The sequence below is a fragment of the Myxine glutinosa genome, unplaced genomic scaffold (genome assembly GCF_964187855.1).
Source record: "Myxine glutinosa unplaced genomic scaffold, kmMyxGlut1.1 SCAFFOLD_2196, whole genome shotgun sequence".
Lineage (NCBI taxonomy): Eukaryota > Metazoa > Chordata > Myxini > Myxiniformes > Myxinidae > Myxine > Myxine glutinosa.
The window spans coordinates 1,024-73,112 of record NW_027618291.1 but is presented as its reverse complement, the minus strand read 5'-3'; the positions used below and the strand labels follow the sequence as shown (position 1 = coordinate 73,112).

The window sequence follows — 72,089 nt, the reverse complement described above, 5'->3', positions numbered from 1 at the left end:
TTTACCCGAGTCGATTTGATGGAATAAAGAAACTCGGACGAATTCCAGCTTTTTGTCGCATCCATTCTTTCGATTCGAGTTGGAGCACAGCTCCTTCAAGAGCTTCCAAAATCATTCTGTTGCGCATTTATCAATTTGCACGTTTGAATGGCCATATTTCTCTGTGCAAATAATAAGAGTGGAGAAAAGTTATCCAAATGATTACTTATTACATTGGAATGAAGAGTTTATAATCCATGCACGGCCGTGTATCCATAATAACCATGCCCGTTTGTCGGAGTTTGCTTTCACGCAACAAAGTTTGCATGCACAAGTGATTACAACTCAGAATGAATAGCACCGCAAAGCGGGCGTAACCCCTCAGCCCATGCATCGTGGAAACCAATTTCAAGATGACTGCCGTGGCGGCCATATTGAAAATCGCAGCGCGCCCATTTTCGAAAGGCACCTTCCTCTACTCAACCCCAACACACCGCAAAAATGGATTTAATCGGACAAGCCGTTCTGCTTGAAATTGACGGAAACCAATTTCAAGATGGCTGCCGTGGCGGCCATATTGAAAATCACAGCGCGCCCATGAACCTTCCTCTACTCAACCCCAACACACACTGCAAAAATGGATTTAATCGGGCAAGCCGTTCTCCTGGAAATTTCCAAAAACCAAAAGTTGACGGATGCCCGGACGACGCCCGTGACAATACCCCTTAGCCCAATTTGGGCTGAGGTGAAAAGCAATTGTAAATAATATATATATATATATATTATATATATATATTATATATATATATATATATATATGTATATATATATATATATATATATATATATATATATATATATATATATATATATATATATATATATATATACACACACACAAAGAAACACACACAAGAACACACACACACACACAAGAACACACACACACACACACACACAAGAACACACACACACACACAAGAACACACACACACACACAAGAACACACACACACACACAAGAACACACACACACACACAAGAACACACACACACACACAAGAACACACACACACACACAAGAACACACACACACACACAAGAACACACACACACACACAAGAACACACACACAAGAACACACACACACACACACAAGAACACACACACACACACACAAGAACACACACACACACACAAGAACACACACACACACACAAGAACACACACACACACACACACACACACACACACACACACACACACACACACACACACACAAGAACACACACACACACACACACACACAAGAACACACACACACACACACACACACACACACACACACACACACACACACACACACACACACACACACACACACACACACACACACACAACAATGGTGTGAGTTGGAACTTTAGCAAAGTAAATTATCGAGCCAAAGTGTAGGGTCGTTGTTACTTGGTGGGTCAAGCGTTGAAAGCTTCGCTAATTGTGATTGGATCGCAGTAACGACTTTTAGACCATTGGGAATATTATGGTACATCACTCAAGTAGAGCCCTGGTGTTGGGCTAGCGGCTAGGGTGCCGGACTTAGGATCCTAGGATCCTGGGTTCGAATCCCGGTCGATCGCTGAATTAACGCCAGGGGGGTTGACTCAGCCTGTCATCCTTCTGAGGTCGGCAAATTGAGTACCAGTTCACTGGTAATTCCCTGTTTGTCGTTAAAGGCGGCAAAAAGGGTTGGCGTCAGGAAGGGCATCCGGCCGTAAAACATTGCTTCAAAAAGAGGACCGAAAAACAACAACAACCACGGTGCCCGAAAAAGGCCAACCCCCGCTTTGCGGGGAAAAATGGCCTCTAAAGGTGGTTTTTTACTCAAGTAGATGGCAGGGTTTTCTCGACGGTCCTGTGATTTGTCGGGGTTGAAAGACATATTCCAAGTGTGGGAATGGCTCCTGATCATATCAAGGTCCACAGAGGCTGTTACCTGCCTGCCTGAAGGATGAGATCATACGTCCGAAGGTGGAATAATCAGCAAAGAGATAAGTAGGATTTTCCAGGGCATCAGAAAGATCATTGATGAAGATGAGCAACAAGACTGGGCCCAAGATACTGCCCTGGGTCACTCCAGCCTTGACAGGGAGAGGTGAGAGAATCCCCTTTAAGAACTATATGCCAACTATGGGAGTGGAGGAAGTCAATAAGCCGTGAGAGGAGGTGGTCTTGGATACCATAAGCCGAGAGTTTGGAGGTTGAGGTGGGCTGACAGACTATCAAATGCTCGAGACATGTCTGGAGAGATGGCCCTGATCTTTTGTCTGAGATTGAGGGCTTCTATGGATTGTTGGGAGAGTAGAAGCAACATGTTCAAGGTAGAATGGCCGGCCTGAAAAGGAACTGATGATCTGATATCAGGAAGGATTTTAGGTCAACTGCAATGATAGATTCCATGTCCTTGCTTACATCTGTAAGCAACCTAATATGCCTGTAGTTAAGAAGATCAGTTTTTTGGTTTTTCAGTTAAGTTTTTTTTTTTTAAATGTAGTCAAGAGAACACGACGTTTGTGTATTGCAGTGATACCGGCTAACTTTCAGGCATTCCAATTCTAGCTCAATTGCTTTTTCATGGCAGTGTTCAATGATACTTTTTTTGGTCTTAATATAGTATTTTACAACCTTTTACAAGCATGGTTAAAACACACAATAGGTAAAAACTAGAACTACACTCTGACGTCACAATGTCAACAGATATGCCTCCATCCATATTATTATATCATTATACACACTTGTACCAAGTTTGACTTAAATCCTTTTAACCAATCTCAAAGTAGCACATTTTTACCTGACATGACCTCTGACCTTTGATACCAAAATCGATTCGTTCATCTTTTCATCATAATACATACTTATACCAAGTTCGGTCAAAATCCCAACACTGGTTCACAGGTTATCGCAATAACAGGATTTTCACCTAACATGACCTGACCTTTGACCTCATGACCCCAAAATCAAATCAGTTAATCTTTGCATCATAATACATACTTGGACCAACTTTGGTCAAAATCCCAACACTGGTTCACAGGTTATCGCGATAACAGGATTTTCACTAACATGACCTCTGACCTTTGACCTCGTGCCCCCAAAATCAAATCAGTTAATCTTTGCATCATAGTACATACTTGGACCAACTTTGGTCAAAATCCCAACACTGGTTCACAGGTTATCGCGATAACAGGGTTTTCACTAACATGTCCTCTGACCTTTGACCTCATGACCCCAAAAATCTAATCAGTTCATCTTTACATCATTATACGTACCAAATTTGACTTCGATCTCTTCAGATGTTCTGAAGTTATTGTGGTAATGAAAACGTATTGCGAACGGACGTACGGACAGCCAACCAGAGGCAATGCCTTCGGCGAATTCGTCGGCAGAGGCATAAAAACAAACATTGGAACGACTTATGCTTCCCATCACCATGGTTTTCCAAAATGATAATTCAGCACAAAGTGGCCCATGGATAATCAGAGGCAATTTTGCAGTAATAACTAAAATTAAGATCACAAAAGTGAAGAAAGTCAGCCAAGGGCCAAGAGACAAAGCACCTCAGCCTCACGTCATAGTGTAAGAAACTCGTCGAGGGGGGGATGGCAGAGTTGTGCTCTTCAAGTTAAAAACACAATCATGTCCAAGTGAGGGGGTTGAGATTAGCAAAGCGCACCCATAGTTTTGACAAGATAATTAGTCGTCGATTGTTCCAGAAATAAACTCTACAATGAGTAGAAAGGCACCGGATGTTGTAAAAACCTGACAAAACAAACAAAGCATGCTTAAACGAGAACCAAGCAAATCCTGAAAGGGTACCTGCAATTGAGGTATGGCACTGCCTGCCAGTCGCATTTGGATTTTCCATGGCTAGCACTTTCATGATTACTGATGATAGCCCAGCGATTAGTGGTTGGCTGTGAAACCAATCGAGAGGCCCTCACCTGTGATATATGTATGCATGTATGTGCACATCATTTGGTCTTTATAGACCGAGGTAACCACGCGGAAGACATCCTAGATCGGAGGCAATGTGGCAGTTTGCATTTGCACGTGACATCAGCACCACTTCATTTTCGAGTCAGAAGTCTTTTTTGGTTTATTTATCTTGCCTCACCTCAAGCCCACCTCCTAACTGGTGCTCAGCAAGGCAGAGACAATGTGTTAGCCTAGTGGGAGACACTTGATGCGAACAGGTCGGGCACACATTTGCACACCTGGGAGAGAGGGCTCTGTTCCACCTTCTGAAACTTGCATATGGAGATAACGACCAACCGGCACACACAAAAGTTAAGCACGGGCTGCATTTTCCTGAATCATAGCAATAACAGAGAAGATTATTCAGAGACCAAAACGTTTATCACTCATAAACCCATATCTTGGTAAAGTATGCATATTTGGGGCTGGCAGGATGGCCGATAGGTAAACAACTTACCTCCAAGCTGTCTAGTCTGGATATAAAACTTGGCCCAGCTATAAACTGTCATCCAGTGTTTCACTGGCGGTGTGATTCATCAATGTGTGCCATCAATTTGATGGGCATTAAACTGGGCATCCCATATACCGACATTAGATGGTGGATGGCCCAGCTATAAACTGTCATCCAGTGTTTCACAGGCAGTGATTCATCAATGTGTGTCATCAATTTGATGGGCATTAAACTGGGCATCCCATATACCGACATTAGATGGTGGATGGCCCAGCTATAAACTGTCATCCAGTGTTTCACTGGCGGTGTGATTCATCAATGTGTGCCATCAATTTGATGGGCATTAAACTGGGCATCCCATATACCGACATTAGATGGTGGATGGCCCAGCTATAAACTGTCATCCAGTGTTTCACAGGCAGTGATTCATCAATGTGTGTGTGCATTCCCTTCGATGGACATGAAAAACTGGGCACCCCATCTGCCAGCATTAGATGGTGGATGTCAAAGATACCATGGTCTCCTGCGCGAAGTGGAGGCGAGCTACCACCAGCACCATGGTTAAATTCCAAATTCCTGCCCCGCATACTGCTGGAAAGGCAATCACAAACCACCAGGTGTAACCGTTGCCAAGAAGCTACTTCAATGCCCTGTAACAGAATATGGTACATCAAAGTCAGAATACATGTTTGACAAGACTCGAGACCAATTCAGAGGTTGTGTTTACATCTAATCACACAATGAGGACGTCTGCAATGGCAATGTTTTACACTTAAAAACAGGACTTGAGAATGGGGCGACCGGACACATCTTGTGACGTCAGGCTCGAGACAAATCCGAAATCCAATGCTAATTAATGGTAAAAATGTCTCAAAAGGTCAATAATGTTCAAGCACCATAAAAACGAATGACTGCTGTAACCGTACTCATCCCCTGGACGGGGGTTGTTGCTTTTCCTCTTACAAAAGCCGTTTCCAATTGCGCCAGAGTTTGCACAGAAGCGTTTCTAATTGTACACCCGAGAACGTCCCAACCGTGCTTCATTCGAGTTAAATCAGGATCCTGACTCACCAGGGCAATGTGATGGCATCGTTTCATGAGACGTCGACTGCATGGAAATGGTGGTGCCTGGCATCGTCATCAATTAATGCAGGCCTTTCGAGAAGTGGGTGCTTGTCAAAATATGGAACAACATAATCAACGATAGTTCATAGAACACTACCCTGCACTGTATTGAGAAACAAAGACATGGGCAGGGTCTCCTTTGGTTGTTAGATTTGATTGGTCATGATGATGTAAAAGGCAGTAATATTTTGTCCATGTACTAATGAATTGAAGTTTTTTGAAAGTGACAAAAGGTGATTTGTGTTATAGTATTCAAACATATAATTCAATTGAAAATAGATTTTAAATGTCGAAAAAAAATATTCTGCAAGTTTACCGCCATTGATGCAGCATCTTTTACACCACCTTAATAAATACATTACTATAATAATAATAATAATTCATTTATTTTGGATAGCGCTTTTCAAGTAGCCCAAAGGCGCTTTGACAGAGTGGAAAACAATGCATAACAATACATGAAAACCACAATTGCAAAAAGACAAGAATCAATAGGGAAATATTTAAAGCAAAAGGAGGGAGAAGGAGAAGAGAGTCAGGGGTTAAATGCTGTGGGTTGAATGTTGAATGTAATGTTGAACAGGTGGGTCTTTAGTGATGTTTTGAATGTGGTGAGTGAGGAGGAGTCTCTGATGGTGTGAGGTAGTGAGTTCCAGAGGGTGGGAGCAGCGATGGAGAAGACCCTGTCCCCCCAGGATCTGAATTTGGTCCGGATTGAGGGGGTCAGGAGGTTGGTACCAGCAGAGCGGAGGTTGCGGGTGGGAGTGTGTCTGGAGAGGAGGTCAGCCAGGTAGGATGGGGCCAGGTTATGGAGGGCTTTGTATGTCAAGAGGAGGATTTTGTACTGGATTCTCTGGGAGATGGGGAGCCAGTGAAGCTTGTAAAGGACGGGGGTGATGTGGTCACGGGTCCGGGAATGGGTGAGTAGACGGGCAGTGGAGTTCTGAATATATTGGAGTTTATTGGTGATTTTTGAGGGTGAACCATAGAGGAGGCTATTGCAGTAGTCCAGACGGGAGGTGATGAAGGTGTGGATGAGGGTTTCTGCAGCCGTGGAGGAGAGGGATGAGCGGAGACGGGCAATGTTTTTCAGGTGAAAGAAGGCTGACTGTGATCTGTTTAGTGTATTTCTCGAAGGAGAGAGTTTGGTCAAAGATGACGCCAAGATTCCGGATGTGAGGGGAGGTGGATACTGGGATACCGTCGATGTTGAGGGCAAAGTTATGGGTGGATGCTATTACATTAGTTATTCATGCCTGTTGTTTGTGTCCTTTATAACATCCTTAAAAACAGTATGTTTCCTGTTTGGAATGATTTTAAATTTTGTTTAACTGCCGTGCAGGCAGAGTTAAGAAACGAAAATGGCACCAGTGTCCGAAGGAAGCGGTTCAGTTTGGCATTTTAATATGAAATAGGCAGAGCCTAGAAATGAACGAAACCCTTTCGAACCCTTTAGAATAAAACACGGTGGGTTAGAAAGGTTCTTCATTTTATGGATGGAAGGAGATCGGCTCGACTTCATCAAAAGTGGCTTCACCACTTAAAAAATTATCTCAATCCTCTACGCATCCACGCCTTGGACATATTCAGAGCCAAAGTACTGTACTGCAAAACTACAGATTCGCTTCCCGATTCATGTGTAAAACATAACATGTTCCACGATCATGAACTGACATTTGTAGATAGAGAGAACACAGACAGACTTTTCGCTTCGCGTGCGCGGGGTAAAAATGTCCGTGGTTTGAAGCAAATGGGATGAACTCTCCAATGTTCCTTGGCATATAGGCGATGTTAGGATGCCACCATACCAGAGTTCTACCCACAATCAGTCACGTGCAGGAAAAATAATCTCACCAGACCAATGGATATTCTTCCTCCTCCTTGTGAGATTCCAGTGTTGATGTGTCCAGCCACATGCCAAGCAGGCTGCTTTGTGTTCTGGAGTGAGAAGAGGGCATCTTATGGATCTCCTGGCTTTGTAACCTGCAGCACCAATCCGGTTCCAGACGGTTCTTGTGGATACATTTTGAGGGCGAGTCCATTCATGCCACAACACTATGGTTGCGGTAAAACTCAAAACCAATTTACACCCCTCAAGCCTGATCAGAGCTGCATCTTCTCGATTAGGGGGGTCACCCTGGGTAGTCTAGACAGGCCTGTCTTCAACACCATTGGTTTGTTTACGTTTGCAGACAAATCTGCCGATCAGTCCAATGGAAGCCTAATTTATGTCCAATTTCACTGCAAAACATCCCAGCATTGCTCATCCCAATAATTTGCAATATTTGGACTTCAAGTCTTGTACGGGATATATAAGTGCATTCTGCCAATGGGATGTAATGATATGTAACCGAGGAAAACGTATGTAATGATACCGTTACCTTCTCGAACCTTGAGGTGAAAGTTTTTTTCGTCACAGATCTATAAGAGCTCCACATGGCTATTGGTGTTGTGGTTTTTGTTTGAGTCGATTTTTGAAGTGTGCTCCCATTGGTCAGTCAGCTGCTAGACCACCAAAATTTGCCGCTCGACTCCCCACACCAGACAAAATATGGCTGCAATCTTGGTTTTCTCGTGGGCTTAGGACATCAGGCCTGTAGGCCTCTGCTGATTAATACACTGCCCGGGTTTGTTGCGTCAGATTTCCATTGGCTTTGTTTGGGTTGAGTGTTAGTAACGATGAGGTAACACGAAACATCTAATCATATGTTGAATAAAAATTATTAGTAAGGTTTAATCAAGCCGGTCGGTATGCGCCTCCCTAAAAAAAAATTTTAAAAAATAGCATTACGTAATTTTTGAACGGCCCCATATAAGGGTTAAACAATCCTTAACTGTGACGAATCAACTCATTAAATCAGCGCATCTTTTTAATAGCGCATTAAATGCATGTTTCCCCAATAGGCCGTTACTGGATTTTGTTGCAGTTTGTGAGCATTGCGGTCGTTCTTATTTCTACTCAATACCCCCCCCCCCCCCCCCCCCCGTGCTGGGTGTGCAGAATTGCGTTGGCCTAGTAGACGATGGAAAAAATACATCCTGTGCATGGATGGTTTTTTTTTTGGTTTTTTTTTTGTTTGAAAGAAAATTTGAAATTTTTTATTTTACCCACAAACAGCACTATTGTTTTTTTGTTTTTTTTTAGGCGTGCTTAGCTTTTTGTCCATGTGCATATGAATAACTTGCACTCAACCGATTGAATAGGTATAAATACCTTGCGTGGTCTTCAACTGAACAGTCAACAATTATTCTTGGGAATACAGTATAATTAAGTGTCAAGTTTCACTTTCACATTAATCCAGCTAGTGGGACCCATTGATCCATTGGACAAAATGTTCAGTGGTTTTAACGGCCTTGTAGCATACCTGCCTGCGATACTGCTTGAACATTGGGTTGTCTTTCACCAAACACAGATGTGCTTGGCCCAAGGTGGGGGGAGGGAGGGTGTAAATTATTACTTCGTTATTATTTCCGCCAAATGATGCTACTGTAGCGGTTCCCGCTGGATGTACACAATCGCCTTGCACCTGCCAGGACGCGGCCAGGGCGCGATCGCCAGCCGGGCTCGTCCGGACGGGCCTCTCCTGGGCATGCCCGGACTCGCTGTTCCCGGGCACGCCCGAACCTCCCGGGCACGCCCGGTCTCGTCTTTCCCAGGCATGCCCACTCTCGCCTTTCCAGGGCTCACCCAGAGCGCCCGGGCACGCCCAGCCTAGACTTGCCAGGCCGCGTCCAGGACGCCCGGGCATGTCCAGACTCGCCTTTCCAGGGGTTCGCCCAGAGCGTCCGGGCATGCCCGCTCTCGCCTTTCCAGGGCTCGCCCAGAGCGCTCGGGCACGCCCAGCCTCGACTTGCCAGGCCGCGTCCAGGACGCCCGGGCATGTCCAGACTCGCCTTTCCAGGACTCGCCCTTGACACCCGGGCATGCCCGGTCTTGGTTTTCCCGGGCAAATGCCCCGGCATAAATGTGTATATATATTGCTGCCCGATAAACGGGCTTTTCAGAGTACCTGAGCTGTTTTGTTTCAATAAAGCAACTCGGACGAATTCCGTCTTTGGTCGCGTCAATTCTTTCGACTCGCGTTGGAGCGCAGCTCCTTCACTGGTGACCTACCGACATGGACACGGCAGTGACTCTTAAACTGCCTACCTTCTGGGAGGCTCACGCCGCTGTTTGGTTCGCCCAGACGGACTCCCAGTTCGCCCTGCGAGGCATCACCGCGGACGACACCCGCTTCCACCATATCGTGGCAGCGCTCGGTTCCACCACCGCGGCCCGCGCCCTGAGCCTCCTCGAGCACCCGCCGGCTGCTGACAAGTATGACGTGCTGAAGACGCTCCTCCTTGACGCTTTCGCCCTCTCACCGGCGGCACGCGCACGGCGCCTGCTCGACCTGCCCGAGCTCGGCGACATGCGCCCGTCCGAGCGCATGAACTATCTGCTCTCGTTGCTCGGTGAGCACTCTCCGGATTTTCTGTTCCGCGAGCTGTTCCTTCGCCAGCTGCCTCACCCGGTACGCCTCGCCCTGGCTGGCACGTCGCTCACCGATCCCCGCGCCCTCGCCAGGGAAGCCGATAAGATCTCCTCGGCGGGCCAGCACATCGGCGCGGCTACCTGGAGCCTGCCGCCGTCCGAGGCGACGCCCGAGTGCCCTGCGCGGTTGGAGGCCGAACTGCCGGTGCAACTGGCAGCCGCCACGCCGCGCCGACCGCTTCCGACACGACGGCCGGGGCCTCCACCTGACCAGTCATGGCGTTATTACCACGCCAGGTTCGGACACAAGGCTCGGACGTGCCGACCCCCGTGCACTTTCGGCAAGTCGGGAAACGGCCGGGCCGGCGTTCATTCCCAGCCATGAGCGCCGGCCACTCGGGCAACTTGCTTTTTATTCGGGACAAAGCGTCCGGGCGGCGTTTCCTTTGTGACACCGGCGCCCAACTGAGCGTCATACCCGCCTCCGAGCAGGACAGGCGGGACGCCGTTTGCGGCCCCTCTTTGGTCGCTGCTAATGGCTCGGCCATACGCACTTTCGGCCCGTGCGACGTCACCCTCTGCTTCAGCAGCCAGCGCTTTCAGTGGACCTTTGTGACCGCCTGCGTCCCCATGGTTTTGCTGGGCGCCGACTTCCTCTGCGCGCACGGGCTGCTGGTCGACGTCAAACGACATCGCCTTGTCAACGCCGAGGCCTTCAGCTCCCTGGCGTGCACGATGAGCAGCTCCGCGCCGACCGAACTGGCGTGCGCCCTCCCGACGGCGAACGAGTTCGCTCGCCTGTTCGCGGAATTCCCGGCCCTCACGCGGCCGACGTTTTCGGCCGTCGCAGTGCGGCATGGGATCGAGCACCACATACCCACTACGGGCCCGCCGGTCTACGCCAGGGCCCGCCACCTCGACCCGACCAAGCTCGCCGTGGCAAAGGCCGAGTTCGACGCGTTGGAGCACCTCGGCATCGTGCGGCGCTCCGATAACGCGTGGGCCTCACCGCTGCACATCGTGCCAAAACCGGGGGGCGGATGGCGCCCGTGTGGCGACTACCGCCGCCTCAACGACGCTACCACCCCCGACAGGTACCCGATCCCGCACATCCAGGACTTTTCTGCCCATTTGGCGGGACGGGTCATATTTTCCAAAATTGACCTGATACGGGGATACCACCAGGTACCTGTCCGGGCGGCCGACGTCCCGAAGACGGCCGTCATCACGCCGTTCGGCCTGTTCGAATTTTTGAGGATGCCGTTTGGCCTCAAGAACGCGGCCCAGGCGTTCCAGCGCTTAATGGACGGCGTGCTGCGCGACCTGCCATTTCTTTTCGTCTATCTGGACGACATCCTCGTCGCCAGCACGTCCCGCGCCGAGCACCTCCTCCACCTCCGAACACTGTTCGGTCGCCTCAGCGAGCACGGCTTAATTGTCAACCCGGCCAAATGCCACTTCGGCACGACGACCGTTGACTTTTTGGGCCACCGCATCACCAAGACCGGGGCCGTGCCGCTGCCGACCAAGGTCGAGGCCATCACCACGTTCCCGCGTCCCCGTTCCATCAAGGCCCTACAAGAGTTCCTCGGGCATGGTGAATTTTTATCACCGATTCGTGCCCCGCGCTGCTCAGCTCATGCGGCCCCTTTACGAGGCCCTCCGGGGCAAGCCGGCCAAGCATGACATCGTTTGGTCCGCAGCCATGGACGCGGCCTTCGCGAGCGCAAAACGGGCCCTCGCCGACGCAACGCTGCTGGCTCACCCGGTGCTCAACGCGCCCATCGCCCTCACTACGGATGCCTCCAACTACGCGGTGGGCGCCGTCCATGAACAATGGGTGGATGGGGTTTGGCAGCCACTCGCTTTTTTTAGCCGGCAACTCCGGCCGAACGAGTTAAAATACAGCACGTTCGACCGCGAGCTGCTCGGTCTATTCCTGGCCGTTCGCCATTTCCGACACCTCCTGGAGGGCCGCCCGTTCACGGCTTTCGTCGACCACAAGCCGTTTGTCTACGCAATGGCCAGTCACGGAGCCGTGGTCGGCCCGCCAGCAGCGCCACCTCTCCGCCGTGTCGGAATTCACCACGGACATCCGGCACGTCGCCGGCAAAGACAACGCCGTGGCCGACTGTCTTTCTCGGGCCAGCGCGAACGCGGTCCACCTCGGCGTGGACTTCGCGCTCATGGCGGCCGACCAGACCACCGACACCTCGGTGCAGGCCCTCCGGGCAGCGGACACGGGCCTCCGCCTGGCCGACATCCCCTTCGCGGGCACCGTCCTGCTCTGCGACATCTCCCAGGTCCAGCCTCGCCCCATCGTGCCCGTTTCCTGGCAGCGCCGCATCTTCGCCTCCATCCACGGCCTTTCTCACCCGGGCCGGAAAGCTTCTCAGAAGCTGGTGTCGGCGTGTTTCGTCTGGCACGGCCTTCGCCGGAACGTCCGTGACTGGGCCAACGCCTGCACGGCCTGCCAAGGTCCACCGCCACACCCAGGCCCCGCTAGCACCTTTCACCGTGCCTGCACGGCGTTTTGACCACGTCCACGTGGACCTGGTGGGTCCCCTGCCCCCATCGCGGGGCTTCACCCACCTGCTCACAATGGTGGACAGGACCACCAGGTGGCCGGAGGCCGTGCCCCTCATCTCCACCACCACCGCCGACGTGGCGCAGGCGTTCATTGCCACCTGGGTCATGCGCTTCGGTGCACCGGCGGACATCTCGTCCGACCGCGGCCCACAGTTCACGTCCGAACTTTGGGGCGCGGTCGCCCGCTCGTTGGGGGTCACGCTGCACCGCACCACGGCCTACCACCCCCAAGCCAACGGGTTGTGCGAGCGGTTTCACCGCTCCATGAAGGCCGCAATCATGGCCGGCCTTCAGGACGACGGTTGGGCCGACCGGCTGCCGTGGGTCCTTTTGGGCCTCCGCACGGCCCCCAAGGAGGACCTCCGGGCGTCCGCCGCCGAGCTCGTCTACGGCCAGCCGCTCCGCGTCCCGGGCGAGTTCGCGCCCGACGCTACCAGTCCCTGGTCCGCCGCACACCAGCGCTCGGACCTCCAGGAGGCCGCCCGACGATTTGCCCCCGTGCCAACGTCCCGCCACGGTGGCCCCCAGTCCTACGTCCCTCCGGCGCTTCGCACAGCGGAGTACGTCGTTGTGCGTCATGACGCGCACCGGGGGCCACTCCGGCCGCTGTACGACGGGCCCTTCCGGGTCCTGCAACGGGGCGACAAGTCCTTCGTCATCGACTTCGGCGGCCGGTCGGACCGGATCTCTGTGGACCGCCTCAAACCGGCGCACGTGGACGTCGACCGACCACCACGGTTGGCCCTTCCTCTGCGGCGAGGCCGCCCCCCGTCCACAGTTCCCCCCGCTCGACCACCCACCACCACATCGGACCCCCCCCCTCCCCCCACCACCCTCCAGGGATCGCTTCGGCCGGGTCATCCGGACCCCCCTTAAATTGACCCTGCCGGTGCAGGTCGATTCTGGAGGGGCGTGTGTAGCGGTTCCCGCTGGATGTACACAATCGCCTTGCACCTGCCAGGACGCGGCCAGGGCGCGATCGCCAGCCGGGCTCGTCCGGACGGGCCCAGACGCGCCTCTCCTGGGCATGCCCGGACTCGCTGTTCCCGGGCACGCCCGAACCTCCCGGGCACGCCCGGTCTCGTCTTTCCAGGGCATGCCCGCTCTCGCCTTTCCAGGGCTCGCCCAGAGCGCCCGGGCACGCCCAGCCTCGACTTGCCAGGCCCCGTCCAGGACGCCCGGGCATGTCCAGACTCGCCTTTCCAGGGCTCGCCCAGAGCGTCCGGGCATGCCCGCTCTCGCCTTTCCAGGGCTCGCCTAGAGCGCCCGGGCACGCCCAGCCTCGACTTGCCAGGCCCCGTCCAGGACGCCCGGGCATGTCCAGACTCGCCTTTCCAGGACTCGCCCTTGACACCCGGTCTCGGTTTTCCCGGGGCAAACGCCCCGGCATAAATGTGTATATATATTGCTGCCCGATAAACGGGCTTTTCAGAGTACCTGAGCTGTTTTGTTTCAATAAAGCAACTCGGACGAATTCCGTCTTTGGTTGCGTCAATTCTTTCGACTCGCGTTGGAGCGCAGCTCCTTCACTACTATATATATATATATATATATGTATATATATATATATATATATATATATATATATACAGTATATATATATTATATAGTAGCATCTTCCGTTGAACTTGGGGATGACTAAGAAGAAGACCTTTGTTGGTCGAAAGCTTGTCAAATTAAAGATCGACGTCGTGACGCTACGTCCGCGTCTGATTTAACCTCCCGATTATATATATATATATATATATATATATATATATATATATATATATATATATATATATATATATATATATATATTGTTGCGGATATGGGACTTGGCCTCAATATCCGCTTGTAAATACTCCCCTATTTCCCCAATACTCCCCAACTATCCCCAATCCCCCATTCCCTAGTCCCATTGCCTGTAAATAACTCTGTAGAACCGACCTGCCCCTTTTTCCCCCATTAAATGTCGTGCCCAGGTCCACCGCATCTCACGTAGACAACTTTCGGACATCTTGCTAGTTATTCTTAGTCTATGTCAGTTAAGGACTCGTTTCCATTAATTCTGACTCTTCGTTGCACCAGAATGTGATTATATGGCACCAGTAGTGAGTTTAGGACCTTCCCATACCTCCTCCCATCTTCTTCCCCAAACAACTACAACAACAACTACAACAACAACTACAACAACTACAACAACTACAACAACGGCGCGCGCGGGGAGTGTGCGTCCTCACTCCGGCTCGGTTAGCCGCCATTACCCATGCGCTCCACGGGGTTACCACGAAGGGGCTGGCTGTCAGCTCCTCGTCAAGGGCGGAGCCTGGTAACCCCCCCGCACCCAATAAGAAGGGCGGACCGATTCCATCTGGGGCGGAGCTAACGAGCCGAGGGCGTGTCACTCCCCGCCGGATATACGCAGCGACTTACCGGATGTGACGTCAGATGCGCCCCCAGCACCCAGCTTGAAGAAGAGCCAGTCACCACCTCCAAGCGCTGAGCGAGCTCCACGCATCGACCCGGTATTGCAGTACCTCCGAGAACGGTGCACCTTGAGCCATCGACTGCCCGCTTTCCTTGCCATCAATCCCCGTGTGAGTCAGTTTTTGTCCTGTTTATCTGTCGTCTGTCAGGGAATAAGATAAGTGTGTCTAAGTGCCTGTCTTTCTATGCTGTCCCTCTTGTAGTTGTAATCTGACCTTCCGCCCTAATATAACCTCCTCCGGAGGTCTTGAGAACCGTATCCCTGGTGTCGTGTCATTTTAATCCCAGCCGTTGTGTCCTTTTCCTTCATTGATTTAGCGTAGCGCGACTCGGCAACGTTCGAGTATAATCGGGTAACTTGTGCGGACACGGCGGCCATTCCGCTCGGCCCACCCTAACATCAAAGTCGTGTCTGTAACAATATATACACATACATACATGCTTTGTTACAATGTTATTATTTTTATTATTACCCTCACCAGAGAGGGCATTGCATTTGAGTCCGTTTGTTTTTGTCCGCACAGAATAAATATGATTTTTCTCTGCAACCGTTGTTCCGATTGACAGGAAATTTTCACCATAGGTGCAACTCCACCTGTATAATTTTTTAAAATGATAATTATGACGTCATAGCTTCGGCCGCCATATTGGAAAAACCGAAAACCTTTGCACCTCCATGTCTCTGAATCGAAAAAGATTGACATGGCTCATTGTAAAGAACTCTCCATGGGGAATAAAATATGTTGATGTCATAGGTGCCTATATTATGACGTCATAATTCGAAAAGTACAAAACTTCATCAATCAAGATGAAATTTCTTGACTATAATCTAGGAATAAATTAGTTTAGGAAAAAAAAAAAGATGGTCATCGGTCACGTGGTTCAGGTGCCATATTTGTTTTAACACAAGCCTTAAAAACCACTGAAAATACATCCTGGTGAGGGTTTGCAATCTTTGATTGCTCTTGCTTGTTCATTTTGTAATTGGAATGCCATGCCATGAAAGGACCAAGATTGAACTGCTCTATACACCGTAACATGGCATAGGTTTAGAAACATGGGAATTCTTCCAGATTATTTGTAGTAATTAGCTTAATCAACTCAGGGGATCATAACGATCATTTTGGTGCATTGCATTGCACATCAGAAAGCTCCAGTTGAACACCACAAAAACATGACACACTTCATTAGATATAATCAATGTAATAAAATGCATATATAATATAGATATAAAATGTCCTTTGCACAAGTTTTATTCATCGATTTAGTCTAAAAAAAAAACATTTCAGTAACTTAACTCGGTTAACTAGATATTTTAACTAGGATAGCGGACTCATGTGGAGGAGTTTGTACATCATCACAAGCAGGAGAAAGACAGTTTTCCAAGTACTGTTATATTAATCACCAGGATACTAAAAGATGAACAACAACACAATTTATGGGATTTGAATGCGATATCCCAGTATGACGAGTCAAGTACTTAGATTGGATCCACCAACGTCTGTGCTCCCATAATGATTACTCAAGCCCCTCTTCCCTATACTCTCCCCCCTCCTTTACATATATGGTGATACACCTGAGCACACAGCGAGGACCCAACCTGAACCCACAAATACAAATCCTAGCTTTTTCCTCAGCAACTGGAAAACGTTTCACTCTCTTTATAAACAGGTTTCAATTCAGTCTCAGACTGTTCAGTGATACAAAAGGAGAACAGGAGTATATAATTATGGTAAACAACCAACAATGGACATACTCAGCATTGCTAGCATTTGTATTGTCGTGTCATTGCAGTTACAATACCATCTTGGAGCAATCATCATGGCACCTGTCCGAGCACCTAGCCATGCTGTGATTACCAGCAGGCCCATGCAGCCACGAAGATCCTAATAAGTATGTGCAGCTGCCACAGACGGAAAGCTCTTGTCCCTGTATTCCCACACTCATGGAGCAGCAGGTTACATTTAATCTGCGTCTATTTTTAAATGGATGCTCTGTACGAGCCGACTTGCTCCATCATTATCGACGATCTAATAAGTGTGTATTCACAAAAGGTCGACACGAGATGCGTCTGAGCACTTGAGATGAGGTACAACACAACCTGTTTTTGTATCAAAGGCTCATGCGCTGCAGCCTCTGAATCAATGTTCCTCTTCTGAGAAACGTCACAAGCAGAGAAACATTTCTCTCCTTGCATGTTCAGGTTGGACAAAAGATAAGTGAACAAATCCAATTACACTTTTGCAAGCATGTGCTCTGTACATGTAAAGGACCGAGAGAACATTCATTTGAGAGAACGAGAACAATAATTAGCGCAATTACAATGTATATACGTATTCAGGAAAACTAAGAGCTCATTTTATCCAAACAATCATTATAGTCCGAGTTGAATGAAGGAATTTTTTTTGACAATCTCATTATTGAGGGTTCAGGAAGTAGACAAATCAGCCAAAATATATCTTGCAAAAATATACAAAATTATCTTTTATACAATAAAAAAAGTCTAGGGGATCAATAATTTTGTGAATGCCATTTCTTTTTATCTTCCGATTTAAAAGGATATATTAAGTTCTGAATAATAAAAAAAAAGGTTCTGTAATATTAACAGTGAAATAAAGAATTGTGGAGGCCAAATACTTTTGTTAATTTCAACTTATTTTAGAGAAAATTGTGTTCTTTGAAAAAAGTGCAAGGGCGCCAATATTTCTGGCCACGACTTTAATTAATCATTTTTTAAAATTATACAGGTGGAGTTGCACCTATGGTGAAAATTACCTGTCAATCGGACCAACGGTTGCAGAGAAAATCATATTTATTCTGTGTGGACAAACAGACAAACAAACAAGACTCAAATGCAATATCCAATCAAAATCAAACCCCCATCCAAAACCTTGATCTTTTCTACCCCCGTTAATTCACCCCAGATCCACTTTTCTTGAAATACAGACTTCTTTCCTGCAAGTCCGAGCAGTGTCCATGTGTTTTTTTTTTTTTTTAACCTCTCCCACCCCCCTTCCCATGCCTCCACCCCCCTTCCCATGCCTCCTCCCCCCAAGCCCTCTCCCTCCCACAGATCTCCCGATGTCCCTGCTCTCCATCTTGTCTCCCGCTCCCTTTATCACATGTTTTATGTTTCATGTGTCAGTTTGTCTTGTGATCAATGTTAGCTTTTACACGAGCCTCGATCTTGCATACAAGAAAAAAAAAGTACATGTGAATATGGTATTTTACTGAACATGCCGATGGTGACTTGCATCTTTAAAATGGTAGCACACACACGTACACGAGGAGACTACTGGAAACTGTTGATTTTTCAAGATGCTTTCTGAAGTTTCCAGACTGACATTCATGTATCCAAGCAGCAAGGGGACTGAATGAAGATGGGTCACCAGGAGAAGGTTTAAACTCAATGCTGCAGTGAAAATGTCAAGAGGTGGTGGAGTTTTAGAATAGGACAGATCCAAAGACAGAATTCATTGAGGGAAGATGAGGGAAGGTCAAGAGGTTTTTAGAAACCTACCCCCTTCCTTTCAAGGAAAAGGAAACTATTTATTTTCAATCCTTAATTTATCACTTGCACCTTCATTTTAAAGACTACATCAACATGTTCTTCTCTGGAGACCAAGGCTTGAGATGTCACAATATCAGTATGCACCTATATAGTATTGGCCATGTATTTCCAGCAAATTGAAGAACAAAAGGACCCACATCTATTGGGGACGCCTATTCGCGGTGGTTGTACCCCCCAACGAAAGGCGGGGGCCACATCCTCCCCATTCTTCCCTGCTGCCCGGATTCGTCAGGGCAGCACGGTCACTGTCAGCGCCGATAAGACCCTATGGACCGGTCCTCTCCCTCTTTTCTCTCTCGTTTCCTTTTTCTCTCTCTCTCCAACTCAAACTGCAACTATGTTGTGGCCCCGACTCCGTGAAGGCGGGTTACTCCATCCTTGATGTGGGGGATCTCTAGGTCGCTCCTGCGGGATTGATCAGCAATCTCCGTGCCACAGGCTTGTTCGAGAGAACCGTCTGGTGCTATACAACAACAACAACAACAACAACAACAACAACAACAACAACGTCCCCTGAGTTTTCACAATCCTGGATCCACCTCTCCGGTCGATTTTGGCCTGTCAATGCCTTGCGACAGCTGGTGGGACACCACAGCAATGCAGCTCGCTCTCAAATCCCCCCCCCCCCCCTTTCCCACCCCACCACCCGATGAAACCCTAAACGATGCTGTTATCCTTTTAAAAATCATTATTAAAATCAAAAAGCTAAACAAAATAACCAACACGATATTAAATTACTATGAATGCAGTATAATGGAAAAGTTGGGGTGGAAATAAACCTTACTTGCTCTCTTATTTTATCGGAGTGTGTTTCAGGTATCACAGCAAACTTTGGGTCAGCTGGAAGCACACCAGAAAGTGCTTGCACAATGCTCACCAATATAGTGTTCTAGGAACAGCCATAACATATGATAAGTTTGGTATTGATGCCACCATCATGTTTGGCAAAGATCAATGCCAACTGTTACTCTACCAGTCAACAGGCAAATTGATGCTGCCACTGAACAAATAAACTTGTGCTATTAAAACAACAGCAGACCACTTGCATAAATCAGTTTAAATATATGGTGCTCTAGTGATCACACTTCCATCTGGATGATTTATTGATGGACCTCCAAAGAGATATCCAACTGAACCACAAAAGTTTAACATTCAAGCAACGGGCTGTAAGGAGTAGGTGAAAATGGGACGGATAAATAAACTAGACTAAGAAGGGATAAAACAGGCAATTACAGAAATGCAATATTATGGGCTGCCATCGATACCTCAACTAGACCAGCACTCGGTGGAGCGCATACCTCCGCCAGGCTGAACAGTTTATGTTTTGTATCCCACTGATAGGCTGGATCTGGATTCGGACCTGAACCAAAATCTAATACTTGTTCTTGTCACATACCCAACTCATCCACCAAGTTAGGTCATAACTCGTCCACCAAGTTAGGTCATAACTCGTCCACCAAGTTAGGTCATAACTCGTCCACCAAGTTAGGTCATAACTCGTCCACCAAGTTAGGTCATAACTCGTCCACCAAGTTAGGTCATAACTCGTCCACCAAGTTAGGTCATAACTCGTCCACCAAGTTAGGTCATAACTCGTCCACCAAGTTAGGTCATAACTCGTCCACCAAGTTAGGTCATAACTCGTCCACCAAGTTAGGTCATAACTCGTCCACCAAGTTAGGTCATAACTCGTCCACCAAGTTAGGTCATAACTCGTCCACCAAGTTAGGTCATAACTCGTCCATAACTTTTTAAAATATCATGTTATATATCGCTTTTAGCTCTATCACTCAATGGTGAAGAATCACTTACAAATTAAATAATTCTCGTATCAGAATCCACATTCAGATCTTCACCAAAATCGAATCGATTCGTCCTTGTCACAAACAACCGATCCACCACGTTTCGTTCAAATCCGTCCATAACTTTTTGAGATATCTTGTTCACAAACAAACAAAGACAGGCAAACAAATAGACAGGGGTGAAAACAACCTCCATGCACCTTCGGTGGTAGAGGTAAAAATGTTGGATTATCGGGTTGAAGGCAGAGGGTTGCAGGAAGAGTCAAGGCAAATTAAATTGAGAAAAGGAAAAGAGGCAGGATATGGGGAAAATAGAAAGTAGAGGAGTTGCAGTGGAGTTTTGGAAAGGGAAGGAAGAGGAATGAATACAGGGAGTATATGCAACGGCAACAGTGGAGTGGGGAAGGGAAGAGTGGGTGCGGCTGTCAGCAATTTGCCACTCAAGGTATTTCATACATATTATAGCTCCTTACTTCCCTATAAATAGATGAATAATGCAAAACACAGGATTCATTACAACACAAACATGTGAAAAGTACCGCATGAAACTGTCTGCAGCGGAAGAAATAATCACACCAAAGACAGAATGCAACTTCCCAAGGCCCTGCCAAATTTCACACAGCAGCATCAAAACTGGAATAATTGTGCCAATAAAATAGCACAGAGAGCAGGCAGCTTCCCTTAAACCATGAGTAGCTCTGTCCGTAGAGTATTCACCATCGAGAAGGGTAGTCTGGGTTTGAGTAAATAAAAGAAATAACTAAAACCCATTTTCATGGTGCAACACCATTACGGGGTGCTGCACTTTGTAGCATGCTGCACTAATGGTTGGGGACAAAGCAGGATGTTCTATCTGCGTTTGATATTGTGGATGTTTAAGATTGCAAGGTATAATTTGAAAAACAGGGGGACATCATGTGCCCAAAATCTGGCTGAGTGCTTCGAGAGATAGCTGTACAATTGTCACACTGCGGTAGGTAGGAACACAGAGTTTGGGATACGGTACAAATGAGTTTTACCTGTGCTCAAAATATCTTGTGGCACCTTGCAATTTCATCCCTACAAAATGTTTTGGCTCATTGAAGTACAAAGCTCTCCACTAAATGGCTGAGCACCGGATGCTCAAGAAATAAACCCAAAAGGGTTTTCAGTATACTTGATCGATTGCACTATAATGGCCTCGACCAACATTAGAATGCTTCCAGAGATCTAATCTCCTGCTACCTTGCTAGTGCTAGGTGTACGATTATAATCGCACAGAGTACTCGGACCGGCACTCACCTCCGCCAGGCTGATGAACAGTTTACGTTTTGTATCCATAGAGCAGCAATGCAACGAAGCAGCAACGTAGAGCAGCAACAAAGGCTGGAAAGGGTGGAAATGCGAATGGTTCGGTGGATGTGCGGAGTATCGTTGAGAGAGAGGAAGACAAATGATGAATTGCGAAAAATGATGGGAATAGAGCCTGTGATGGATGCTGTGAAGAGGAACAGGTTGAGATGGTTTGGTCATGTGTTGAGGAAGGATGAAAGTGACTGGTTGAGAAGAGTGATGGAAATGAATGTAGAAGGAAGTAGAGGACGGGGAAGACCGAGAAAGACTTGGCTAAAGATGGTCGAAGAAGAAATATGGGCAAGGGGGTTAACAAGGGGGTTAACAAGGGGAGATGCAGAAAATAGGGCAAAATGGAGAAGATTGTCATGGGGACCGCAAGGCTAACCCCCGCTCTAGCAGGGGAAATGGCCTTAAAATGCCTGTTGTTGTGTTTTATCGCACCGATAGGCCAGATCTACATCCAGACCTGAACCAAAATCTAATCAATCTGTCCTTATCACATACTCGACCTGCCCACCAGGTTTCGTCCAAATCCGTCCAGAACTTTTTGAGATAGACAGACAAGATCAATTTCGGTCCACCTTTGTTGGCACAGGTAATAAAGCTTCTCAATGCTGCAGGGGGTTTGTAATAGCTATTAAAACAGCTAAATATCTCCAAGAATAATAAAATCATAGCTGCGTCTGGTCGTTTGACACTGCAGCCTTACCAATTTCACAGATTATAATCCAAAAGACATCAAATATTTTTATGCTTTTGGTCTATTTTTTACCAAACTGATAAATAAATGCTGTAAATGGCTTCTTCAAATGATGTTGTGCTTCTTTCACTTGCTATCCTAAGTTGCATGCCGTAAATCGATTTGTGTCGATGTTTCCTCAGGTGAAAACGTGGTCGGTTTAACAAAATTTTCCACATAGTCTTGCACATAGTAATATAGGTAAGATGAGTCACCAGTGGGAAAAATTCATGTAGGGCAGCCTTAGTTGAAAGGCCTTTCAGCACAGCAGGAGAATCAGCATCTAGAAACAGCAGAGGCTCCACCTAACTAAAACCAAATTCCTAATGAGGCATTCAAAATACATTGGGTAAACAACATGATCTCACAATAGTCCAAACACATCGAAAAAGGTATAGCAAGGTGTATACATGAATAAAAAATACTCTACCATACTCTTTACAAGGTAGCCTGGTGTTGGCTTAGCGGTTAGGGTGCCGCGCTTGGGATCCGAGGATCCTGGGTTCGAATCCCGGTCGATCGCTGAATTAATGCCAGGGGGGGTTGACTCAACCTGTCATCCTTCCGAGGTCGGCAAATTGAGTACCAGTTCACTGGTAATTCCCTGTGTGTTGCAAGAGGCGTCTAAACAGGGTTGGCGGCAGGAAGAGCATCCGACCATAAAACATTGCTTAAAAAAGGGGACCACTTTCCCCGAAAAAGGCCAACCCCTGCTTTACGGGGAAAAATGGCCCCTAGAGGTGGTTCTATACTCTTTACAAGGCGTTGTTGCTGCCAAATAAGTCTTGCCATTGCCTTCCCACTGATGTTTGGCCATGCTCTATCCTTTTAAATGCAGAGCGTCAACCAAGGAAGCAGCAAGTACCATTTAAAAAGTCTTTGGTGCATGTCGTTTCTACCTAAGGTGCAAAAGACACAGCAAAGCACAGAAATTGATTTTGCATAATTTCCAATCATCCGTTGCACCTCCTGGACTCTGGCGTTTGCACCCAAGAAGGTGAAGAAGTTTCTGGCAACCCTCAACTCGGATTCTGCAACTGAACCTGACGGCATCAGCTCACCTGTCCGAAATACTTGGCACTGCTCCTTTTCAACTCTTCACCCAATCATTTGCACTAGATCATCTTCCATCTCCTTGGAAATTAGACAAAAATCAACTGCACTTCATAAGATCAACTTCTTTTTTTTTCTTTTTTTTTCCTTTGTTTTTGAAATTTTAGATTTCTTTAAGTAGTTAATCAACTCAGTTTTTCAAGCTTTTAACCTATGTAAGTATATGCCTTACTCAACGAGAGGGTGCCCCAGGGGGGCTCGATACACCAAGTAGTTAACTTCAAACCTAACGGCTAACTTCCAATCATCAACAAGGTCATGGAATCCATCATCGCAGTTGATGTGAATACTCTTCTCCAACAACCTCATCTCAAATCATCAATTTGGTTTCAGACCAGGTCACTCCACCGTGGACACACACTGCTTCTACTCACCCAACAATGGATGGAGACCCTCAATGTCAGACATGAGATAATCTCTGGACATATCTCATGCTTTCGATCCAGTTTAGCATCGCACCTTACTCTCAAAACTCAATCGATGGCATCTGAGACCAACTCCATACATGACTTCCTCTACTCCAATCCCATAGCCAATGTGGGGCTCTCAACAGAATCCTTTCGTCTCCGCTCTGTCAAGGCTGGAGTGCCCAAAGATGGTGTTCTAGGCCCAGTCCTATTCCTTGACCATATCACTGCAAGCTGGTCAACACACTTGGAATACATGGTCTCTGAATCCAATGGGATCAATTGCATAAAGATTGGCATCCATCATCTTTAATTTCAAGATGGCCGCCATGGTGTTTCCATTTTCCTTGAATCCCTCATAGTATTTTAGGTAAAATTTCAATTCCAAGTGATACACATTGTTTTATTGGTCTCTGATAACAATGGAATGGTATTAATTAATCAAAGTTACACACAGTTGCAGTTTTAACTTTAAATATTGTGGGCACTTGAAAGGTGGAGGCTCTCGCACAGACGCGTAGTACTACAAGCACTGTCCATCGCAGTCACCCAGTGATGTGCAGGGCAGATTTGCCCTGGAGCATTTACAGTTGCCCTTACAGGCCGACTTACAATGGCAGCTTGTAAGCTCTGAACATGCCTCCTGTATCAGTGGTATTGTGGTCCAAATTGGTGTCCAAGAAGTCCCTGTTTTCATCCAGCCCCAATCAGCTGGTGATGGAAGTTCTGGGTAGGGCACAAGTGCCTGAATCCATACGTGTCCAGCCTGAAAACATGCACGTTTTAGGTGTTGTTCGAAGGCGTCTGCTGTTGGGGGAATGTGATCAATTGTTCTTGCCTTCTTCGTGAACAAGTGTTGGCGCATGTCATTCACTGTCTTTATCTCGGTAGTCCGGTCATAGAGGATGGTAACATATCTTTCTATGCTCTGTAGTTCCATAGTAACAGCGTCCACAGATGACCTATAAGCGAGAGCATGAAAGGTCTGCGTGATGCTGGGGTATGCCTCCCAAGCCTTCCAGGCTGTCTTTTTCCCAATTTGGGCAAAAATGACACTGTCGCAGCCAGTGAAGGCATGAAATAATGGCAAAGACTCGGACTTCCTGCGGCCAAGGCCGGTGGCAATTTTATGGATGGCAAGGTAGCGGTAGCTTTTACCAGTGCCAATGGCAATCCAGAGTTCCTCCACACCATGTGACTGGTAGGTAAAGTAGTGTGCTATTGCCAAGACCACAATACAAGACCAAGACCACTCAGTGTAGAAGTTATTGAGGGAAATAGGTCACAGAGGGCAGTCATGTTGAAATTCAATATGGCGGCCACCAGGGGTTCTGAATTTTTGAGCGCCCCTCAGGAAAACAATTGTATAGGTCCATACTACATCTGTGCCAAATTTGGTGCTTTCCTGAAAAAATGAACGATGCTTCCTCTTAACTGCTCTGCTAAAACAATCCTCTTGAAGTTCAGTCATTCAAACATTTTGGCCTCAGTTGTCCACAACTTTCTTGGGTTCACAACATCAGCCATGATCTTTACTGGGTAAACCACATTTCAAAGTTGGCCTCCAAAGCCAATCGTTTAATTTTAACTGCATCGTACAAAGTCCATCCTTGGCACACCTGATCTATCCACCTATAAGGCCTTCGTCCATGGTTTGATGGAACACTGCTCTCCTCTCTGGGCTGGCACCCCTGCCTCAACTTTATGCCAGAGGAACCAAGGCCTCAATAATTATTGTAATCTCCCACGATGAAGCCGAGTCAATTGGCTTATCACTTTCCCATCACAGACATGTCAGTGGTGTGCCTTCCACCACCTCCTTTCTGGTCTCTGTGCTTTGTCCCTCCCCCCCCTACCGCCCCGCAAGGTTTCTGCAGGGTGCACATGATTCACCATCAATCCCCTTCTTGTGAAACTCCCGAAATGCAGGATCACCGCTCACCTCCACTCGTTTCTTCTTTTTTCTTTCCCGCCTGTGGAACCAACTTACACACTCTTCAATCTTTTCTTTCCCCTCCAAGTCTTCTAGACAGCTGTTCACATACATCACAGATCATCCCCCATCCAAAACCTTGAATCATTTCTACCCCCATTAACCACCCTCCCTCTCCCACATGCAGGACTACCTCCTTCCAAATTTCCAAAATTGACATCCGTCACAGAAGATGGGGGCAAAGGTTATGTTTTCACCTTTGTCTGTCCATCTGTCCCTGTGAATAAGATATCTCAAAAAGTTGTGGACGGATTCGGACAAAATTTGGTGAAGATGTTGGGCATTTGACAAGGTTTAAATGATTAGATTTTGGGGAAGATTCGAATCCGATAATTTTAAAATTATTTTTAAGTGATTCTTCACTCTTGAAAGATGGGGCCAAAACCAATGTATAGCATGATGTTTCAAAAAGTTGTTGACGAGTTCTGATCAAACTAGGTGGACGAGTTGGTTAGGTGACAAGAACAAGCCGATTAGATTTTGCTTCAGGTCTGGATTCAGATCCGGCCTATCATTGGGATACAAAACGTAAACTGTTCAGCTTGGCGGAGGTATGCTCTCCACCGAGTGCCCTTGTAGTTTTCTTCCTGCATCCATCTTGTCCACGCAATGTGTTCTCCTCTATCCCTCTTCCATAGTTTGTCCAAGGCTCTCTATGTTGTCCTTCAACTCTTCTGTTGGTGCCCCCCCCCCCCCCCCTTCTCTCTCTTCTCTCTTTCTACTGCTCTTTTTGTTCCGTGTGTCCTGATAAATTCAGTGTTCTAGTTCTTCCATGAGCCTCGACTCTATATGCATACATACAAATGACTCGGCTGGGGTTTGATCCATTGACCTCTAAACTCAGAGCCGACACTCTACCCATTATCTTATTGAAAGAAAGGAAACTGTATGCATCTTGGACACTTGTACATGTTCACAAGAATCTGGCTAGTATGTGTAATTTACGTTGGTGGAGCTGAATCAGAGGCAGCAGATTTTTTTTTTTTCTTGCTTGAGATACAATTTGCAGACCTCTGACACAGTCACTTAACTTTCAATTGTATTCCTCTCCGAGAATGGAATCAGTCCCCTCTTTTACTGTTCTCACTTCAATTAAATTTGAACAAAATGTATTCGCCTTTTGTAAAAATGTTACCTTCATTATTTTCTTGCTACAAGAGTCAGTTGCCTGTACATTCAATTGGTCTCTCGAATAGTACGTTCTGTATCTAAATAAAAGCAATCCCTGTTGTTGGTGGTTTACAAAGTCGTGTAATCCTCACAATTGTACTTGGCAAGTAACGTGCTATATTATATTATACCATCTGTCATTTCTGCCAAAGTAAGGATTATCATGGACGATTTGCCGTTGCCCACAGTCAGTCGGGGCAGGAATTTGCAATTTGCTCAGGGTGGTGGCGGTCACTCGCCTACTCTTCAAAAGACACAACATCTTTATTTAACATCCAACACCAACCAGTGTTGGCAAACGGGGCTTTTGACACATCATCCCTCCGATGGACGAATCACACATTGCCTCGCACTACATGCCAAATACCAGGGTGACAGACAATTCATAGGTGGGTGGAGATTCAAACCCAGGCTGGAGAGCTCAAAGGTGAGTGTGCATTCGGGTGGTCCACAGATACAAGTAATATTTAATACTATTAAAAATCCATACTCCACAAGGCTGCCCGTGTTCCTATGTTTATAAAGATCATATGAACCAAATATGAGGTCAAATGGAACTTATGTAGAGGTTGCTCAAAAAATAACATTTTTAGTTTATCCTGTTTTTTTTCAGATGGCAGAAACTCGCAGCTCTTCCACAGTTTGGTTGCTGGGCAAGTCTGAAAAGGAAATAATATGTGGGGGACTACCAAGCAAAGGACACAGATTGCAGAAAATGGTGTACCATCACATACAAGAACACCATACAGTTCGTGAAAGTGCCGAACTTAGTGAACAAGCTGTGTGTGCATACTGGGAGAAAGCACGAATTCCAGTACAGAGAGTAGATTCCTGTGAGCGCCAACTTTTGAAGTTGTTTGATGCCTACAAACTGGTAAAGAAAAATAGAACCAAGACATTCGAAAACTAGAGTGAAGCAGCAGATGTTCAAAGATGATCTTCAATCCCTCTTCGATATCTCACCAAATGATGCGTTTGAGAAAATGACGAATGAAGAAGACAAAGCATTCCTTATCATGCAGCGTGAGGATCCCTCAAGTTCACGTATGGGATCTGTGGACAACACTTTGGCAGTGGAGAACAGAAAGCGTATCAGGCTTGAGAATGAAGATAAAAGAAAGAAGAAACATGCTGCTGAGACTAACAGCAATGCAATCTGTTCCATCAACATCGGCTGTGGTTGATGATGATGTCTGAGATCGAAAGCTCCGATTCAGGGGACAATGAATTCAAACTCCAAAGTCCATCTTCTGCCAAACAGGCGAAAAAGGCTCCCATCAAAGTGATCACTCCAGCAATCGTGACAACTCTGGACAGAGTAAATCTCTCAGATCGGCGTGCTATGTTTGTGGCCAGTGCTTTTGCACAATCTCTTGGTCATACCATTGAAGACAAGTGCAAGCCAACAATAATAAATAATTTGAGTAATTGAAAATAGATAATTATCTATGAATTGATGTATGATGATAAAAATTCTGTATTGTGGTGTGGGAGCACACACGTTGATCAAAGGTAGGCCACAACGCTTTGGTTATTATCGAGCTCTTTATTCATTGCTCACTCATCCGCACTAACGTGCGCGCGGCAGCGAGCCCACGTATATATCTCCAGGCCACGCCCTACTTGGGGCGTGGCCGCCACCCGCTGGTGCGCGGAATTATGTCTGCGCCAGCGAGCCATCGTGTCCGCCACACGTGCCCACCCAGAATTCCCGCGCACCTGAAGGGTCAGCTTGCGGGGCAACCGGATGATCCGGCCGAAGCGCCCACGGGCGGCTGGCGGCGTCTGGGATGCCATCGGGGATGCCTCCGGCGGCATCTGGGATGGGTGCAGGACAGGGGGGTGGCGTGACGGCGGGGTTGGGCTGAGCCGGGGGTCCGCCCGCCGGGGGGGGGGGGTGGCCCCGACGCGGGGGCAGAGCCGCTGGCGGGGGGTGGTCCAAGTCGAGGTGGGCCGGCTTGAGGCGGTCCACGGAGACGCGGTCCGGAGCACCGCCGATGTCCAGGGTGAAATGCTTCGCCCCGGTCTCCAGCACGCGGAAGGGCCTGTCGTACGGGGGCCGCAGCTGTGTCCGGTGGGCGTCGTGGCGGACGAAAACGTACTCCGCCGTGCGAAGCTCCGGGGCGACGTGCGTTGGCAAGCAACCGTGGTGCGCCATCGGCACCGGGGCGAACCTCCGGGCGGTCTACTGCAGGGCGGAGCACAGACCATGGTGCTGTGGAGTCGGGGAGGAACTCGCCCGGCACCCGCAGCGGTTGTCCGAAGACAAGCTCCGCCGCGGATGCGCGCAGGTCGTCCTTGGGCACCGTCCTGAGGCCAAGCAGGACCCAGGGGAGCCTGTCGACCCAGCCGCCGTCGCGGAGGCTGCCCGGAGCGCGGCCTTCATGGCGCGATGGAAACGCTCGCACAGGCTGTTGGCCTGTGGGTGGTAGGCCGTGGTGCGATGCAGCTTGACGCCGAGCCCCCGCGCCACCGCCCCCAAGAGCTCCGAGGTGAAGTGGGGGCCGCGGTCGGACGAGATGTCTGAGGGGGCACCGAAACGGGCAACCCAAGTGGCGATGAACGCCTGCGCGACGTCCGCCACCGTCGTTGCTGCCAAAGGCACGGCCTCCGGCCACCGGGTGGTGCGGTCCACCATGGTGAGGACGTGGGTGAAACCCCGCGAGGGGGGCAGAGGTCCCACCAAGTCCACGTGAACGTGGTCGAACCGACGTTCGGGCACCGTAAACGGGGCCAGCGGGGCCCGGTTGTGGCGGTGCACCTTCGCGCGCTGGCACGCGAGGCATGTCCTGGCCCAATCGCGGACGGCCTTCAGGAGGCCATGCCAGACGAACTTGTCGGCGACCAGCTTTTGGGAGGCCTTTGTGCCTGTGTGGGACAGGCCGTGGATGGCGTCAAAAACCCGGCGCTGCCAGCCAGCGGGCACGATGGAGCGAGGCCGGCCGAGGGAGACATCGCACAAGAGGGCCGCACCCGCACCGTCGAAACGGTACCTCGGCGACGCGGAGGCCCGTGACGGTGGTCCGAAAAGCCTGGACGGCGGGGTCGGCGGACTGGTCCGCCGCCATCCGGGCATAGTAGATCCCGAGGTGGACCGCGTGGGTGAGGGCCCGGAAAGGCAATCCGCCACTGGGTTGTCCTTCCCCGCGACGTGCCGGATGTCCGTCGTGTACTCGGACACGGCCGAGAGGTGTCGCTGCTGCCAGGCCGACCACGGCTCGGCGACCTTGGCCATCGCGAAAACCAGGGGCTTATGGTCGACGAAGGGCGCGAATGAGAGGCCCTCGAGCAGATGGCGGAAGTGCCGGACCGCCAGGTGGAGCCCGAGCAGCTCGCGGTCGAAGGTACTGTACCGCCGTTTGTGCGGGCGGAGCTGCCGGCTAAAGAACGCCAGCGGCTGCCAAGCCCCCTTCACCCATTGCTCGTGCACCGCGCCCACCATGTAGTCCGACGCGTGGGTGGTGAGGGCGATCAGTGCATCAGGTGCCGGGTGCGCGAGCATGGTGGGGTTAGCCACGACGAGCTTCACGCCCGCGAACGCCGTGTCCATCGGCTCGGTCCAGGCAACGTCGCCTTTGCCCGGCTTCCCCCTGGAGGGCCTCGTGCAGGGGGCGCAGGAGCTGGGCGATGCGGGGCAGGAAACGGTGATGGAAGTTCACCATGCCCAGGAACTCCTGGAGCCCCTTGATGGTGTGGGGGCGCGGAAAACCCCTGACCGCCTCCACCTTGGCCGGCAAGGGGATGGCCCCGTGCCTGGTGACGCGGTGCCCCAAAAAGTGGATCTCGGTGACGCCGAACCGGCACTTGGCGAGGTTGACGATCAGGCCATGCCGGTCCAGGCATTCGAAGAGCGTGCGGAGATGGCGGAGGTGCTCCTCACGGGACGCGCTTGTGACGAGGATGTCGCCCAGGTAGACGTAAACGAAATCCAAGTCGCGCAAGACGCTGTCCATCAGCCGCTGGAATGCCTGGGCCGCATTATTCAACCCGAAGGGCATCCGCAGAAACTCGAAGAGGCTGAATGGTGTAACGACGGCCGTCTTCGGTATGTCCTCCGGCCTGACGGGGACCTGGTGGTATCCGCGGATGAGGTCCACCTTGGAGAAGAGGGACATGTTCGCCAACCGGGCGGAAAAGTCTTGGATGTGAGGGACCGGGTAGCGGTCGGGGGTGGTAGCATCGTTGAGGCGGCGGTAGTCGCCGCACAGCCGCCACCCGCCTTGGGCACGATGTGCAGAGGCGATGCCCACGCGCTGTTGGAGCGCCAGACGATGCCCAGTCGCTCCAGCGTGGTGAACTCCCCCTGCGCCACGGCCAGCTTCGCCGGGTCGAGGCGGCGCGCCCGGGCGTAGACCGGTGGCCCGACGGTGGGGATGTGATGCTCCACCCCGTGCTTGACGGCCACCGCCGAGAAAGTGGGCCGCGTGAGGGCCGGGAAACTGGCGAGGAGGCGGGTGAACTCGTCCGCTGCCGGAAGCGTGCAGACCAACCTTGCCGGAACCGAACCGCTCAGCAAGCCGCTTGGCGAGCCGCTCGGTGAGCCACCCAGGGAGCAGCTCAATGAACTGCTCAGCGCGCAAGCGAGCGAGCTGAAGGTTTCGGCCTGGACAAGGCGTCTGTGCCTCACGTCCACCAGCAGCCCATGCGCACAGAGGAAGTCTGCTCCGAGTAGGCCCATGGGGACACTAGCGGTAACGAACGACCACTGAAAGCACTGCCCCCCGAACCGCAGCGAGAGGCAACGCTTCCCGAATGTGCGGATGGGCGTGCCGTTGGCGGCAAGCAGAGCGGGGCCCCGGCCCGCAGCTTGCCGGCCGGACGCGGAAGCAGGGAGGACGCTCACCTGCACTCCCGTGTCGCACAGGAAGCGATGACCCAAGGAGGTGTCCGTTATGAACAACAGGCTGCCAGTATGGCCGACGCTCATGGCAGGAAGTGAGCGCCAGCCTAGTCGTTTCCCGACCTGCCAAAAGTACAAGGCGGGTGACAGGACCTGGCCTTGTGGCCGAACCTGGCATGGAAATGGCTCCAGGTCTGGCCCGGTGGTGGTCGCCATGCCGGTTGCGACGACGGTGGTGGGCGGGGCGTGGCGGCGGCCACGCACAGATCCGCCAAACCTACGCCGCGCTCGTAAGGAACCGAACGCCATGCCACGCGGCGATCCGCCAAACCTATGCCGTGCTCGGAAGGATCCGAACCACACGCGCCGTGCGCGGCGCCGGGACCCACGACGGCCGTGCTATATGCCGGCCGCGAGTCGTGGGCTGCGAAGTACTTGTCCGCCTCCCTGGCCAGGGCCCGCGGTTCCGTAATGGTCGACCCGGCCAACGCGAGCCGTACCTGTACAGGCAGCGCGTGGAGGAAGAGAGCACAGAACAGGAAATCCGCGCGGCCGTCGCCCAGCAGGGATAGCATGTAATCCATGCGGGCAGACGGGCGTGTGTCGCCGAGGGCGGGAAGGTCCAAAAGACGGTCGGCGCGATCGGCCTCTGGGAAGCCAAACATAGAGGAGCAGCTGCTTGAGCGCCGCGTACTTGCCCTCGTCCAGCGGGTGCCGGAGGAAGGACACGACGCGTGCGGCCATGCCGGAGCCAAGGGCAGCGACCACGTAGAAGTACCTCGTGTCGTCCGCCGTGACGCCCCGGAGCTGGAATTGGGCCTCGGCTTGAAGAAACCAGGTGTCGGCCTGCGCTTCCCAGAACTCCGGCAGCTTGATCGCGACAACGTTGATGGCCATTGCGTGTTCGGGGGTTCAACTACGGTTGAACCAGTCGGAGGTCACCAGTGTGGTGCGGGAGCACACACGTTGAACAAAGGTAGGCCACAACGCTTTGGTTATTATCGAGCTCTTTATTCATTGCTCACTCATCTGCACTAACGTGCGCGCGGCAGCGAGCCCGCATATACATCTCCAGGCCACGACCTACCTGGGGCGTGGCCGCCACCCGCTGGTGCGCGGAATTATGTTTGCGCCAGCGAGCCATCGTGTCCGCCACAGTATCTTATTATTCATTAAAATTTGTCAACATTTTGAGCAACCTCTAGATATTGTCCAATCAAGCTCAAATTTTCACCACAAACTACGTTCTTCAATAGAAATAGGGGCAGGCTTGTGGAGAAATGAAAATCCAATCTTCAAATTTTTGGACCACCCTAGTGCACATACCTCCAAAGCTGTCCTGCCACATATTTTACCAGGAACTACGACATGTATGTAAAACTAGCAGGAGTACCCGGTGTTGCCCGGTAATGTTATAATCCTTTTGGCATCCATGTTGAAGAAATCAATTTTTTCCTGTGGGTGCCAAAAACACTTCCCTACACCCACTAAGGAAAATTTATATTTAACATTATGAAATCACACACACATACACGATAATTTAATATTACCTTTCACACAGCTACAAAGGCTCAGGCACCATAGAGCGATTGTTAACAAAAATACAATAAAATAAAGAAAACGATTTTTTTTTTTTCAATTTCAAACAAAATTTTCACCTGAAACGCTCCCAGACAATCACTGATGAACCTCTGGAAGTTTGACGAAGATTCGTTCAGCCACCTCTGAGAAAATGGCGACACAGACAAACGGCTTTCTTATAGTACAGATAGATATAATTCCTATTATCGACGTGTACACATCTTTTCCACCAAATATTCTTATCCAACTATTCCTTTTTCTACAAAATATGACTTTGCTGGCTAGTCACACTCGGATTTATTTTTCTGTTTAACTGTGTTTTTATGTAGTAAGGGCATTTTATGAGATATTTCACAAATCTGTTAACTAAATTGTTACCAAAAAAATTCTTCACCAATATGTTTGTAAAGGTGTGTAATAACATGTGTTAAAATGTTGAAGTTCAACTCCCGTGGGAAACCCAGAAAAAAAGCTGTTGAATTCGGGTACCGAAAAATTATTTTCGAGAATTTTTTTTTTTTTTTAAATCGGCCCTTAAGTAACTTATGAGGGGTCAAATAAGGGTTTTTCATGATTGAGTTGATTGTTAACATTTATATTTTCACTTTTACATTTACACACAAAGTAGCTTTTATTTCACATACATATATAATACTCAAGAGTTATTTCTCATTCACAATGTCAGAAGTTTCAACAGTCATTGTCTATGTCTTCTTCAGACTCAACATCATGACTGCAGTTTCTGCATGTAATGCCATTACAGACTCCACAGGCCGAGATGCACGAGATGCACGAGATGCACGAGATACTGATGATGGCCTGCAGCGGCAAAGATGTGAAGCATCTTGGTAACAATGCAGGACAGATGCCCATTGTGGTCTGCAAGTCGCTCGGTTCTGATAAAGACCTTGATCACATCTACCATGTGGTGGTACTCCACCCAGAGTGCAGGTGTTCTTCCTCCTTTTGCGAGTCGTTTGAAGGTTTCTTCAAACCTTTGCTCAAACACTGGCACTACTGGGTCTGAGTGTCTGGCTCCCATCTTCCCATCAGCCACCTTCTCCATGAAGGTCTTCATGTCACCACGCTCCTCCTCAGTGAAGGCAAGTTTCATGATGTGTTGATAGATGGCTGCATCGATGAGGAGGTGAACACGGATTGCCTTGTCAAAACATCCTCCATCCATGATGTGGTTGGCTGTCGTACTTCCAGGATAGATCAACTGGATCACATCTAGTAGTCCAGAATCTTCCATGATGTTACCCATTGATCCAAGATAAGACTTCAGCAGGTGAAAACCACCCAACCTTGGAATGACGGGTAGATTTGCCTGCTTTATTATATTCACTGCCTTCAGCCAAATCGGAAGATCAAAGGTCACTATAGCGACCCCAGCGCGCCGTATGCACTCTTTCAGAGTGGTGAAGATGGTGTTGAGGTCATTAGGGTCTCCTTCAATAACTGGGAGGAACTCGATCTGTGTGCTCTGCTTTGCATCATTAGCATGGATTCTCTTCATCCAGCCATTCCAGTTGGTGTGGGAACTCAGGATCGTTGGCTTTGATCACCCACCCCGCTGCCCAGAGTGTGTCACCTGGAGTGAGGAGTGGCTGATCATGAGCCAGGGAGGAAAGCTCAGCGAGGGGGAGAAACATGATCGCGTTCGTTCCTATCTGTTTCCTGTTCGTAAATGGAATAATCTTTACTTCAGTTCCTCTCAGGATCTTAGCTTTGTTGAGTGCCTTCAACTTCACCCGGGGGAAAGCTGCTGTTGTCTGTGGATCTGGCAAAGGTGGTGCCGGAGAGGTGACTTCGATCCAACCCATTGAGTGAAAGGGAGTGTTTCCGTGAATAGAGACAATGTTTAAATCTATATTGTCTCCAACAAACTGAGTGACTGCATTGTTTGTTTCCCCAACCTCCATAAAGACCACCTGATCATTACTTGACAATTCACTTTCACTGGCTGGCACTTTGGCTGTCATCACTGATTGATCCTCAAGCGCAGCATCAACCGCAACCTCATCATTGATCTGTTCATCGGTTTCCTCCACAATGGTGTCAAGAGTGCCAGAAGTATCTGGAACATCATCTCCACTCCTACTATTAAGGAAGCAGTATTTGTAGTTTTGTGTCTCCGTGTAAGACTCAGTGTATCCCAGCCGGTGGAACTTGTTGAGCATCCATTTTGACCCAAATCTATGATCAAGTTGTATGGCAAGCCCCATTTGGTGTGGCAATACTCCAGACCGAGGTCGACAGGCCTTAATAAAATTCTGCCCCCAAACGGCAACTCTTTCGTCTGTCTTGACAATCGGTCTCAAGAACATCTGAAGGCTTGCAGGAACAAGTGTCAGCTGACTATCGATGTCATACTGTGTGTGGTGGGGTATGACTTTGGACCTAAATCAATCAAGGCAATATCATTGGATATGAACTTGAGTGCCGTCTTTATGATTTGAGTCTTCTCATCTCCATGGTCAAGATTAGCATGATGCACTCGCAGAATATTGTCGGTGCCATCTTTGAGACAGAGTACATCTGCCCTTCTTTCCTGTGTTGTGAAATACAAGGTGTCTTCGTATTTCTCTAGAAGTTTTATCTTTAGCCAATGCTTTGAATAAGAAAGGCTCTTCTCTGGTGACTGATCAAACTCCTGCAGCTTTTCATGGACTTTGTCCATGTTCATTACCCCATGCTCTAATTCTGAGTCTAACCATTCGCAGAATTCAATAAAAACTGCCTCTCGCTCCTCATCAATACTCCTCTGTCCTCTCTTCCTTTTTCCTTCCTCATCAGTCTTGGACAAACTGTCACCTCTCGCAAACATAAGTTTGCATCGCAAATGGTACAGTGTTTCTTCTGCTACCAAGTCGTTGATCCCTTCCAGGCGTCCAGTGAATTCAGTGCCCCAGTCATCCCCGTGACTCCGTGCTGTCTTCAGCAAGCTTGCCTTCAGTGTATCTGCAGTCAAATTATCTGGCACTCTGTATTTCTTTCTAGCTTGTGCTGGATTATTTTTGTAGAGCTGGGCTGGTTGGTTGCAAAGAATGTATACATCCTTATACAGGAGGTCAACTGACTGTGATCTTCTAGAACTGCAGCCAGTTGATGAACTGAACTCACAAGTAGTGCGTCTTCTCTTCAACTTTGATGACTCTTTCTTTGCCTTTGATGCTTGAGCTGACTTCTTGGTGGTTGCAACAAAGTTGTTGTACAGATCATTTTTACACTTCTGGTGGTACCTCAGTTTTCCTTCCTTTTGAGCCTCCTTCATACGTTCCACAACAGTAACATTTTCGACAGTTTCTGCTTGTTTCAATAAAGTTGAGTATCCCTTTGGAGTTGCCTGTATGAGCCTTTCAGCTGGTGTATCCGAGCGTGCACAGATGAAGCAATTGAGCACAGGTGGAGTAACGTCTTCATCCATATTGCTAGACTCCATGTCCTGCAAAGTAGAAAATGAGATGTATTTAGAAATTATTTTTCCACAAAGGAGTGTCTGTGGTGAAATATAAATGTTAACAATCAACTCAGAATCATGAAAAACCCTTATTTGACCCCTCATAAGTTACTTAAGGGCCGATTTAAATAAAAAAAAATTCTCGAAAATAATTTTTCGGTACCCGAATTCAACAGCTTTTTTTCTGGGTTTCCCACGGGAGTTGAACTTCAACATTTTAACACATGTTATTACACACCTTTACAAACATATTGGTGAAGAAATTTTTTGGTAACAATTTAGTTAACAGATTTTCATATGTTTCCCTTACTAATGTCACCCTTTGCTTGCTCTTCTTGTACATGAATACCTCAATTCGAACATGTGATTTTAGGTCCTACTATTTCCTAACATGATGTACAGCACATGCCATATGTACACCGTCTACAGCTTACAAAAACCTTCATTATACAGTCACCAGCTGGGGAGAGATTGATCCGAAGAGATGGTGGAAAGATAGCACACTCGACTTTGAGGTGTCTCGTTTGGGTTCGAATCCTGAAACTGTCTAATTGGCGCTTCGCAGACAGGGCAGGGCATCACAAGGTAAAGGGTGTTAAGCCGATTGTCCTGTCTGCTAGCATTAGTTTGTGGAACTCGAGTATCCCCTGATGTCTTTAATGAAGCGTAGGCGAGTTAGCGTCGGTACCCTGGCCAAACTTCAAATTCCTGTCACCTTCAACATCAGGCCTGGCCACCCATGAAACACTTGTAGTGCTTGCTGCAGATAGGTGCACCAATGCAAGACATCGTTCCTTTTGAGAAAAAAGTCTGAAAATTGGCACAGAGCTAGGTCTTAGTATACTAAAGACATCTTGATTAGGGACCAATTCAATTTCAGTCCCAAAATCCAACATGGCCTCCAATTCAAAATGGCCGCCACTTACACAGAAATCCTGCCACTTTTTATGTTTATTTTAAATGACAAGCATGAACATTGCCACAAAGGTAGGTGTGCGTCTCCTAAACACATCTTGATAAGGGGGCATTCCAATGTCAGTCCCAGAATCGGATACGATCTCTAAATTCAAAATGGCCGCACCTAATATCACGCTTGCAAACTTGTAGCAAGTTTATACATGTAAGCAGAATTATTGTTACTATTAATCATTACCTATGAAATGCATTCCTTTATGACTTATAATTGTAATTTTTGTGATCAGAGCACAAAGTACATCTAAAATGACAGGTAGCTTAACATGGCTGCCACTTTACTGTCATTCACAGTCTCCGTGACATTTACAATAGGTTGTACATTGGCATTCCGGCCTTAACACATTTGCACTGGCCAAGACACCCTCTGTCCACATTGTAGCCACACTTGATAAGTTCTTGGCAAGATTTGCAAGCTTCAGGCGGTGTTGTCCACAGAGGCTGCCACAAGTCCGACGATACTCTTGTCCAACCCCAATCACATGGATTAGGTAACTCTGGGGCACGTAGTAGGGCTTGTCCCCAGATGTATGCAGCCTGAAATATTGCTCTTTTTGCATGCTGGAAGAGTGCTGTTTAGAAACCATGTTGTTTCGGTTTACCATGGTCGGTTTAGAAACCATGGTCGGTTTAGAAACCATGTTGGTTTGAACCCCAGAACAGCAATGATGAAACAGGCAACTAGTGCCCTTTCTGGACATTTTGTGTTTTCAATCATAGAAAAAATAGCTTTAATATACCGATTTCCATGTTTATATTACTGTTTTCAGGCACAATGGCGGCCATTTTGAAAAAAACAATTTGGCCCCTAATCAAATTATTCAGTATACTGTGTAGTATATCAGCCAAATTTCACACTTTTTTCTCATTTTGAACAATCGTTTCACCCATCTGCAGTGCTATTTGGCTCAAAATCCTTTCCGGGCGGACCTCACAAGGAGGCAGGAATAATTGTGGCAGTTTAAGAAATAATATCTCATGTTCGGTGGAAAAAGTGACTGTATAATGCAGATTTTAATACACAAGCTTATTTATTTATTGATCGCCATGTATATCGTCCCCCTACTGCCTCCGCTATCCTCTTTTCCAAACGCAGTGCTTCTTAAATGTTTAATATCTACTGTTGCCTGTTTATTGGCAAGTCTGTCATCATTAGCTTTTCACCACTGCAACAATTTAGCAATGTATGAAAACTCAGTGCCAATAACATTTCCCCTCGCCAAATATTCTTTCAAATCTTTTTATTACATCTGTGCTGTCATCTCAATCCATAATCCATTGCCTCATTTTCCTGTTGCTACCTTTTGGGTCGATTCTCATCCCACAATTTTCGATTTAAAAAGCTGATACAAAGTTGTCTTTTCTTTGTTCACCCGACTCATGCCACCTTGCATCAGCCAAATATTATGGTATTTTATGACAAAAAAAAGCTACTAGAGGCTCAAGAAAAAGCAGCAGCAAATGGTGTTTGAAATTTGACATTTCAGAACACCCTGATGGATCATAACACATAAGGTAGTTTATAAAGTAGTAGTGTAGCAGCATAGCAAACCTGTTGTGCATTTTGTGATACAAGCACCAAATTTGGCACAAATGTACATTAATATGTTGCGAACATTGTGTGGTCAGCAATGAAGACGAGAGTCTGAATTACATGTATGCAAAAGACCTTGTGAACCAGTGAAGCAAATACACGGGTAAGCATGAATTAAATCTAGGGCATGATATAATTTCCATGATGTTTACCTCTACACTCAATGGTGGAAGGAGGTAATGTTTTGATCCCAGCTTGTCTGTATGTCTGTTAGTCCACAAAATTCCAGACAAAGCTTGTAGTAGTGGTAGTTGTAGTGGTAGTGGTGATAACAGAAATTGTTATATAGAACTGAACTTATATTATTATTATATGCAGAAAATAACTTCATTTCTATATGCCCTGCAGTGGACAGGTTAATTGGTTTATGCACTGAAGGGGTCACCCTGGTGTGCACTGCTGTGTTCTGCCTCACTGAGTTGTTCAGGTATGATGTACTCAGCACAAGCTTCCGGTCGGCCCGGAGGTGGGGGTGTGGGGCCTGTCACGGAACGTCAAAACAAACGGCCTGCCGGGGCCGCCCAAAAGTCGGGCGCGAGGGGCGCGTCCACTAATGGAATGCCTCTCGCTTCCCAGATCGAGGGCCACGTGGTCAGGAGAACCTCGTCCCTTCCGGTCACACTTTGCCTATCGGCCGGCCTCGAAGACCGAAATTGTGACGGTGTCACCCGAAAAATTTGAAATTACGAAATTTGAAAAAAAAAATTACAGAATTTCAAGTGGCCCAATATCTGAAAATGTTCGCAACATATTAATGTACATTTGTGCCAAATTTGGTGCTTGTTTCACAAAATGCACAATTCTTTTGAATATTTGGGCTAAGCCGCCCCACTATAGTACATTACTGACGGATACCTTTCCTTCAAAGCGACAGCACCATAATCATGCTTAAGTCATCTGATCAGGCCTACCCTCCCACCAGCACATCTCTCATCTTGTTTTCCAACATCTCGTTTGCTTCCAAGCATAGATCCACTTTGCCTACCCTACCACCTCCTTACAGCAGACTTGTAAACCTTAAGGGGATCCAACTTGAACTCTTTCTCAAATCACAAATCACATTAGGAAGAAGAATACCACTCCTTTTGCATCTTAAGATGCATAGGGCTGCCAAAGCACTTTCTTGGCTATTGGGCACAATCCTGGATGGGTCACCACTCTGACGCAAGACACTCGAATGGCTCATTCCTCCCAGTAAACAAGTACTCGTTTTTCCAACCTCAGAAGGATGACAGGTTGAGTCAACCCACCTGGTGTTAATTCAACGGGTTAACAGGGGCTCAAACTCAGGACTCTGAGATTTCAAGCCAGCTACCTTCACCGTTAATCCAACACCAGGCAAATCAAAGCTGCCTTATAATTCCAAAGATACATCTTTTGAAAGTTCACTCAGGGTCCTGTTGATCGAGGAAATCATCAACAGAATATTCAATTCCAGGTGCATGGTTTTCTTACGTATTCTGATCCAAAGCATCCCAGATAACAGTCCTTGTTTTCCTCAATAACCTGAACCTACATCAATCTTTGGTGCTTCGTGTAGACTGTTCCAGGAAGAAATCATTACTAGAGCCTTAAAAATTAGAATCCACCTGAGCTGCAGCCTTAAAGAAGTCATACAGTTAGCGCTATGTGATAGTCTTACATCACACCATAATCAGCTCCATTGGCTGACTGTCAAACATGAAAAGCAAGGGAGAATGGGCTAACTATCGATCCTTTGATGACATGGACCTCCAAAGAATCTCTGGCCTTAGAAAAATACAATAGAATTCCATATTTTACTTTTGGGTCATGTAAAGCATGGGTACAGGACCTGAGAGACGTTGACAGACATAGCCCATACAGCACAGGGTCTGTTGTAATCAGGGTTACATGCTTAAGGGGTCTAGATGTATAAATACAACTCCACAATATTTTAAAACTTTTCCAACACTTCTATAAAGTGCTCTAGCATTCTTGAATTTCTTGCTACATGTATACTATTTTGAATTTGACATATTACAAATTCCCATTCACAATGAGAGCAACAATGGCAAAACAAATAACGGAATATTTTATATATGGGGGTTAACCAAAGGCTGTTGGATATTTCCACATAATTCCAAACTGAAATCCGGAATTTCCTTCCCGAGGTCGCAAGACGAGGAACACCCAGAATAATATTCACTCAAAATATCCAAATGTTCATGACATCATTTTAGCCCATGACCTCAGAAGCTATTTCCAGGCAGTCTGTAAATGACCCAACTTCCACATCCAAAACTTCCACAAATGCCATACTTTTCCAGTTATCTTTATTCCATTGAAGCCACATTTTGAATCAATAAAATCTAGATGCGCCACTTGCGTGATAAGAATTCTTGTAATCCCGATACATTCTGGTAATGCAATATAGTACATGTACAGTGTGTTTGGTACCAATCACCATAGATGACAAAATCCTATTCAGCTTCTATTTATGATACATTCAGGCGAAGGGTGAAGGTGGAGCATCCTGGAGCACCTGATTTGGAGGGGAAATTCAGCTGGATACCTAATCTGTGTACAGTCACTTGTTGACAAGTTCCATCTTTACACAGACGCTAGTGAGTATCACATACACACATCAAGTTACACACTAAAATCTTGGAATAAACCAGGGAAATATGAGCCTTGGCCATTTGGAATAAGCCTTCAGCACTCGGTGTTTTACAGTTACACAAAATGAATAAACAAAGCAATGCGTGGAAACATTCATCCTCAGGGAGAAAATATTACCATGGATAAAAGGTGGCTCAGAATGTGCTACAAGCAACTATTGGGTAAAATCTACCACCCACAAGTTGACAGACATACCAATATTGACAGCTGACTCCAAGATTCATAGTAGTGAAACAATCAGTCCGTATCCCACATATACACCAAATGAAACCAGGTAAGACGAACCCAATAGTTGAGCATTGGTTTAAAAAATTTTTTTGTTAAAGAACAATCTTAAGGCAATCCAGTAAAATCAATCACAGAAGATCAGTCGGACACACTTGAATACATTTTTTTTCTGCAAAAAAAAAAAAAGCTTTATTTAAGAGAAGCCAAACTATCTCATGAGTCACAAAATAATGTAAGCGCACACCCACCCTCCATTTATAGACTGCAAAAAAGCCTCGCACCATTTCACCTTGATCCCCAACTGCAATTGTATGTACGGATGAGCTGTGCAGTGACCTTGGTGGAAACAAGGCAGGCAGGAAGGCAGAACATCTCTCACTACATGAGTATTTGGAGGAGACAAAGCTGAAGAATTCCTTCACCTTTGACCTGACTGACACCACTAAAATGTCTGACAATCTAACCAACAAATATACACATTGTTAAAGAGAGAGATCGGTTTTTTATTTTTTGTTTTCCCCCATTTTTGTTTTCCGTGCATCAATAATGCACGACAACGTACATGTCTTTCAAAATCAGTTATGGGTATCAATCTGGGTATTATAAAGTTATTTGCAATTACAAGTACCACAAATACATCAGAACTTGTCAATTCAACTCAGATCATTTTAATGAATTGCTCAAACCTTCTTGTAAATTGAATATTTTCGCAATTGTAAAATTTGCACACATGTAATTATGAATCTGGTCTAGAGGGTATTAAAGTGACTTTCCTTGGTGTTCACTCTGCATTCTTTACGCCCGAATGAGATGTCTGCGAGTGATCACAGGAGAGCGGGTCCATACTGTGTGCAGAACGGGGCTGCACAGTTCATGTTTTTCTCTTTACATCTAGTCCTCTTTTCTGTCCAGTGTTCTTCCCAGAACTAAAGAGTTAAGGCCATATTTGTGAAGTCTGTCGTGGTTCCAAGGGCACGTTGCTTTAGTTATTTATCATTCATTCGTTACTGGCAAGGTTTTCTCGAACCTCCCCTCCCCCAATTTTCTCATCAATAAATTCCTGTTTTGAGGAACTCTTGTGTGGTCATCAGGAGCAGCTACCATAGTGCATAGTAAATTGGCATACTAAACTATTGAATGGACAATTTGGGTTGCCCATTGAGAACATGGATCTCGCAAGCTTCTATTTATGATATTAGCGATGAAACCGGCCTGGCAGCCGAGGGGATTGTAGCATTGGGTTTCTCTTGTGTGTAAATGTCATTACAGCTGTGGAGGGACTATGGGAAGAGTTTGAAACAGCAAAGGGCTTACCTTATGTAGCCTTTATGCTGCTTTCTTTGGCTAGAAGAGCATGTGAAAGGTCGATTTGTTGATATAATCCTAGCCACCTGAGGTAATTCATTAGGTGAGAGCTGATTGGTTATTACCTCAATTTACCTGTGAGAGATGTGGGTGGATCTTTGATATACAAATCCAATTTTTTTTTTTTTTCAAAATTTTAAAATAATATTTGAATGTCACCACACACACACACACACACACACACACACACACACACACACACACACACACACACACACACACACACACACACACACACACACACACACACACACACGTTTTTCTTCTGTTTATTATTTTTATAGATTAATTATTCCGCCATTTTTGGACGTTTATTTTCTTTTTAAATTCATTTTTTCTCTGCCACCACTTGAGTGAATGCCACGGAATTTCCAAAAATTGAACATCTCCACCTGTATAATTTTTTAATGACAATTATGACTTCATAGGTCATGTGGTATTGGCACCATCATGGAAAAAAAACAGAAAAATTTGCACCTCTATCTCCAAAACCGTTCCATGGAAAAAAAATTGAAGTGAAGATGCACAGTGAGGCCTGTTTTGCACCAACGAGCGAGTTTCGTGTGCAATGCGGCCAATGCCCCAGACGATTTTTATGACCCCCGACGAGACCCTACCAGCGATCAGAGCTAAGTGCACTAAATAACCACACCTTTATTTTAGCCAACGTTATTTTATCCTTCGTCTGTGTTTGTGTCTGTTGTGGGGACGTCCCAATTTAGGAATTTATTTGACCGTGTTTTATTTTGTATTACCGGCATTCCTTTTAATAAAGCAGGTATTTTTGGACACTTTAAATCCGTTTTCAGTAGTTATTTTTTGCAGGTTTGAGGACTGCCGGTGGGAACCGTGAAGGTAAGCACTCCAGTCCCCCCCACCCCGTCCCTCTTGCTTCCCACGCGTATTCTCCGCTATATTTTTGAACTGAACGCTTCGGAGTTAAAGCTAGTTTGGCCTTCCGTGCTACCCTAAGGTATTCACCAAGGGTAGGCACGCGACAATATGTTGAAAATGATTAAGTCATAGGTCACATGGTCTGGCAACCACATTGGATTTTATGGAAAAATAAAAAAATAAAAATTCTCTAAAAGTGCTGAACGAACTGATGAATGTGAAATTTGTCCATATGTTCGTCTACCCACAGGGATATAATGTTGGAAAAAAAAAAAGAAAGTCATCTGTCACATGGTTTTTTTTTTTTGTTTTTTTTTGTTTTTTTTTGTATACAAGGTCGAGGCTCGTGAAAGAGCGAACATTAATCACACAGAAAGACAAACCGACACATAAAACATATAACATAGGGAGCGGTAGACAAGATGGGGAGAGAGGGGGAAGGACACAAACACAACATTTGAGAGCAGGGACCGAGAGACATGGAGACATCGAGAGATCTGAGAGAGGGCGAGGGCTTTGGGGGGGGGGGGGGGGGGGGCGTGGGAAGGGGGCGGTGGGAGAGGTATAAAACATATGGACACTGCCAGGACTTCCAGGAAAGAAGTTGGAATTTCAAACAAGGTGGATCTGGGGTGAATTAGCGGGGGTAGAAAAGATCAAGGTTTTGGATGGGGGAAGATAAGAGATGGTGGTGAACAGCTGTTTTAAAGACCTGGAGGGAGGAGTGGGATTGAAGGGAGTGAGGGAGTTTGTTCCAGAGGCGGGAGAAAAGAGGAATGAAAGAGTGAAGGTGAGCAGCGAGCCGAGATTTCGGCAGTTTAACCATCAGAGGGTTGCTGGCAGATCTTGTGCGACCTGTAGGAATATTTGGGGGACAGAGCACAGAGAGAGCTGGGGGTGCAAGGCCGGAGAGGAGTCGGTAGAAGACAGAAAGACCACCTACCTGCCTGCGTTGAGTGAGTGAAAGGCCCTCAGAGATAGCTTCATCGCGGGAGATTCCAATAATTCTGAAAGCTTTGGTTTCAACAGCGTGAAGCCGAGCTAGGTGTGAGGCAGGAGCACCGGCCCATAGGGGAGAACAGTATTCCATTGAGCTGCGGATGAAAGCCTTGTATGTGGTGAGGAGCTCAGGTGTGCCGAGGAAGGACTTCGCACGACGGAGGATGCCCAGTCGGCGACTGGCTTTGGAGGCCAGCTTGGAAATGTGGTTTTCCCAAGAAAGATCATGGCAGATAGTGAGACCCAAAATCTTGAGCGACAACTTCTTGGAGAGGATTGTTGAGAAAGTAGATGGGAGGGTTGTCCAGTCGATCTTTTCGGAGAGACATAGTAAGAGTGTGAGATTTGTCAGGATTGAAAGACATGTTCCACTTGTTTGACCAGTCTGTGATTTTGTCCAGGTCTTCAGAGAGTGAGGAGGCAGCAGACTGCCGATCTGAGGGAAGAGGAATGGAGCGGCAGAGAGTGGAGTCATCAGCAAAGAGATAGAGAGGATTTTCGAGAGAGTCAGAGAGATCATTGATGAAGACCAGAAAAAGCACGGGGCCCAGAACACTGCCTTGGGGAACTCCAGCCTGAACAGGAAGAGGAGATGAGAGAAACCCATTCAGGGCCACACGTTGACGACGACTAGAGAGGAAGTCCGCCAGCCATGCGTGGAGATTTCCATGGATACCAAAGGAGGAGAGTTTGGTGAGCAGAGCGGGGTGCCAGACCGTGGCACCCCGCTCTGGCAGCCATATCATAATCCAATTTGGCAGCCATATTGGATTTAAGCAAAATATTCAAAAAAATTCTTTCTTTGAAACTGCTCGATGCGGTTTAGATGCAAAATTTTACAAATATAATCTCACACAATTGCTGCATATAGTATAGAAATTATGATATCATAGGTCATGTGATTTAGCAGCCATATTGGATAGAAAAAATAAATAAATAAACCTTATCTGATCAACACGAAACATCACACATGTGATCCACTACCCAATCCTAGGCAGAGTATACATTTTTGATGTCATTGGTCACATGGTCTGGTAGCCATGTTGGATCAAATAAATAAATAATTCTCTGAAACCACTTAAGCTTTTGAAGTCAAACTTCACAAGTATTATCTCGTCATCAAGAGGAACACATGTTTAAAATTTCAACGTGATTGGTCGCACAGTCTGGCAGCCAGAACGTTCTAATTATTTGAGGAAAAAGACACCTTCCAATTTTCTCTTCTCCAGAACAGCATGCAAGATCGTTGTGAAACTTCATGCATATGCTCGAGTGTTTAGGAATATAGTTTGATAATTTAAATGTCATCGGTCGCATTGTCTGGCAGCCATTTTTAAAATTCATTTTGGATCTGAGCATTTTTAAAATCCAATTCTGAATTCAGATTTTTTTTAAAAATTTTAAGAGGACATTATGGGCCGTGTGTCTGATCAAAGCAGGGTTGTATCAAAGCGGGATGTCTTGGTGCCCGGTCATCACTGCCAACAGATACAAAGTGGCAGTTCTAGTTTTTAGCTTTTATTGTGCTTGCTGCATAACTATTTGAGAATGAAATTATGCTCATAATCAATATCCTATCATTTCATCATGCTCTAAGATTATATTTTTCATCAAACCTTTTCACTTTGTGATCTTGGATGGTACACAGTCAATGCCACTGAGCAATACCGGTACTCAAATTAATAAAGGTTGAAAACCCACGAGCTAGATTATAGAACCCCCCCCAATGAGCAACTACAAAACAAGCTGCCGAGTGATGCACACACTTATTGAACATACCAAAGTTTACAAACACCAACTTACAGTCGAGTAAATATGGAAGGGCACGATTCAAAACATTTTAACAACCACTTGATAAAAAAAAACAAATAAAAAAAACATCGCTCTGCCATTTTCTCCAGCCTGTGAAGCGATCATCAAGTTTATCCAAGCTCATTACATGGGAGGCAGGGCGTGTTCAAACAACACCAGAAAACATCAACAGAACGGCATGAAAAAAAACAAAAACCATGCAACATTATTAAACCATACGCTCGCTCATCAAAACACATCACATGAATCATTCCTTCAGCAACACCAAATCGATGGAGACTATAGCGGCATCAAGCAAACGGGTTTTTGGACATCAGATTCGCAATATGGAGACATTCGGCTTTCTTACACTCACGAAAGCCCTCATGATATTGTACAGGTATTTCATTTGGGACGATGACATTTGGAGAGATCGTTGTACAAGGACATCAGGAGGTCAGAGAGGATGGTGCAGAGGTAGTACGGTTACCTTCGAGAAATCCAGCATTGTTGGGATTCTCGATTCATAAACGGTCCCTCGGAAGGACAAAGCGCATGCGAGTTATCGCCGCCATTTGAACGCCAGGCCTGGCCAACCAGTTCGTGAAAGACTTGGGGGGGGGGGGGGGGGGGGAGCTTTCCGCAAGGTGGAAATAATTGGGTCCGTTAAATAAGGATATCAGAAGACAATGAACATATCGCAGAAATACCTAATTAGAACCATGTAGGGACCAGAGTCTCATGACGTCATGAGGTACAAGTGCTGGCAGAAAAGATCAAATAGACCAACTTGAAGTGAAAGTAAATTCATTAATTTATAGATGAAGGATGAATTCCCTGCTCTCCTTCATCCTCTTTACTCCCACCTCTGGAACAAACTCCCTCACTCTCTTCAATCCCACTCCTCCATCCAGGTCTTTAAAACAGCTGTTCACCACCATCTCTTATCTTCCCCCATCCAAAACCTTGATCTTTTCTACCCCCGCAAATTTACTTTTTTTGTAATACCGACTTATTTCCTGGAAGTTCTAGCAGAGTCCATGTGCTTTATACCTCTTCAACCTCCTCAACCTCCTCCCCCCAACCCCCCACCCCCCCCCCCCCCGCCCCTCCCCACCTCCCTCCCACCTTCACGTGCCTCCTCCCTCCCATAGATCTTCCGATGTCCCTGTTGTTTGCTGTTGTTTGTTGTGTGCTTCCCTCTCTCCCTTTATTGTATGTTTGTGTGTCCGTTTGTGTGTCCGTTTGTTTTTCTGCGATTGATGATAGCTCTTACACGAGCCTCGATGTTGTATACAAAAAAAACCAAAAAAAAAAACCAACCTGGAACCCAAATTAGGTCAAAGAAATAATTATCCATTTTGTATGATAATTTATCCCGAGATTCGCGGAACAGCAGATGAAAGTCACATTTACACGGAAAGCAGGTGAGTCTTCTTTGACGGTTACAATAATTATTTCCAAGTTATGGTGGGGGAAGTTTTGGCCCCAGCCTTTCACGAACCGGCTGGCCAGGCCTGACGCTCCACCAAGTAGTTCGGGGATGAATTTGTATTTTGTTCAGGATGCCGGCGATAGTTCGCCTACTCTTCGCGAATGACACCGTGGGATTTTTAACATTCACCAAGCAATGCTAGCAGATGGTTGTAGTCGAATATGGATTCGGATATGACAACCATCAGCCCGGCTTAACGTCCATCCGAGGGATGGCACACACTGATGAATCACCAAGATGGCAGTTTATAGCTGGGTCGGGATTCGAACCCAGGCTGGGCAGCTTAAAGGTGAGTGTGCATACGAGTATTAATGGTGGATGGAAAACCTACCAAACACACGGAGTAAGAGCGAAAAAAAAAAAAAAAAAAAAATTAAATTAAATTAAATCACGTGATCAAATGTTTCATGCCGAAGACGTTCGAATTGATCACACAATCAACCACCAAGCGCGTGTGCTCAGACGAAAAACAGAAGGGTCACTTGCAAAGCAACGAGCTCATTATTTTTTGAAGATCAAGGAAATTTTCCCTTTCATTTACAACGATAAAGCCTCCCAACAAAAGGTACGAATTCATTACCTGAACATCAAAATCAATGAGTGTTTGGAATTCGTTCACTTTCAATCCGCCTCGTGGCGAGCGCAATAATTAATTAATTACATGTTGGTTTACGGACGAAAGTACCGGTATTCCGAGATCGAGAAATTGCAACCATCAGAGCTGGCTCACAACCATCATACATAGCTGGCTCACAACCATCATAGCTGGCTCACAACCATCAGATCTGGCTCACAACCATCAGGGCTGGCTCACAACCATCAGGGCTGGCTCACAACCATCAGGGCTGGCTCACAACCATCAGGGCTGGCTCACAACCATCAGCGCTGGCTCACAACCATCAGAGCTGGCTCACAACCATCAGCGCTGGCTCACAACCATCAGCGCTGGCTCACAACCATCAGCGCTGGCTCACAACCAACAGTGCTGGCTCACAACCAACAGCGCTGGCTCACAACCATCAGCGCTGGCTCACAACCATCATACATAACTGGCTCACAACCATCAGAGCTGGCTCACAACCATCAGAGCTGGCTCACAACCATCAGGGCTGGCTCACAACCATCAGGGCTGGCTCACAACCATCAGCGCTGGCTCACAACCATCATACATAGCTGGCTCACAACCATCATACATAGCTGGCTCACAACCATCAGAGCTGGCTCACAACCATCAGAGCTGGCTCACAACCATCAGAGCTGGCTCACAACCATCAGGGCTGGCTCACAACCATCAGGGCTGGCTCACAACCATCAGGGCTGGCTCACAACCATCAGGGCTGGCTCACAACCATCAGGGCTGGCTCACAACCATCAGGGCTGGCTCACAACCATCAGCGCTGGCTCACAACCATCAGAGCTGGCTCACAACCATCAGCGCTGGCTCACAACCATCAGCGCTGGCTCACAACCAACAGCGCTGGCTCACAACCAACAGCGCTGGCTCACAACCATCAGCGCTGGCTCACAACCATCATACATAACTGGCTCACAACCATCAGAGCTGGCTCACAACCATCAGAGCTGGCTCACAACCATCAGGGCTGGCTCACAACCATCAGCGCTGGCTCACAACCATCATACATAGCTGGCTCACAACCATCATACATAGCTGGCTCACAACCATCATACATAGCTGGCTCACAACCATCATACATAGCTGGCTCACAACCATCAGAGCTGGCTCACAACCATCAGATCTGGCTCACAACCATCAGATCTGGCTCACAACCATCAGAGCTGGCTCACAACCATCAGAGCTGGCTCACAACCATCAGAGCTGGCTCACAACCATCAGCGCTGGCTCACAACCATCAGCGCTGGCTCACAACCAACAGCGCTGGCTCACAACCAACAGCGCTGGCTCACAACCAACAGCGCTGGCTCACAACCAACAGCGCTGGCTCACAACCATCATACAGCGCTGGCTCACAACCATCAGAGCTGGCTCACAACCATCAGAGCTGGCTCACAACCATCAGAGCTGGCTCACAACCATCAGAGCTGGCTCACAACAGTGCTGGCTCACCATCAGGGCTGGCTCACAACCATCAGAGCTGGCTCACAACCATCAGAGCTGGCTCACAACCATCAGATCTGGCTCAACAGTGCTGGCTCACAACCAACAGCGCTGGCTCACAACCAACAGCGCTGGCTCACAACCATCATAGCTGGCTCACAACCATCAGAGCTGGCTCACAACCATCAGAGCTGGCTCACAACCATCAGAGCTGGCTCACAACCATCAGATCTGGCTCACAACAGTGCTGGCTCACAACCATCAGGGCTGGCTCACAACCATCATACATAGCTGGCTCACAACCATCATAGCTGGCTCACAACCATCAGAGCTGGCTCACAACCATCAGAGCTGGCTCACAACCAACAGTGCTGGCTCACAGCGCTGGCTCACAACCATCAGCGTTGGCTCACAACCATCAGAGCTGGCTCACAACCAACAGTGCTGGCTCACAACCAACAGCGCTGGCTCACAACCAACAGCGCTGGCTCACAACCAACAGCGCTGGCTCACAACCAACAGCGCTGGCTCACAACCAACAGCGCTGGCTCACAACCATCAGAGCTGGCTCACAACCATCAGCGCTGGCTCACAACCATCAGAGCTGGCTCACAACCATGAAGAGCTTGCTCACAACCAACAGTGCTGGCTCACAACCAACAGTGCTGGCTCACAACCAACAGTGCTGGCTCACAACCAACAGTGCTGGCTCACAACCATCAGAGCTGGCTCACAACCATCAGCGCTGGCTCACAACCATCAGCGCTGGCTCACAACCATCAGAGCTGGCTCATAACCATGAAGAGCTGGCTCACAACCAACAGTGCTGGCTCACAACCAACAGTGCTGGCTCACAACCAACAGTGCTGGCTCACAACCAACAGTGCTGGCTCACAACCATCAGATCTGGCTAACAGTGCTGGCTCACAACCATCAGAGCTGGCTCACAACCAACAGTGCTGGCTCACAGTGCTGGCTCACAACCAACAGCGCTGGCTCACAACCATCAGCGTTGGCTCACAACCATCAGAGCTGGCTCACAACCATAAGAGCTGGCTCACAACCAACAGCGCTGGCTCACAACCAACAGCGCTGGCTCACAAACAGCGCTGGCTCACAACCAACAGAGCTGGCTCACAAACAACAGAGCTGGCTCACAACCAACAGAGCTGGCTCACAACCAACAGAGCTGGCTCACAACCAACAGAGCTGGCTCACAACCAACAGCTGGCCCACAACCAACAGAGCTGGCCCACAACCAACAGAGCTGGCCCACAACCAACAGAGCTGGCCCACAACCAACAGAGCTGGCCCACAACCATCAGCTGGCTCAAGTACAACCATCAGCTGGCTCGAGTACAACCATCAGCTGGCTCGAGTACTACCATCAGCTGGCTCGAGTACTACCATCAGCTGGCTCGAGTACTACCATCAGCTGGCTCGAGTACAACCATCAGCTGGCTCGAGTACAACCATCAGCTGGCTCGAGTACAACCATCAGCTGGCTCGAGTACAACCATCAGCTGGCTCGAGTACAACCATCAGCTGGCTCGAGTACTACAATCAGCTGGCTCGAGTACAACCATCAGCTGGCTCGAGTACAACCATCAGCTGGCTCGAGTACAACCATCAGCTGGCTCGAGTACAACCATCAGCTGGCTCGAGTACAACCATCAGCTGGCTCGAGTACAACCATCAGCTGGCTCGAGTACAACCATCAGCTGGCTCGAGTACAACCATCAGCTGGCTCGAGTACAACCATCAGCTGGCTCGAGTACAACCATCAGCTGGCTCGAGTACAACCATCAGCTGGCTCGAGTACAACCATCAGCTGGCTCGAGTACAACCATCAGCTGGCTCGAGTACAACCATCAGCTGGCTCGAGTACAACCATCAGCTGGCTCGAGTACAACCATCAGCTGGCTCGAGTACACCCATCAGCTGGCTCGAGTACAACCTTCAGCTGGCTCGAGTACAACCATCAGCTGGCTCGAGTACAACCATCAGCTGGCTCGAGTACAACCATCAGCTGGCTCGAGTACAACCATCAGAGCAAACTCGCATTAAAAGGGGAGTAACTCGTGGTGAAAAGTCACATCTAAGCATATTGTAGTTGTACGCTTGGAACAGAAAATATCTCAGCGACCATATACATACCTCCGTGCCAGTCTCTTGGGCACATGCCAAAGTTTTGACATCTGCCATGACCTTTCCACGGCCCGGCTTAGCAGGAACCACGCTTTGTCGATCTTGAGCAACCATGAGAACCAGTTTGAGACGCCGAGGCGCCGAGACCTGCACCTCCCCTCCCTCCAGTAGTGATGCCACCCACACTGACTTGACGTCAATCCGAGCCCGTGTGTCACTTTGCGAGCTGTCATATATATACAAGGAGGAGCCAAGGGCTGAGGTGCGCGATGCGTCACTGGTACGTAACCATTTAAATTACAGCTACGTGTTTCGTCATCGCGTTTGGGGCGGGGCTGGCTGATCATTGCGATCCTTTTTGATCTCCGGTCGATGTTTTGAACCAAACAGCACGTTGACCGCTGACTGCGACCGAAGATGGCTCATTCGTGCTTAATAAATTAGATTATTCCACCAAAAAACAGCTCCAAAGGTCGGTTTATCGTAATGGCGGCATTAATAGTGTAAACCCCCCAAATAATGTACTTTTAGCGAAGGATTGCGTTTAATATTCACACAGCATGAGCTCTTTGTACGATCTGATATAGAATGACAAACAATGAAAGGATTAAAAAAAAATTGCGAACGATGAGTCTTAAAAGAGTAAAGTCACGTGATGCCTGGTATTCCATTTAATAACATATTGTTATGTCGGTAGGGTAGTGATATGGAGAGCCAGATAGATCTGTGTAGGTAACGTGCTTCGTCTGTCGCGGTAAGGAATCTGCCCTGTAATAAGTTTCATGTGTAGGCGTTTTGTCGGTTAAGAGTATACCTGTGAGCATACCAGGATGTTCGAGTGATAAGTAGCGTAGGGATTAAAGAGTAGCGCCCCTGTGTGTCACACCTGATAGCTAAACCTTTATCCCTTATGGCAATGCACACCAACATAGACATATAGTTAGGTCCTTAGCGCAACATTAAATAAATCCCTTCCCTGACATGACTTTGAAAGACGAACAGGCAAAGAAACCAGGCCAGGGCACCGCCGATGATGACCGCCGCCAATTACACCTCCGACAGGCCGAGCCACATCGAGTGCCACGCGCTATGACCGCGGAACAGGAAACGAGTGGAGGGGCAGCGCAGTAGGCACGGACCTCCATCCGGCGAGCCGGTGGAGGGCACTGATTGGGTGGCGCACCAGGGCTGACGTCACCACCGCGGGAAGGTTATTTAAGGACGCGCCGAAGGACATTGTCTCTCTTGCAACTCTTGCTCTCTTGCGGCTCTTGCTCTCTTGCGGCTCTTGCTCCCTTGCGTCTCTTGCGGTTCGTGATCTTGTTTGCACAGCTAGCCCTTTTTGGACATCCGGTGCTTCGTTTTGAGCAGCCCGAGTTGAGTTGAGACATAGCCCGAGTGGAGTTTGCTTGCTTCTGGCACGTTTGCTTCGGGAGAGCTGACTGGGATGTGGCAGGCCGATTGTGTGTGCAGATCGACCTCGCTTGGAGCCGCTAGCCTGCGTTGGACGCGCGGTGCTTTTCCTGCTGTGGGACCTCCTGGTGCTTGGAGCGGTGCTTGTGCTTGGAGCGGTGCTCGGTGCTGTGGTGCTGGAGCGAGGGACCTCGTGGGTGCATCGGGGCCGAACGGAGCCGTGTTCCACGTCGGAGATTGAAGACGATGGACAGATAAGGCCAATTCCCATTACATTTTACATGACGAGACAATTATTTTCCTTTAATCTATTCCTGTGTCTGTATTTGACGTCAGTGTGTGGGATCCCAATCTAGGAACTTTATTTATTACCGGCACGTGCTTTTCCTGTCCTTGCCTTTTTACCTTAATAAACCCTTGTATTATTTTCCCTTCCCATTAAAATATTGGTTGTTCGCTTGAATTAATTTTCCTTGCAGGACCGAAGCTGTCGTGGGTTCGTTGAAGGTAAGCTTTTGCCGCAGCCTTCCATTTTCCTTCTTCCTCCCGCGTTTTATAGCCGAATCCGTGTTTGGTCATCGCCTCCAATAAAACCGTTTAGGCCTATCCGCGGTCTCTGGTGTTAACCGGAGTCGCATGACAATATCATGTTCAAATGGTCACCGGAGCAAAAAGTCTCAATTTTACTAAAACAACCGACTGTCATTCCAAACAGGAAACATACAGTTTCTAAGGACGTAATAAAGGACACACAAAGGCACGAATGACGAATGTAATGTGTTAAATAAGGTGGTGTAAAAGAGGCTGCAACAACAGTAAAACTTACAAAAAAGTTTTTCCTACAAAACCCTGAAATTCTTCATTTCATTTCAATTGAATTATATACTATAGATCACATGACCATATACTCGTATATATACCCTTAGATCACATGACCTCTAGTAACCAATAAGGGAACAGTGTAGGAGTTGCGGATGACGAGAAGACGAGGCCATTTCTTAGGTGTTCAAAGCTCCTTTATTCCAACAGAACTCCTCACGCGAACGGAACTCATACAGCTTTTATAACGCCAAAACCCTCTTCGGAAGGCGTGGCTCCAACAACCGCACGCACGTCACACCCACATCTTCAAAAGCCCCACTGGCCTGTGCCCGTGGATTATGTCCCAATAAGGTAACCGCTACATGCGCCCCCCCAGAATGCACTCGCACGGGCAATGCCAGTCCTCGGGGGGCCTTAACCACCCGGCCGAAACGACTGATGACCCGATCAGGGGCTGCGAGTGGCCTGGTGGTGGGCAGGCCAACCGGGACTTACCCGACGGGGGACGGCCCCGCCGTGGGGTTGAGCCGACAGAGGGAGCTGGACAAGGCCTCGGGGGAGGCTGCTGAGGTTCCTCATGGGCCTCGGGAGAGGCTGCTAAGGTTCTTCGCGGGCCTCTGGGGAGGCTGCTGAGGTTCCTCACGGACCTCCCGAGGCTGCAGAGTAGGAGTAGGAGTTGTAGTTGCGCGAGTTGTAGTTTTCTACACGTGAGTTGTAGTTGTAGTTGTAGAGTTTTCGCGAGTTGTAGTTGTATGTAGTTGCGCGAAGGTGACAAGCAGCAGTGCTGCCCGGGTCAGTGCGCGCGAAGGTGACAAGCAGCAGTGCTGCTCGGGTCAGTGCACGCGAAGGTTATGAGCAGCAGTGCTCGTTGGAGAAGGCTCACCACTCTGGTCGCAGAGGAGGTGCTTGGCTGTAGTACGCGCGAAGGTTACGAGCAGCAGCGCACGTTGGAGAAGGCTCACCACTCTGGTCGCAGAGGAGGTGCTTGGCCGTAGTGCGCGCGAAGGTTACGAGCAGCAGCGCACGTTGGAGAAGGCTCACCACTCTGGTCGCAGAGGAGGTGCTTGGCCTGTGTGCGCACGAAGGTTACGAGCAGCAGTGCTCGGCCTGTGTGCACAAAGGTTATGAGCAGCAGTGCTTGGCCTGTGTGCGCGAAGGGCACGAGCAGCAGTGCTCGGCCTATGTGCGCAAAGGTTACGAGCAGCAGTGCTCGGCCTGTGTGCATGGAGGGTACGAGCAGCAGTGCTCGGCCTGTGTGTGCGAAGGTTATGAGCAGCAGTGCTCGACCTGTGTGCGCGGAGGTTACGAGCAGCAGTGCTCGGCCTGTGTGCGCGAAGGGTACGAGCAGCAGTGCTCGGCTTGTGTGCGCGGAGGGTACGAGCAGCAGTGCTCGGCCTGTGTGCGCGAAGCAAACGGCCGCCCATCGTTCCCAAAACTCTGGCAGTTCGATCGAAACTGCGCTTGCCATGTTCGTTTGAAACCCCCGAAAACGTTCGGGAGCAGCCGGCATCACCAATGTAGGTGTCGCCATGCTCGTTGGAAGTCCCCGAAAACGTTCGGGAGCAGCCGGGGTCACCAGTGTAGATGGCTTCCCTGGCCAGGGTGCGCTTGCCATTTTCGTTTGGAGCCCCCAAAAACGTTCGGGAGCAGCCGGGGTCACCAGTGTAGGAGTTGCGGATGACGAAAAGACGAGGCCATTTCTTAGGTGTTCAAAGCTCCTTTATTCCAACAGAACTCCTCACGCGAACGGAACTCATACAGCTTTTACAATGCCAAAACCCTCTTCGGAGGGCGTGGCTCCAACAACCGCGCACACATCACGCCCACATCATCAAAAGCCCCACTGGCCCGTGCCCGTGGATTATGTCCCAATAAGCTAACCGCTACAACAGGACAATTATATTCAGCTTTATATTACTATAATTCACCAAATTATACAAGATGTGGTTATACCATCTACCATGGTGAGCCATACGCACCAGGAGTAATAACATATTACAGTAATACATAATAACAAGGGTAATAATAATATATCTTACTATAATTCACCAAATGTCAATCTGTCCGTTTGAAGGTACCGCAAAAACGGCTGAACCGATCACAACAATATTTTGGGTGGGTATTCCTGGGACCCCTGGGAATAAAATAGGCTATTGTGGCGGACACGAAAGCTCACTGGCGTGAGGGCATCATTCCACGCACCAAGTGGGCGGCGGCCACGCCCGAGGGGTAGGCGTGGCCGCGGGATATACACCGGGTGCGCAGCCCGGAGCGCTCCAGTGCTACAGTGGAGCTCTTGAAATAAAGACTCTTTTGAACTTACCGCGTTGTCCGCTTCCTCCTTGCTATACAAGTAGCGCGCGTAGCACCGCGCTTCACTATATTGTTTTTCCAATTTTTCCAAATTTTCCAATTTTCCAGTTTTTCCAAACATTATGGAATAATATTTACCGATATGAACAGTGATGTGGCTTTTATTGAAATTCTACAAATACTGTTTATTCTATATAGGCTGTTGTTTACATATAGGCCACTGTTTCCAAATCCCTGTCTTGTGTTTTTCTGCTCAAATTACAGCTACAGCTGACCTTAAAATATATTTTAAAATAATTTTTCCTAGCTGTGTCCAACCGTCGCTTAGGCTGCTGGGCCATAGAAGTTCACGGTTCACGTTTCACGTTTCACGGTTCACGTTCACGTGAACAATCGGACCCTGGGCCATAGGATTTCACGCTTGGCTGTTCACGTGTTGCGCGCCAGTTCTGCTTTGGCCGAGTAACCGTCAACATGGACTCTTCGGATGAAGAAGATTGCCTCATTCTGCTTCTACTAAGACGGAGGAAGAGAAAAAGGCACAGAATTTGGAGCCGAGAGCACTTCCTTCTGAGAGAAACCCGTGGTGAATTCCACCGAACAACTTCTCACTCTGTCTCTGTCTTTATCACTGTCTCATTCACTCTGTATGTCTGTCTGTCTCTCTCTCTCTCTCTCTCTCTCTCTCTCTCTCTCTCTCTCTCTCTCTCTCTCTCTCTCTCTCTCTCTCTCTTTCTCTCTCTCACACACACACACACACACTGACACACACACAAACACACATACACACACACACACATTGACACACACACACACACACACAATTAAACAACCACACACACACACACTGACACACACACACACATACACACACACATTGACACACACACACACACACACACACACACACACACACACACACACACACAATTAAACAAACACACACGCACACACACCCGAAAACAATAAACCTTAACCTGTCGGTGAATTCAGACGCCCATTCAAGTTCTCCCAAACTTGTGCCTTCTGGTCCTTGTCTTTGTAATCCGCCACACTCGGATCCCACAGCAGGGGCCTTGCTCTCACTAACTCGATCAACTGTTCTCGGTAGTCGTCCATTTTGTTTCGGAAGTTTTGCCCGGATGTCAGTCTAAAAATAATCAAGTCGACCGAGATCTCCGTTTTCACGCATAGAAAAGTGTGCATGTTCATTCCGCCTTTCACGCGTGAAACGTGACACGTGAAACGTGAAACATGAAAGGCGTTCTATGGCCCAGAGCAAGTCATACTACGTTTGTCCATTTTTCTTTACACGCGTGAACTGTGAAACGTGAAACGTGAAACGTGAACCGTGAACTTCTATGGCCCAGCAGCCTTAGCTGACTGATATTATCAAAAGACAGAATACAGAAACATATGTATTGTTACGTTTATGGGGGCTAGGCAATGGAATATAGTAGTCCCGGTAGAATTGTATAATTAATGTGCTCCGACTGTCGTGAAGAAGAAGAACCCCCATGTACCATAAGTAGGGAATCCGTAAGACCGGATGTCGCGTAAGAGTGTATCTTTGTGCCCATGACGAGGGTGGGGTTATGTTAATTAGTTAGGGATTAATGGACTTGGTAAGACACAGAACGGACGAAAGATCCATGAGGCCACACCCCGAGGAGCCGTGATTGGGTGGGTTTTGATGGACAGGACGGGTAAGAAGCGACTCGTGATTGGCGAGGCACCCTGCATGACGTCAGAGCCTGGGTGATAAAAGAGCGTGCTAGCGGACATTTTCTGGCTCTTCTTGGCTTTTCACTCTAGCAGACATTCTCTCTCTTCTCCTTGGCTCCTCGCTCTGACCGAATTCCCTCTTGTGCGTTCTCGTACTGGACCTCGTACGAACGGTGGACTTTGCTCTCTGGCTCAAGGACTGGCCGTGTTCCGACATCTTGCTGGTGCTCGTGAGGAGGAAGAGCCACGGACTGGGAACCATGGGTTTCCAAGCAGGAACGGCGAGTGGACAGGCGTGGCCCGTTCGATTCGCACGTGAGGCCCGGAATGAGCGCGACACACAGCGAGGCCTGGTTTCTGCCGACCACGCGCTGTGCGGAAGAGCAAACGCATTTTCGTGCAAAGTCCTGAGACGATTTTGACGACCCCTGATGAAACACCCCGGCCAAGTTGAGTTGAGTGCACACAGACGCCTATTTAATTTCAGTTATTTTCCCCTTTTGTCTGTCTATTGATCTGTTTGTAGGGATGTCCAAATTTAGGAATTTAGTTTATCACGCATTTTCTTTGTACCGGCGTGTATTTAAATAAACCTGTTATTTTTGTACATTTTAAATCCGTTTTCGTTTGAGTTATTTTTTTCAGGTGTGGAGACGTCGAGTGGAAGCCGTTCAGGTAAGGCTCCGGTTTCCTCTCTCCCCCTTGCTCCCCCATGCATATTATCCGCCATTTGATTGAACGCCTCGGAGTAACAGCTCGTTTGGTCATCCGTGCTACCCTACGGTGTTCACCGCACAAGGTAGTCACGTGACAATATGTTACATATCTAGATTAAAATACTGGGATAAGCCCATCTCTACTGGTGAGAATCGTCCAGTTAATGATGTACAGTATTTTCAAACTGTTGTGAATACCAAGTGTTGTGCAGAAATTGTCGTTCTCCTCCATTCGGACTCACTTAAGTGAAGATCGTTTTGACACTGTACCTTTCAACCAGTTGAATATAGAGGCAATTGCCTGCCCTCCCTCCCCCCTATCTGAATTCTAGATGCCCCTTGTATCCTTCAGGACATCATTGGAACAACCAATAGGAATAGTCCGGTGGTGAAGTGAATCCCGGTGATAGAATATATTCATTCGGTTGAGGGACAGTCCATGCACGTCTATACCGATGGCTCCAAAGATCATAAATCCAAGAGAATAGCTGTCGCAATATACATCCCAGACTTTGAAGTGGTAAAATCCATTAGGTTAACTAAGGCTCTCTTTCCATATTCTCAACTGAACATTTTGCCATTATTATAGCATTGGAATGGATAATTACGGTACCGTATTGTTTTTGTATGGATTATTCTTTTCTTCCTCCCCCCGCCCCTCATTTTCCACCTTTATTCGCTTCGGAATTTGTTTTCTCTGCAACCGCTTGAGCAATCGTCACAAAACTTTCGACATAGGAGCGCCTGACCATGGACAATTTTCTAATGATAACTAAGACTGTTATCACGTGCAGCAAATTTCACCTCCCTGTGCCTTGTATTTATTGTGATTTTAAAAATACCACTTCTGTACACCAACCTTGAAGCTCAGTTTGCAAGCCACCGTCTACAATTCCAATGTAAGAGGCATAATTACTCTTCTTTTGGGTCTTTGGAGTTCTTGGGGTCTTTTGTGTCCTCTAGGTCATTTGGGTCCTTGGGGTCTTCAGTGTCTTCAGCATCTTTTGTGTCTTTTGGGTCTTCTGGTTCATCGGCATCATTTGGGTCATTTGAGTCTTTTGGGTCTTTGGAGTCCTTGGGGTCTTTTGTATCCTCTAGGTCATTTGGGTCATTTGAGTCTTTTGGGTCTTTGGAGTCCTTGGGGTCTTTTGTATCCTCTAGGTCATTTGGGTCATTGGGGTCTTTTGGGGCTTCAGTGTCTTCAGCATATTTTGCATCTTTTGGGTCTTCTTGTTCATCGGCATCTTTTGGGCAATTTGAGTATTTTGGGTCCTCTAGGTCTTTTGAGTCATTTGAGTATTTTGGGTCCTCTATCTGGATATTTTGGGTCTTTAAGGGCCTACGGGGTATTTTGGGTCTTCGGTTTTTTTGGGGGTCTTCGGGGTCTTTAAGGGTCTTTGGGATATTTGGGGTCTTTGCGTCTTTGGGGTCTTTTCAGTCTTTAAGGTTCTTTGGGTCCTTTGGTTCTTCGGCGTCTTCAGGGTCTTTTTGGTCTTCAGGGTCTTTTCGGTCTTCAGGGTCTTTTCGGTCTTCAGGGTATTTGAAGGTCTTTGGGGTATTTTGGGTCTTTAAGTCTTCAGAGTCTTTGGGTCTTCAGGGTCTTTTGGATCTTTGTTGTATTTTGGGTCTTTAAGGGTCTTGGGGTCTTTTGGGTATTCGGGGTCTTTATGGGACTTTGGGAAATTTTGGGTCTTCAGGGTCTTTGGGGTGTTTAACAGTCTTTAATGGTCTTCAGAGTCTTTTGGGTCTTCAGGGTATTTAAGGGTCTTTGAGGTATTTCGGGTCTTCGGGGTGTTTATGGATTTTCGGGGAATTTTGTGTTTTCAGGGTCTTTAAGGGTCTTCAGGGTCTTTAAAGTCTTTTTTTTTTTTTTTGGATACTGAATCGAGGCTCGTGAAAGAGCTGACATTTATTTCACAAACAAATGAACCAGACAAACAAAAGATATAAAAAGAGGGAGCGGAAGACAAGAGAAGGGGAAGCACACAAACACTTGAGGGCACACAACATTTAAGAGCAGGGAGATGTGTGGGAGGGAGAGGGTTTCGGGGTAGGGGGGTGGCAGAAGTATCAAACACAAGGACACCAAGGACTTCCAGGACAGAAGTTGGTATTTCAAAAAAGTGGAATTGGGGTGAAATTAGCGGGGATAGAAAAGATCAATGTTTTGGATGGGGGAAGATAAGAGATGGTGGTGAACAGCTGTTTTAAAGACCTGGAGGGTGGAGTGGGATTGAAGAGAGTGAGGGAGTTTGTTCCAGAGGCGGGAGAAAAGAGGAATTAAGGAGTGAAGGTGAGCAGAGAGTCTTGATTTTGGCAGTTTGACCATAAGAGGGTTGCAGGCAGATCTTGTGCGACCTGTAGGAATATTTGCTGGACAGAGCCCAGAGAGAGCTGGGGGGGGCAAGGCCAGAGAGGAGTCGGTAGAAGACGGAAAGACCACCAACCTGCCTGCGGTGAGTGAGTGAGAGGCCCTTGGAGTTAGCTTCATCGCGGGAGATTCCAATGATTCTGAATGCTTTGGTTTCAACAGCGTGAAGACGAGCTAGGTGTGAGGCAGGTGCACCAGCCCAGAGGGGAGAGCAGTATTCCATTGAGCTGCGGATGAAAGCCTTGTATGTGGTGAGGAGCTCAGGTGTGCCAAGGAAGGACTTCGCACGACGGAGGATGCCCAGTCGGCGACTGGCTTTGGAGGCCAGATTTGAAATGTGGTTTTCCCAGGAAAGATCATGGCAGATAGTGAGACCCAAAAGCTTGAGTGACAGAACTTCTTGGAGAGGATTATTCAGAAAGTGGATGGGAGGGTTGTCCAGTCGGTCTTTTCGGAGAGACATCGTAAGAGTGTGAGATTTGTCAGGATTGAAAGACATGTTCCACTTGTATGCCCAGTCTGTGATTTTGTCCAGGTCTGCAGAGAGTGAGGAGGCTGCAGACTGCCGATCTGAGGGATGAAGAATGGAGCGACGGAGAGTAGAGTCATCAGCAAAGAGATAGAGAGGATTTTCAAGAGAGTCAGAGAGATCATTGATGAAGACCAGAAAAAGCACTGGGCCCAGAATTCATGTTATTTTGGGTCTTTAATGGTCTTGGGGCCTTTTGGGGTTTTTTGGGGTATTTTGGGTCTTTAACAGTCTTCAGTGTCTTCGGGGTCTTTAGGGTATTTTTGGTGTTTGGGGCCCATTGGGTCTTCAGGGTATTTTGGGTCTTCGGGGTATTTCGGGTCTTTGGGGTATTTTGGGTCTTCAGAGTCCTTGGGGTCTTCCGAGTCCTTGGGGTCTTTTGGGTCCTCGGGGTATTTTGGGGCTTTTGGGGGAATTTTGGGTCTTCATGGTGTTTTGGGTCTTCATGGTCTTTTGGGTCTTTAACTGTCTTCAGGGTCTTTTCGGTATTTTGGATCGTCAGAGTCCTTGGGGGTCTTCTGAGTCCTCCGGGTCTTTTGCATCCTCTTTGCCATTTCGGTCCTTGGTGTAGTTTGGGTCTTTTGGATCCTCAGGGTCTTTTTGATCCTCAGGTCATTTTGGGTCTTCAGGATCTTTTGGGGTCTTTGGGGTATTTTGGGTCTTCAGAGTCCTTGGGGTCTTCTGGGTCCTTGGGGTCTTCATGGTCTTTTGTGTCTTTAACAGTCCACAGGGTATTTGGGTATTTTGGGTCTTTGAGTATTTTGTGTCTTTAAGGACACAAAATGGGTCTTTGGGTATTTTGGGTGTTTGGGTTCCATTGGATCTTTGGGGTCTTCTGGCTCCTTGGGGTATTTTGGGTCCTCAGAGTCTTTTAGCTCTTTTAACCGGTAGATACATAGTCGTGTTCAAATATTGCCCATTAATCCCCCCCCCCCCCCCCCCACTCAAATCCCTCCTAAAGCAGTACTCAAAGCCTTTAAAACCAACCCTTATGAAGGGGGACAGACACACACAAACACACACACACACACACACACACACACACACACATTGTGTTTTATATGGTAGACTAGTATAAAGCACGTCGAAATGACGGGCTGGAACAGTTTTTGAAGGTACAGACACGTGAGCATGCCAAAGTCTGAAGTCTTAGCCTACTGTCAGGTGTGCTTATATAATTTTTATTTGTTAGACATCCTACAGACGTAAATGAATACTCGTTTTACTCTGCGCACATTGCACATCACGTGCAGCAAATTTCACGTCCCTGTGCCTTGTATTTATTGTGATTAAAAAAATACAGCTTCTGTACACTGACCTTGAGGCTCAGTTTGCAAGCCACCGTCTACAATTCCAATGTAAGAGGCATAATTACTCTTCTTTTGGGTATTTTGAGTCCTTGGGGTCTTTTGTGTCCTCTGGGTAATTTGGTCCTTGGGGTATTTTGGGTCTTCAGTGTCTTATGTGTCTTTTGGGTCTTCTGGTTTATCGCTGTCTTTGGGGTCATTTGAGTCTTTTGGGTCCTCGAGGTCTTTTTAGTCAATCAAGTATTTTGGGTCCTCGATCTGGATATTTGGGGTATTTAAGGGTCTTTGGGGTATTTTGTGTCTTAGGAGTAATTTGGGGTCCACTGGGTCCTAAGGGGCTCCGGGGTCTTTTCGGTCTTTTGGATTGTTTGGGTCTTTGGGGTCTTTCAGGTCTTTAAGTTTCTATGGGGGTATTTTGGGTCTTCATGGTCTTTTCGGTCTTTGGGTTTGTTGGGTCTTCGTGGTCTTTAAGGGTATTTTGGATATTTTGGGTCTTCGGGTATTTTGGGGTCTTTGGGGTCTTTTGTGTCTTTTCAATCCTTTCAGTAACCGGATCTTTCGGGTCTTCGGGCTCTTTTTGGTCTTTAAGGTTCTTTGGGTCTTCGGGGTCTTTTCGGTCTTCAGGGTCTTTTCGATCTTTTGTCTTTGGGGTATTTAAAGGTCTTTGGGGTATTTTGGGTCTTTGAAGTATTTTGGGTCTTCATGGTCGTTTGGGTCTTTAACAGTCTTTGGAGTCTTTTGGGTCATCAGGGTCTTTGTGGTCTTTTGGGTCTTTAATGGCCTTAGGGTCTTTTGGGTATTCAGGGTCTTCATGGGTCTTTGGGGAATTTTGGGTCTTCAGGGTATTTTGGATCTTTAACGGTCTTGGTGTCTTTGGGGTATTTTGAGTTTTCAGGGACTTGTCAGTCTTTTAAGTCCTCTGGGTCATTTGGGTCTTTGGGGTCTTCTGGGTTTTTAAAGGGTATTTGGGGTATTTTGGGTCTTCAGGGTCTTTTGGGTGTTTAACAGTCTTTAATGGTCTTCAGGGTATTTTGGGTCTTCAGGGTATTTTGGGTCTTCAGGGTATTTAAGGGTCTTTGGGGGTAGTTTGGGTCTTTGGGGTATTTTGGGTCTTCATGGTATTTTGGGTGTTTAACAGTCTTCAGGGTCTTTTTGGGTCTTCGGGGTATTTAAGGGTCTTTGGGGTATTTGGGCCTTAGGGGTGTTTATAGGTTTTCAGGGTCTTTGAGGGTCTTGTGATCTTTAGAGTCTTCATGGTAATTTTGGTCTTTAAGGATCTTGGGGCCTTTTGGGGATTTTGGGACTTTGGAGTATTTTGGGTCTTTGGGATATTTTGGGTCTTTGGGGTCTTCTGGGTCTTCATGGTCTTTGGTGTCTTGAACAGTCTACAGGGTATTTTGGGTGTTTGGGGTCCATTGGGTCTTCGGGGTCTTCTGGGTCCTTGGGGTCTTTTGGATCTTTCAACCGGTTGACACACAGTCGTGTTCAAAGATTGCCCCTAAAACCCCCCTCCCCCTCCCCACTCAAATCCCTCCTAAAGCACTACTCAAAGCCTTTAAAACCTATCCTTATGAATGGACACACACACACACACACACACACACACACACACACACACACACACACACACACACACACACACACACACACACACACACTGTGTTTTATATGGTGTTACGGATTCGTCACTTCTGTTGTTGTGGTTTTCATCCACTGTAAACATTTTTGATTCCATGTACTATTATTGTTTTCAAAAGGTTTATTGTTCATGAACTGTTTTCAAAAGGTGAAAAAGTTAGAGTTAAAAGAAACCGGAAACCGAATCGGGAACCGGACGGCGACGAAGAGGAAGAGGAAAAAGAAGGCGGAGCGAGTGAGGCGGGGAAGAAGGATAGTTGCTTTGCGGTCTGGAGCGAACGTTGGTGAGCAAGAGTCAAGAGTGAACTTTGGGTTTCCCAGGAAAGGGATTCCTGCGACAGAGTAGTTATCGCTGTGACAGATCAACCTGCGTGTCAGGTTTTGCGGTCGATTCCGAAGAGAATCATCGTAGGGCCGTTACGTCTTGAGTACGGGCCGTTGGCCATTTTGACTCGCGCGCTTTGCACGTCGCGCAAGTTTTCTTTGCTTCGCTTCAGCCGTTTTCACCGCATTCAGACATTTATCTGGCGTGTGTGTGTGTGCAACGTGGATTTTGAAGGTTAAATTGCGGTTCGCCGACTGTGAGCCATGAAACGTCCATACCCGAGGGTGTGCTTTCCCAGTCGCCTGGAGGGCGCCTTTGGATTTCCCAGTCGCCTTGAGGGCGCCGTTGCGCAGCTTTGGCCGCGTGACTGTGACTGTCAACCCAACTGGATTCTGGTCTCGATTAGACATCGTTCTGCTGATCGCTGGAGCAGACCGACTTTGGCTTGAAGCCGGGATCGACTTTGGCTTGAAACCGGAACCAACTTTGGGTTGAAGCCGGGAAAGAGACATTGGGAATGTTCTTGTTTCACTCACTTGGAGCACAGTGAGTTATATATTACGAAACTGATGGTACCATCATAGGATATATATTGATTGTACTTTTGATTAATATTATTGTTGTACTGTTATTCTTGTGTGATCTTAATACAATATCTGTTTGTTGGTAACAATTGGTGTGGCTTCACCATTGATCTTTGACATACAGAATAACACATTTTTCTGCCGTGACTCCTCTCGGGGCTCGGAGGTACACCGTGACCAGGGGGTTGGGGAGGAGCACGTAACAATGGTAGATTGTTTTTTGGTTCTGGGGCCACAAGAGAAACTAGAATTATGTAGAGCGCATATCTCTGCCAGCCTGAACAGTTTATGTTTTGTATCCCACTGATAGATAGGATCTGGACCTGAACCAAAATCTACTCAGCTTGTTCTTGTCACCTATATAACTCATCCACTTAGTTTGGTCACAACTCATCCTCAACTTTTTGAAATATTGTGCTATATATATGGATTTTGGCCCCAGCTTGCAATGTTCAAGAAGCACTTTAAAATATTCTCAGATCCAGATCCGGATTCAGATCTTCCCCAAAATCAAATCCATTCGTCCTTCTCAAAAACTCAACCTGTCCACTAAGTTTTTTTGTCCGAATCCGTGTATCGGCCGGGTAAGGACAATGTTACTGCAGATACACTCTCACGTACAGTACCCTCAGAAAGTATTCACACCCCTTGACTATTTCACATTTTGTTGTGTTACAGCCTCAAATTAAAATGGATTAAATTGAGATTTATTTTGTCACTGATCTGCACTTAATACCCGATAATGTCATAGTCCAATTTGTTTTTTAAGAATCTTTTTACAAATTGATTAAAAATGAAAAGCTGAAATGTCTTGAGTCAATAGGTATTCAACCCCTTTGTTATGACGCTATAAATTGAGCCCAGGTGCATCCGATTTCCTTTGATCATCCTTAAAATGTCTCCACAACTTGATTGGAGTCCACCTGCGCCCAATTCAATTGATTGGACATGATTTAGAAAGAAACACACCTTTCTATATAAGGTCCCACAGTTGACAGTGCATGTTCAGAGCAGAAACTCGACCAAGAAGTCCAAGGAACTGTCCATAGAACTCCGAGATAGAATTGTGAGAAGGCATATATCTGGGAAAGACCAAAAAAAACAATTTCTCGAGTGTTGAAAGTTACTAAGAGCACAGTGAGTGCCATCTTTAGGAAATGGAAAGAATATGGAACTACCAAGACTCTTCCTAAAGCTGGCCGTCTGACCAAACTGAGCAAGTGGCTAAGAAGGACTTTGGTCAGGGAGGTGACCAATAATCCAATGACCACTCCGACAGAACTATAGAGTTCCTTGGTTGAGATGGGAGACCTGCTGGAAGGACAACAGTCTCTGCAGCACTTCACAAATCCAGGCTTTATGGGAGAGTGGCCAGATGGAAGGCACTCCTGAGAAAAAGGCACATGGCAGCATGCCTAGAGCTTGCAGAAAGATGCGTGAAAGATTCAGAGCATGAGGCAATATATTCTGTAGTCTGATGAGACAAAAATTGAACTTTTTGGCCTGAATGCAAGTGCTATGTTTGGAAGAAACCGAGCACAGCTCATCGCCCATCTAACACCATCCCTACCGTGAAGCATGGTGGTGGGAGCATCATTCTATGGGGATGCTTTTCAGCGGCAGGAACTGGGAGACTTGTAAGGGTAGAGGGTAGGAAGAATGGGAGAAACTCCTCAAATCCAAATGTGCAAACCTAATGCAGACATACCCAATAAGAGGAGAAGCTGTAATCGCTGCCACAGATCCTTCTATGAAGTATTGACTCGGGGCTGAATACTTGGGTAAATTATATTTCTGTATTTCATTTTCAATATATTTGTTAAAAAAAATTTTTAAACATGTTTTGACTTTGTCATTATGGGGTATTATGTGCAGATCAGTGACAAATATTTTAAGTTGAATCCATTTCAAATTCAAGCTGGAACACAACAAAATGTGAAGAAGTCAAGGGGTGTGAATACTTTCTGAAGGCCCTGTATCTACTGCTCCAAGGCTAACAGTGACTCATACATATTAGCTCCATGAATCACCATTCCTCCCAGGTATTATGAGAATGTACACTTTGTAGGATGTCACAACCTTCCATACTCATTGGATGACATAAAAAGGATGAGTGCTTTTGCCCATTATGTGCTGAACTGAAGCCGAGCTAGATTCTTCAATCCCACACAAGGTAAATTGTTAAAAACAACTCAGCCTTTTGAGAGGCTCAACGTTGATTTTAAGGGACCTTTACCATTCTTTACCCCCAACAAATATATGCTTACAAACCCCAGTCCATTTACAGTGGAAGGGAGGCTGGTGGCAGTGTTGTGGTACCACGAGAGGAGAAACACAAACAAGACAATAAAACAGGTGCAAGAAGATTTAGAGGTACGTTTTGGAAAGCCAGCATCGTCAAGATCAAATCTTCATCTTTGGGGAAAAAAATGGTATTTCAGACTGGAAGTGCACTCGACAAAAAGAGAAGCGGACAACCAAAAATTTGTGATTTGAAAATTCAAAACATTAAAACATCTGTTCTCAGTTCTCTGAAAAAAATAATTAAGGAAACGTTCTGCAGAGTTGGGTGTTTTGTATCCATCGTTATGTCACACAATGAAGGAAGACCTTCACATAAAACCACATAAACCAACTGTCAATTGTGAATTGTCAGATGCAGATCATAAAAACAGGTCGACAGCTTGTGTTGTGACTGTGGCCACACTTCTGTGGCTACCACGCAGTCCTGACCAGATCACTAGTGACATTGCTCTGTGGGGGAACGTCAAAGCTAAGGTTGCAGAACATCACATAGCATCTGTTGATGAACTGAAACAACACATTCAGTAAGCATCTGGTACCATAACACATGGTATTTTGCGTGGGTTTTCACACCACACGTGGAGAAAATTTATCTTGTGCCGTCACAAAGGCAGACATCGTATAGGGATGCACTCAATGTCTAAGGAGGTATTGTAATTGTTGTATTAATGTAATATGTTATTATTATTCCTGTTGTTATGTATTACTGTAATATGTTATTACTCCTGGTGCGTATGGCTCACCATGGTAGATGGTATAACCATATCTTGTATAAGCAGCTAATGCCGTGTCCTGGGACTTATGACTCACCCTGTAGTTTATCTAACTTACTTTATTTATTCAGTCTCCAACATGGCGCCAGTTGAGCACACGCCCCACCCATGCCAAGTGCGGCGCTTGTCATTGGCTGCATCAATAATTATATAACAAGATTGTATTCATAGAATGCTTACCCTTTGCAGTCAACTTGTTGCGAGCCAACTCTTCTGTTTTTGAACATTTATTTATTTGATCCAATATGGCTGCCAGATCAATTGAGTGATGACATCATAAATTTATATTCTCTAATATAATTGATGCATACGCTCAATACATTTCAAACTGATCAGACTAAGCGTTGTCCCTGTCGAATTATGACGTCATAATTATGGCACCATTGACATCATCGTTAACAACACCTATTCCACATATGGAGTTATTTACAATGAGCCATGTTTCAATTTTTTCCATGCAGCGGTTTTGGAGATATAGAGGTGCAACATTTTTCGTTTTTTCTAAGATGGCGCCTGTACCACATGACGTATGACGTCATGATTATCATTAAATATTCTAAAGGAGAAGGCGCTCCTATGGTGAAAATTTAGTGTCCATCAGACCAACAGTTGATGAAATTTTTAAAATAATGATTGGATGGATAAGTGTTGTATTTGTCGAATTATGACGTCATAATGAAAGCACCGATGACATCATCATTAACATATCTTATTCCCCATGGGGAGTAGTTGAGAATGAGCCAGGTCTCAATTTTTTTTCCATGGAGCGGTTTCGGAGATAGAGGTGCAATGTTTTTCGGTTTTTCCAAGATGGCGCCTGTACCACGTGACCTATGATGTCATTGTCATTAAATATTCTACAGGAGGAGGTGCTCCTATGGTGAAAATTTCGTGTCCATCAGACCAACAGTTGATGAATTTTTTATTACTAGGGCATGCCCGTACTATATCAATATCTAAATTTATATCCCCCCCTCTATTTACATGAAATGGTTTGGTTCATGAAATGTTTTGGTTCATTCGCAACGCCAAAGCGAACGGCGAACGCTTTACATGAAATGGTTTGGTCCATGAAATGTGTTGGTCCATTCGCAACGCCAAAGCGAACGGCGAACGGCTTGCGAGTACAGTGACAATCCCCCCGGGGTTTTAATTAGTTTTAAAACATAGTTTAACGCCAACATAGTTTGCAAACGTGAAATAAATGAATACGCTCTCAAATGTGCCATCCGAGGCAGAGTGTGTCCGCCACGTTCGGCACACGCGATAGCTCGCTGCTCTCTGATTGGTTGAATCGTTTTTTTGGACATAGCTCGGTAAGTAATTGTCCGATTAATATGAAACCTTGAAAAGGCACATCCTCGGGTCCCCAGCAATATACCTGGCAAGTTTAAAGTATATCGGACCCGTGGTTGTCGAGAAACAGCGGTCACAGACAAACAAACGTACAAACAAACACACAGAGATTACTGGAATTATAGATAGATTATGATCGGTTGGATAAGTGTTGTATTTGTCGAATTATGACGTCATAACGAAAGCACCGATGACATCATCATTAACATATCTTATTCACCATGCGGAGTAGTTGAGAATGAGCCAGGTCTCAATTTTTTCGATGGAGTGGTTTCAGAGATATAGAGGTGTGAATTTTTCCCAAGATGGCGCCTGTACCACGTGACCTATGACGTCATAATACTCATTAAAATATTATACAGGAGGAGGCCCTCCTATGGTGAAAATTTCATGTCAATCGGACCAACGGTTGCTGAGAAAATGATTTTTTTTTATAATACAGACACGTACGCACTCGAATGCTTAACCCCGAGGTTCGCTTGGCGAGTGCAGGGTAATTAGCATACATATGATTATAAGATATGTAACACCCCAGTCCCCAGTTGATTCTCAACAGATTGAGACTTGGATACTGTGCTCCAAAT

The 72,089-nt window shown here is 47.2% G+C and overlaps 1 long non-coding RNA gene across 1 annotated transcript; it reads right to left on the bottom strand.

Moving 5' to 3' along the window:
• Window positions 1–21,770: 21,770 nt before the first annotated feature.
• Window positions 21,771–53,524, bottom strand: LOC144889277 (uncharacterized). Its single transcript, XR_013621679.1, has 3 exons — window positions 53,339–53,524; window positions 33,741–33,806; window positions 21,771–21,850 (listed from the first exon to the last, which is right to left on the bottom strand). It is a non-coding gene; the product is annotated as an uncharacterized LOC144889277 (long non-coding RNA).
• Between the last annotated feature and the right edge of the window lie 18,565 nt (window positions 53,525–72,089).